This window comes from Indicator indicator, chromosome 1 (genome assembly GCF_027791375.1).
Source record: "Indicator indicator isolate 239-I01 chromosome 1, UM_Iind_1.1, whole genome shotgun sequence".
In the NCBI taxonomy this organism is placed as follows: Eukaryota; Metazoa; Chordata; class Aves; order Piciformes; family Indicatoridae; genus Indicator; species Indicator indicator.
This window is the reverse complement of record NC_072010.1, coordinates 28941712-29002484: the sequence shown is the minus strand read 5'-3', so window position 1 is coordinate 29002484 and position 60773 is coordinate 28941712. Positions and strand designations below refer to the sequence as shown.

At 43.6% G+C, this 60773-nt stretch overlaps 2 protein-coding genes across 3 annotated transcripts; one reads left to right on the top strand and one right to left on the bottom strand.

Annotated features, from left to right (window-relative positions):
* The first annotated feature begins 19267 nt into the window (after positions 1 to 19267).
* Positions 19268 to 39673, top strand: THSD1 (thrombospondin type 1 domain containing 1). 2 transcript variants are annotated; one of them, XM_054388262.1, is made up of 4 exons: positions 19268 to 19325; positions 24670 to 25635; positions 34297 to 34455; positions 38286 to 39673. In XM_054388262.1, the coding sequence occupies exons 1-4, from the start codon at positions 19268 to 19270 to the stop codon at positions 39653 to 39655; spliced, it is 2553 nt and encodes an 850-aa protein (XP_054244237.1). In that variant the 3' UTR covers positions 39656 to 39673. The 2 variants fall into 2 exon arrangements, with proteins under 2 accessions (XP_054244237.1, XP_054244246.1); XM_054388271.1 differs by lacking the exon at positions 34297 to 34455.
* A 5683-nt stretch (positions 39674 to 45356) lies between these two features.
* On the bottom strand, positions 45357 to 53177 carry LOC128969511 (fibrinogen-like protein 1). The gene is made up of 7 exons (XM_054384384.1): positions 53106 to 53177; positions 51593 to 51803; positions 49938 to 50097; positions 48364 to 48461; positions 48180 to 48268; positions 46600 to 46790; positions 45357 to 45583 (listed from the first exon to the last, which is right to left on the bottom strand). Exons 1-7 carry the CDS (start codon positions 53175 to 53177, stop codon positions 45394 to 45396), a joined length of 1011 nt encoding a protein of 336 aa, XP_054240359.1. The 3' UTR covers positions 45357 to 45393.
* Positions 53178 to 60773: the final 7596 nt, after the last annotated feature.

Sequence of the window (60773 nt, the reverse complement as noted above, 5' to 3'; positions counted from 1 at the left end):
AATGAAGAGATCCCCACAGCAAAGATGCTTTTGGTTTGTAGGATGCTTATTTAGATCCAGCAAATTGTGACCTCTTACGCTTGTCACAAGCAAACTCTGATGCAGTGCTTTCTTTAACGCAGCTTTCTGGTTTTATGAAGGTGCTAAAACTAATGTATTTGACACAGCTGAAGGAACTGGTTCCATACTATTCTTACTGTGTTGATCATCTAGTATCATCTCTTCAGGAGTTTTATGACTTGCTGCTTCACTTCATGCTCCCCACAACCCACAGAAGAGATCTAAATGAAGTGCACAAAGCATCATCCATCTAAAGAGGGACTGAAAAGTGAGAAATCAGAATAAAAAAATCTGTTCTGTGTCAACTGTTTCTTTTGCCTGGTACCCAAACCTGTCAAGGAAGATCAGTGGTTTATGGTCTGAACCTCTGCCCACAAGGGGGCATGTCTTCAGCAGGAAGAACAAAACCAGAAAGGAAATGCCTAGTGTAAACTCCTGGCCTCCACTGCTCCAACCCTGAGCATTTCATTATCTTAATTAAGCAATAACAATACAGCCTGTTTAGAATTATGGTCCCTTCTTGTGCTTTTCTTTCCCAAGAGATTTTTTGTTTTGTTTTTTTTTTCCTATAGGGAAGAAATCTATAGGGTAAATGGTATAGCTGGTTTAGAATTTAAACATACAAATGAGAAAATGACTACTAGAAAATAATAAAAATTAAAATATTTTCCTAAATTGACTGTTCTGTCAGGTTTTTTTCCTTCCAAAATGTTTTGGGGAGCTTTGACATCTTTACACATCAAAATCTTGTGGTTCTGTGAGGCAAGCTTTTAAAGCACATCATATTTTTGCTGTGTTATTTTGTACCTAAAACAGTGCAAGATACTTTTTATTTAAAATCGAAAGTCAGTATTACATGTAATTAAAATGCCCTGGTTCTGTTGCAGAATGACCTATCCCAGCTAGAACCACAAAACTACAGGTGTTTACGCAAGCACCAGTTTCATGAGGGAACCAGTCTGGGTCTGAGCCAAGGATACATCCTGTGCTAGCATGGGAGAGGTGTTTGACACATTCAGATATGTTTTCCCAACTGAAAGACAACAGAAATCATATATCTGCTACCACACTGACCTGCTGGGCTAACAAATGGAGTGTCATATTTACAGGTACATGGTACCATGGATGGATGGAACACAATCCTAAGCTGTTCTTGCTCAGTCCTGTTTCCATTCTTGTTGAGAGTATTGAAGTGGGATTATAGGAGAGATGCAAATACAGGAGCTGCCATTCTCACAGATCATTCTAATTTAATAGAGAAGGTACCTACATGCACCTTTTGTGTTTTGATTATTGCTAGAATATTTGTATCATGATACGTGAACATAATCTTACTTTGCCAGGGCTGTCCAATTATACAGTCCTTTGAACAGAGGTTTGTAACATCTCCTCAAAAAGTGCTTTTTTTTAAATGGAGCAGCCTTAAATGGTAGTTATGTTTTTAGTTTTGAACAGACCTTTTTATATCTCTGACAGGAAAAGAATGCTGCTTAGGAATCTACATCTCTTCCATTTCTCCTCTGCCTTTGTTTTCTGGACAATTATATTCAGCCTATGGAAACATGGCTGTAAACTGAACCATGTTTCTGAACTGCAAACATTTTTTGGGTATGTATGTATGTGTATTTGGAAGTCTTCAGAAGTCATACTCAGTTCTTCTAACAGGACTTCTACAATTTGTCCAAAGGGCCTTACTGTGCTTCGTGTAAAATTAGTGGAAGTATAGTCAGTGAATTCATGAGGGCAGTAGCGGGAGATGGTGAGAGCCTGTTGCCACCAGTAGAAGTAACTGCATCCTCACGCCTAGGAGATTCTCATTTGCAAGTGGACAGTTCTTTCAAAATACCCGCTGGAAAGGCTGAATCTTTTGTGGCTTTGATGTGAAATCATTGCTTTCCTTGGGAGGAACCCCCTCTCCAGTGTTTGGGGTTTTTTTCTGAGCTAGGTTCACAAATCTGATGATTACATTGCTTCTCCTGTTCTACCAGTTCCCATTTCATCCTATTCCTGAGTGCTTCAGGCATTCGTGTGAAATACAGGACAGCCTAGTTCCAGATCATCTTCAGCTGGGAAGACTTCAGCCATCACTTTGTTCTTTCCCAAGAATAAGCTGCAAGTACATACTAAGAGGATATTCTGAGCATGTCTGTTGGTGACATTTGTCTTTATTTAAAGAAATACTTATAATACTTTTTGGTGCAGAGGCCCCACTGCCATACCTCCCAGGGAGTTGTCCTGGCCAGCAGGTTTGAGAGTAATTTTTCTTTGTGGTGCAGAATTAAAGTATTCAAATGCTAAAAAAAAAAATCCACCAAAACACAGAAGGACTTTGTAAGGAAACCTCAGTTTCACACAACCCCATACTCTGCTAGTTAGCACATGTTTGTGAGAGGCAGACCTGAAAGAAACCACTCTGCTTCATATCCCTGCTCCAGACCAAAGACCAGATAGGATCTTTGGTCTCAGTCTCCAACTGGACTGTGAATACCATGACCTCAAATCTCCACTGATGAAAAAACGCATTAAAACCTTCTCTGCTATGGTCACAGCAGCAATGGGCAGCAAGTTCAAGGTAGAAAGGGCTGTACTGCTGAAGTAGTCCAACACTTTTGTAAATCTCTTCATGCTCTAGGCATGTAGAGATACGTAGATTTTTTGCATTTAGGATATGTAGATTTTTTGCGTTGTCTTGTTCAATTCTAGGTATTTTATATACTTGAGGGGTTTCACTTAGCATATGATGAATTCTCATCAAAATGATCTCAGGTAGTAAGTAAAGGAGGGAACTGATAGCAATCTAAATGCTGTTTCACTGTATGTTTGAAGTCAACAATCAAACAAATCGATGCTCCTGTGTCCCTTGCTTCACACATGCAGAACGCTCCTGGAAACCTGAAGACAGAACTTATTTTATTTTCACCAAAAAAATTGCAGGAGGATACATGCTGTGTGAAGTACTCTCTTTTTACAGAGACTGATAAAGGCAGTACGTTTGCACAGAGTAAACTTGTGTCTGTTGTTGGTATGCCATTTGTACTAGAGCTGTTTAATGCTTTTATTCATGTAGGTAAAATTCTCTTCTACTGTTGTCTAAATATAACAGTATTTGACATGGTGTGTGAGAAACGTCTGTTCTTTCAGCCCAACTCAGCAGCTGTGTGCAGTTTTGTGTGTGGCATAATTCCCCTGAGTTCCACTTCACATTGGATGGAGAATTCAGAGGTGTGTCCTTAAATTGCAAAGATATTCCAGTTTGATCCACCCATTAAATGAGAATAGCAAACCTCCCACTGATTTCAAACTCAACCTTTGTTATGATTATCAAACTTTGACTGGTTAACAGCTCTGAAAATGGGTGTATTGGGTATTGCTGAGCTCTGACAGCATGAAGAGCTTAAAAGGTATTCTGCAATAAGACCACAAAATGTTTTGGTCTCTTCAGTATAAATACTGAACTAGACACAATTGCTACAAAGGGACTATTTTTGATCTTTTCTGAATTCCTATTGTATTTTTCCAGTGTTTTGGGAAAGCCTGAGATAAGGATAATTTTTTTTCCACTGGGACTCTAATCTATTTATAGGTTGCAAGGCCAGGAGAGGCTATTATGACGATCTTGCTTGACCCCTCGGGTAACAGAAGCTGTAGGACTTCCCTCACTTAATTTATGTTTGAAGTAGAACTCTTCTTTTAGGGACAACAAGAGATTGCAACTTCTGGGAAATCCCACTGCAGCAGATTATTCCAATGACTGTTACTCAAGGTAAAAACACTTTCACTGTATGTAATCAGTTTGTTTAGCTTCGGCTTCTGGCCGCTGGACCTTATATTTAGTAAGTCCTTTACTAAGGATGAGGTCCCTTCATACCTGGTGTGTCCTGGGATGCAACTGGTTTTTAAATGGATAAATCATTCAGAGTCCTGCCCACCATGTTGTTCTATTTTCTGTGCTTCCCAAGGTCTTTCATAGTTACGTGATAACCACCTTAAATTGTGAATAGCAGCACTGGACCAACAAAGGCTATTGCAAAAGTACTAATTGCAGAGGTGAATTGTTTTCCAGATTTTTGTACTTCCAGACATCACATATAGACTGTGTGCCCACGCTATGAAGCATGTGCTTGAACCTACATCCATGCTCAGTTTACTCCCCATCCACATAGCTCAGATGCAAATGCAACTTAGATGCCAGACTTCTGCTGGACTCATTCCCATGGGTATCTTAAGAGGGAAAGTGAGGTTTGAGGGTGGTCTCCTGTAAAACTGCACTGCAGCCTGGTTCCTCAGTGGGTGTCCAAAGCCATTTTTTTCCTTAGCACAGCGTAAAAACTATGAGCCTGAACCACAGTGGGGTTACTAACTAACAGCACAGATGGAAGGGCTCAGAGCTTCATCTGACGGAGCCTGTCCTGCAGCTTCCCCAGCAGCTTAAGGATGCTTTTCTGCAGATTTGCTTCCTCAGGGGTTATCCTCCCTGCTGTAGTTCTGCGCTTATTTCTCAGAGTAACCAATGAATTTCACTTGATCGTCTCTTTATTTTGGTAAGATATCAATGGTGACTACTCTCTCCCCAGTTTTTCTGTAAGTTTTGCATTTCCTCATAGTAATTTGGCTGGTGTCATAGTTCCTGCACTTGGTCATAATAGCTTTAGGTGGAACAGTAGGAAAGACTTGTAAAAGTAAGATGACATCTTTCTCTGCTCAAAACATGTGGGTAGCAGCACCAACTAACTAATGTGACAGTGGGAGCTCAAGAATAGCTAACAACTCAGTATGATCTCCAGATCTCTGTAAAGTAATGAGTACCCAGGAGGGAGCTGCACATCCTGTAAAGCATGTCCCACAGTCTTTGTTCCTAGTTATGTAATTTTATGGGAGCTGCGTTAAAAACACGTATTGTTTGCTAAAGCCCAGCTTACTCAGAGATTGCTCAGTGGTCATGATCTGTCTTCAGGAATTAATGTTCTCTCGATTTGATTGTTATTTGAAAGCTTGAGCAGTGACAATGTACATTCTCTTTTAGGTTTCTCACAAGACTTTTAAAGCCTAAACCATGCTTACATCTTTAGGTAAATACATCCTGCATGAAAGATGACACATTAAAAAGCCACTATGAGACCACATTTTGAGTCAACATTTAATCCTTCTAATGCATGCTGTGCTAATTTTGCAGAAGTCTGCCTGGTGGAAATGTCAAGGGTTATCAAACCAAATGTTCTATGGAAATGTAAAGTACTATTATATTACATCACTGCTTTTACTAACCAAGCTTGAAACTTTATCTATAATACATTTTTCACCAGCCTTTGTCAAGTAGCATCCCTTTTTTTTACCAGCTTTTTCATCCCTGTGTCTGGAATCAGGGTAAGGCTGACTGGTCTCTTATCAGCTGGGGATGCTCTCACTTTACAAACCAACCAAGCAAGTAAATCCCCACACATGAGTATTCATTCTGAGACTCCATAGCATCTCCAGACTAACTGACTGGAAAAATAACACTATAACTTGCTAGATGCAAGTTTATCCAGAGCCAATGATTTTAAGTTGTTTAACTGGAGCTGCCCTTGTTTTGCATTCTCAGACTTGCATTAGAACAGGAAGTTTTTTTTGTTACCATCCCAGAATAGGGCTCCATCATCTGTTTTCCACCCCGAAACATAACAGAAATATTTATTGAACATCTGTGTTTCTTTTGCACTCAAATTGACAGGTCAGTTTTTTCACATACCAGTATGTCAGTAGAATAAGCACCATGCTTTTCTTTCAAATATATTTTAAAATTTAAAAAAACTTAAATCACTCAACATTGCTGGCTGCAAATCTCATCTTTGAAGTTCTTTACAAGTTTTGTGCTTCTGTTTTCTCCAATTCCTGACAATTTTACCTTTTCTCTACTTATTTTTATTAATTTAAATGCTTTCTATAGTTAAATTATTAGTATTCTTGCCAGTTCTCCAGTCAAGACTGTCATCTTTTCAGTGAGTGCAAGCTTTTTATTTCTTTTTTATGGCCTGAGAAATTTTCTTGAACAATGCAGAGGTATGATTTCCAAAAGGAACTGTTTCAGTTTCTCCTTGTTTCCAGCTTTCTGAAGTCTCCCCCTAAACCACCAAATATTTATATTACTGTTTTGGCCCTCACCTTGTTCATCCATAACAGATGACTAGCTTGTATCCCAGCCAGCATTACTCTGGGGGTTTCATAATTAATTCTACTTTCCCAGTGCAGATGAGGACAAACAGAGATTTCTCTTGCTTGCACGCTTCTCTTTCTGAGTCATTATGCTTGCATGCTTCTCTTTCTGCTCCCATTATGAAGCCTGAGGTAATTTTAATATCAGCAAGAGGAGACTTTTAGCATATTTTTCACAGATAGAAATCAACCATAATGCCACATCTCTTCTCCCTACGCAGAGCAAAGAGAATGGTATCCAGCCATTCTGCTTTCACACCTGGTGGTCTGCAGACAATATGTGCTACTACATAAACTTGGGTTTATGCCAACGGAAGAAAAAGACGTTTTCTTCCTAACCCAACTGTGCTGGCAGGGGGGAAGAAGGCACAAACCAACATACACCTTATGCCCACTGAAAACCACTGACACAGCCGCTCTGGTAGTGATGCACTTCATTAGAAATACTCCTAATTTGGTTTTGGTAAAATCAGGCATATCAGTTGCTTTCAGTTCATGGCTGGAGTCAACACAGCTGCTCTGGCCTGGCTAAAAGCAGGATGCAGCTTCCTGCAGTCCCTGACTCTGCCAGTCACTGCCCATGCAAGCATTTTCTGCACAGCTACCAACAGCCAGAAAATAGGTAACCCCATTTTGTGGCCCAGGATGCTTTTCCCTGCCTGACCTGTCAGGTCTGACTTTCATGTTCAGCCATGCAGGCCTCCTCAGCACAGCAGCAGCTAGCTGGGATCTGTGCTCAGGTGGAGTCCATCTGCACACTCCTTGCTCGTTTATTACACCAGTGCCTGGTGCTAGAGGCCAGCAATTAAAGGTCACTCTCTCTTTGTATCCTTGGCTGTCTATATTAATTTGTTCTCAACATTATGGTTTTGGGCTAAAGGAGTATTTGTCTGTTCCCTCCTTCTCCCATCCCTTCTGTTGTTAGCTTCTCGCTCTCCAGGGAGACCAACTCTAATGGCACAGAACCCAGCGTTTCATCCGTCGCTAGCCAGATGCCTCAGAGACCAGCTCTGCTGAAGTATTTTAATGAAAAATATGTTCCTGATGAAATTTGGATAGCACGTTAACAAAGACAGATCTTAGCCCTTACCATCACAGCAGGTGAGTTACGTGCTAACATAATCCAGTGTGCTTCAAAGGGTTTAATAATGTAGCCTGTGTGTTTATCCTGTGCTTATCCTCCTGTTATCCAGGGGCTTTACAATTTCTGTCATGTAATCATAGGAGAGACTTGTCGGTTTTTAAATCAGTATTTTTTTGTATTCTGTCCCCTTTTGGAAATGTTGACACAAAGGGTCAAAAGAAGGCACAGAACGGGGGTGCAGTGATTTGAGCTGCAGTCTTGATTTTGTTTCTGGCTTTACAATTTGAGCATAATGTCAGTGAATCAGTTTACTCTGGCAGAAAAATGAAGACAAAGCTTTTTTTTCATCAGGAGTGGGAAACAAATAACCCAAAGATCACTCATAAAATACTCCAAAGCCATTGGATCAAAGGCACTATAATACATGCAAAACACTGCCTTATGAGTAAAACATCTTGCCACATGTTCCAGACTCTTTCCTGCTGTGTGGATTTCTTTACTTTTTCCTCTGCACTTTGACAGAGGAATGACATGAAATTTTTAAGAAGTTTTGCTCACAGAGGTAAAAAACAAAAAAAAAGGCAAAACCATCACCAATATAAGATCTTTCAGATGTTAAATGTAGGCAGAAAGAGAGACTGGAGTTTGAATCCTGGGACTTCAGCAGACATTTTGGAGCGGGGAGAGCCATTCACTGCATGCTTGTTCTCTTCTGAACTTCCCCATCATCTGTAATCTCCTTACAGCATTATTTTCTTTATTACTACACATGACTTATTACCTGTTTCATTCAAACCAAATCCAGTACCACAGCGCATCCACTTGTGTCAGCTGGTACCTAATGTAATCAGTATGAAATGAGATCCTGGCACAACTGTGTACATTAGCCCCTTCACAGTGGCACTGCCTAGAGACAAATTCTTGCTGACAGATAATCTGCACACACCAGGACTAGGCACAGGAAGCTCCTCAGCATTTACAGAATGTTTTGGGTTGAAGGGGTTTTAAAGATCATCTAGTCCAACATCTCTGCCACAAGCAGGGATACCTTCCACTAGATCAGACTGCTCAAAGCCCTGTCCAACCTGATCTTGAACACTTCCAGTGATGAGGCATTCCTGGAATGGATGCAGCAGAGGTTGTTCTCTGGGCAACCTGTTCCAGAGTCTGACCATCCTCACTGCAAAAAAGTCTTCCTTGTGTCCAATCTAAACCTCCCCTCTTTCAGTTTAAGGCTGTTGCCCATTGTCCTATCCCTATAGGCCTTAGTAAAAAGTCCCTGCCAGTCTTTCCTATAAGCCATCAATATATATTAAAAGAAAGGGTTCAGTTACATTGCTGTGAGCCATGGAACAGTTGGTGTAGGCACATCTTCTATAGCAAAGAGTCTGATGGAGAAGTGGCCTTCACTTATCAAACTGGACACATGTATCCCTTCTCCTATGAAACATCAAATGTTGAACAAAATCTTAGAGACACTAAAAAGCTCAGTTAGGAAACACTGTGCACGCCTCTGTTAAAACAGAAGAATGTTATGAATTTGGACTGTTCAAGTTAAGATGTTTAAAAACAACATGGAAAATCTTTATGATACATGAATACTTCACTTTTTGCTGTCCATAATACAGTTCAAGATCCTCAGCAAGTGCCTTCCCAACTGTTTTTGACAGTACTCCAGGTGGCAGTGTGCCTGTGAAGTGTCTACCACTGCAGGCACCAGCTAGCACATGGAAAAGGGGTTAAGCACAGGTTGATCAGAGATGAGTGGCAATGGAAAGGCAGACGATGACAGGGGCGAAAGCAACCCTATCATCTGCTCCTGCTCAGCAATCAGAGGGTGCAGGGATACTCATGTTGCATAGAAGCTGTATTTCCTTGATCATACACATGACATAAATTAACTAGGAGCTGTTTTGTTTTTCATTTTGGACACCAAAAGTTTTGTCCAACCAAAAGTTGGATGCTACGATTACTTCCTCTTGGGCCTTTATAGGATCATAGAATTGTTAGAAAGGACCTCAAGGATCATCTAGTTCCAACCCACCTGCCATGAGCAGGGACACCTTACACTAGATCAGGTTGCTCAGAGCTACATCCAGTCTGGCCTTAAAAACCTCCAGGGATGGGGTTTCCACCACCTTCCTAGGCAACCTGTTCCAGTGTCTCACCACCCTTATGGTGAAAAACTTCTTCCTCGAGTCCAGTCTGAATCTACCCACTTCTACTTTTGTTCCATTCCCCCTAGTCCTATCATTACCTGACACCCTAAAAAGTCCCTCCCCAGCTGTCGTGTAGGCCCCCTTCAGATACAGGAAAGCCATAAGAAAGTGTCCTTGGAGCCTTCTGTTCTCCAGACGGAACAGCCCCAACTCTCTCAGTCTGTCCTCACAGGAGAGGTGCTCCAGCCCTCTGATCATCCTGGTGGCCCTTCTCTGGACATGTTCCAGCACCTCCAGATCCCTCTTGTAATAGGGGCTCCAGAACTGGATGCAGTACTCCAGGTGGGGACTCACCAGAGTGGAGTAGAGGGGGAGAATCACCTCCCTCAACCTGCTGCTATGCTTCTCTAGATGCAGCCCAGGATGTGATTTGCTTTCTGGGCTGCAAGTGCACACTGCTGGCTCATGTTGAGCTTTTCATCCACCAGCACCCCCAAGTCCTTTTCTTCAGGGCTGCTTTCTAGCCAGTCACTGTCCAGCCTATATCAGGGCTTGGGATTGCCCTGACCCAGAGGCAGGACCTTGCATTTGGTCTTGCTGAACCTCATGAGGTTGGCTTGGGCCCACGTCTCCAGTCTGTCCAGGTCCCTCTGGATGCCATCCCTTCCCTCCAGCGTGTCTGCTGCACCACACAGCTTGGTGTCATCAGCAAACTTGCTGAGGGTGCACTCAATGCCACTGTCCATGTTGCAAGGAAAGATGTTGAACAAGACTGGTCCCAGGACTGATCCCTGAGGGACTCCTCTTGTCACTGGCCTCCACTTATGTCATGCTCACACTTATTGTAGATGAAGTAGGAAAACATGGGAAGACATGTTACACATCACACCAGCTGATTTAAATGCCCCTTGAAATGCTTTTGCAGCCTTGTGGGCATGCAGGTATCCACCAGTAGGTATTTAAATCTCAGACTCCATGACAGGGAAGTAAATTTAACCACACTTTTAGAGAAACAGATGAGTCTGTTGCATAAGAACAGATGGAAAGTTTTTTTAAAAGAAGATTGTCTCCGGGAAGATAGCTGTATCCTGTCACAACAGTCCTGGAGTATCACACATAAACACTGGTACAACAAATACCTGTGCATACATGACCTTTGCCTGCAAGTGGGCATGGTAAGGAGCTGGAGCTGCTCTTTGCCATTGGGGATATTGTTGGCTCATCTTTGCTACAAGTTGTCTCTGAAAAATGACCTCACATCTGCCCACTTCTCTCTTCACATGACAGCTACCAACATCAACACCTGGCTCCAGCATAGGCATGGACCAATACTTTTACCAACACCCAGTAGGAGAAGGATGATTTTGTGGTGAGAACTCCACACTGACCATAAAGGAAAGAAGCTTTCCAAGAGTAGCAAGAGGTAGAGCCAGCCATGCATCTGTGGTGAAACTGGAGCTTGGGGAGCTACAGACCCGAAGGCCTGACCTGCCTTCTGAGTGTCGCTTCGACCCACACCGAGGCTTGCCAGCTTCATCACGACCGAAGGGAAGTTCCATGACCAGTCACCCCGGGGCAACACAAACCGCACCGCACCGTGAAGAGAACTGTTGGAAGACGGGGTATGGCAGAGCCCTCACCAGGACTGTCCCCTGGTCCAGTGTGGCAAAAGATCTCGGCGCGCCCCTCCCTCGACGGACAGCGGCATCCCAGTACTTGCAGAGGTCCCCCTCCCATAGGGGCCGCCACACCCCGGTGGCGGGCGGGAGGGCGTGTGCGGGCGGCACTGCTCCGGCGGGGCAGGGCAGGGCCGGGCCGGGCCGGGCCGGGCCGGGCAGCGCCTCGCCGCGCCTCGCCGCCAGGGGCGCGGGCTCCCCTCGCACGGCGCCCGCCGCCGCCCCGCGCCCCGCTGACAGCCGCCCTGACAGCCGCGTCGCCATTTAACCCTCCCCCCGCCGCCGGCCCGCCTGGGCGCTGCCTCCGCTGCCGGAGGTGAGTGAGCGCTCGCTCGCCCGCCCGCTGCCGAAGGGGGAAGGATCACGCTTCAGCCCCATCCCTACGTTCCTGTCCCGCCGGCGTTTCCTCCACGGAAAGGATCACGCTTCAGCCCCGTCTCTGCGTCCCTGTCCCGCTGGCGGCGCCGGCCGCTCTGCTCGCGCAGAGCTGCGGGGAGCGGCGTAGAGGTGAGCGCCGGGGAGGAGGAGGGGAAACCGTAGTCCCCTTGTCCCGCGGCCCGGCCGCAGCTTCCCCAGGCGGCCGGGCGGGCGCGGAGGCCGGGCGATCCTGGGTGTCGCTGAGGCGACGTCCGCGGGACGCAGACAGGTTACCCAGCCGCCGCGGTTGCCTTGCCGCGGGCGACGATAGGCTCGAGCCATGGGGGAGCCCCGGTCTGCGAGCGGGCGGAGTGGTGTCCAGCGGCACGGAGCGCAGTCGGCACGGACTGGAGGGAGCCCATAGGTCTCTTACGAGGGGTGCTGATAGGACCGTGCAGTGTCTGCCGTTGCGTTTGGTGCGTGAGATTTTAAAACATAACGCGTGTGACTTTAGGTTTTGGATTTCCCCTGTGATCATGCCTCCCCTTGAGGCAGGGACCGTCCCGCCTGGGAGCCCTGGTGGTGTAGCACTGCCGAAGTGCAGGTAGCACCGACACTGGAAAGTAACCGTTATGGTTTTGTCACTCCGACGTTATGATAGGTAGGATTAATTTTAGTTCTTTTCGGTATGTTTACTGTTTTTTACTTTCTAGCAGTCGCTGTATGAGGTGGAACCGTGTGGTTATATGACAAAATCTGCGTAAAGCACAGGAGACAGCTTCCCGATTCTCATTTTAATACTGATACTTCATGGTATTTCAGACCTGCTTGCCAAACGTATTTCTGATTATTTCAGCTGTGCAAAATATATTATGTGTTCTCCGTACTACGATCTTTAAGATAAACTCCACTAAAAGGAGTATTCCAGAAAGAGTGAACAATATATATATACATATATATATATTTTAAATCTAGAGGGGAAATGAAAGACTGAATGACTGCATTCCATCCCTTATGCCATAAGAAATGATCTAATGTAGTTCATTCTTTACATTCATTATTTATTATTGCTTGGACACCTTCCCAAATCTCCTTATGCTTAATAAAGTTATTTTCACTGTACATTTTCCAAAGTAAATCACATCCATATAGTCAATCTGCTGTAGCCCTTAGATTTTGAAGTATGGCTATTCCTGGCTAGCTAACTCTTGAATTGCTCAGTTAATATCAAAAGGAGTTGAGAAATTGCAGGATTTTGTGAGATCAGACCCCAAATGTTGATGAAAATAGGCTTTACCAGCTAATTATTGCGCTTTTTTTTCTTGCACACAGAATCTGGTGCTGTTGATTTCAGCCTGGTAAATTTAGATGCATAATTTTAATAAAGCCATTATCTGATAACAATGTAAAATTGTCTGATGTGTAAATAAGAATGAAAGATGCCTTTGAGGATGTCAGCTCTAGCCCCCTGCTGTGGCAGACATCACACATACACTTTCTTGCTAAACTCTGTATTGTCCAAAAACTGGCATATTTCTGCCCCTGACCACTCTGACTGGTCAGCAGTGATTAGATTTTGATAAAATGTGATGCACACCTGAGGTGCTCCTCCTTTAATGTTGAAGCAGGGAGGATTATGTGGGAAGTTCTGAAATTCCCAGCAGGTGGTAACACTTCAATGGCTGCCTAATCCCACTGCAATAAGCAAATGCTGGTTGAAAATAATTAATCTCTTTTCTGCCATCCAGATAAAATATCTGTATATTTGTGGAAATGTTGCAGATAAACATTTCCTTTTGCTGTTTGTGCTGTTTGGTATCCCCCCAGTGAAATGTAGGGAGGATTTAGGGGCTTTCAAGCTTTTTCTATCCCTAGCCTCTTTTACTGTTAACCAGAATTGTGCAAATTTCAGGTTGCAAATATGACTCAAGAATGTGTATTAATGGACAGCTATTAAGGAAATTATTTTTCATCTGGGTTTCCCCCCCCCCCCCCCTTCATATTCTGACAACATTTTTCTCACTGTAAATTCCAATAAATACTGTTACTTTTCTGACCGTCACTCCAGACCCTCCTTGGTTCATCAGGATGGCTGGGGTAGGTGCAGCTGCTCGGAGCACTGCTGGGGAGGAGGGAGGCAGGCTGGCTCTGAGAGGATCAGTCCTCAACCCGACCCCTTCCACTTGATCTTTCCCTTGGCTCTTTTCCTGCTTTGTTGTCATTTGTGCTTTGAGTTGTGGGGTGGTCCTGGGCCATGGCTGGGTCCATCTTCACCTGGAGATGCCAGGGCCTGTAAGACAAGGAGGGTGCAGGGCTGGGTTTGGAAGAGATAAGAGTGAGGACAAGCTTCTTCCCAATTCCTGAAGGAGGGTGGATCAAGGGCAGGAGAGGGCTTAGCTCTTTCAGGGGATTTGCAAGGAGGAGGAGGACTGGGGGTACCTGGATGAAGTGGGATCCATCAGTGGCACTCTCCTTTGCATGAATGAGGTTCCAGAGCATAGAGGTTTTGAATGTAGTGAGTTTGTGTTCTCATTAAACTCAGTGCTTGGTCATGGAGCAGCTGATTAATTCCTGATGGCCCTTTCTTAACTGCAGGGCTCATTTGCTTCTCATCTCCTTTATGAAAAGGGAGTAGCTGCTGAATGCTATGTTGCATATGATGAAGCTAGTAACTGTTTAGCTGTGCTAAATCATCAGGTGACAGAATTTAGACAGAAGAGGTAGCCCGTTTGTAAAATGTCATGTCTGCTCTGTGACCATGGATACTGCTGCAAAAAGCCATAAATCCGTTTGGCTTGTGCAAGGTCTCTTATTTTGGATTTGGTGGGGATTTTTTTGTTTGTTTGTTTATAAAACCAAAACGATCACAAAATACTTTGATTTTAGTGTTGTTGAGAAATAGGGACATTATTTGAGTAGATTAATGTACTTGACTCAAATAGTCAGTATGTATAACCTATTCTGTAACTTCTTTATTTGGGAAAAAAAATTGTGCGTGAAGTTGTACATTTTGTGTTTAGTTCTTACACGTTTCCTGACCCTGTGGTGCCTCTAAGTTTGTGCTGGATTTAATCTTGTAATACCCATACCAGATAGTGAGGTGCCCTTTCTAGTAGAGAGCCATGACTTGGGAAAAATAGGTGATGTGACCAAGATCGCATAGGAAATATGCTGCAGAGCAGGAACTTGAAGTTTTCCTGTCATTTGCATGACACACAAGCCCCTTGGTCTTCATTTCCAAGGCACTTTATGGTTTACCCCCTTCTCATCTGTCATTTCCAATTCCCTTTGGAGAGGAGGTCTTCCACTTCCAGTCAGCCCATTACACCGTCTCTTGGAAGAAGAAAGCATCTTTTTATGTTGCTGTGCTTCTGCCGTGTCTCACACAATAGAGCCTTAGTCTGTGCTTGTCCATGACAGCAATAAATTTAAAAACCCAATTATTCAAAGTCTCATAACCTTCTCTGTTCAGTCATTTTTCATCTCATTAAGCTAATGAACTTGAGGTAGATCTGAACAGAGTAGAAACCATTTAAGATGTACCGTCTGCCTTGAAAATAATTTTTTTTTTGTGAGTACAAAGAGCAGAAAAATAGAGTAAAAGGCAGGAGGCAAGAATGTGGAGAAGACCTAAAAATAATAAATCTTGGAAGAAGTTGGCTTGCAGAAGACTGAGAAGAGAAGTCTGAACCAAGCTTAGAGGTCAGCATAAGGCTTGTCCAAAACTGAGATGAGGAGTAAGGAGGGAAAAGTGGAGGATGGGAGAGGAAGAATCCTGTGAGGAAAGAGAGGAGATGAAGAGCGGCAATACTACACCATCAATTCTAGCATTTAAAGCTGCTATTCGAACTGAGCCAGCAAAGGTGCAAAAACTCAGGGGGTCTTCATGGAGGCACTTTGATCAGAACTTTTTTCAAAGGTAGGGTTGTGTTGTAGCTGGTAGCCTGAAGTAGCTGTGTGTGAGGTGGGAGGGCTCCCACCACGGTGAAGTAGCCCCAGGCTAGGCTTCCAGAGGTACCTGATGTCACTAATTGAAAGTTAGTCTTGGTACCATTTCAAATACTCCAGTTATAGCCTGGGTGTTGCCTTCACTGCATGCTGGAGTCCTTTCCTAAGGAAGCCAAGATAACACAGAGGGAAGGAGACTTTGGTCTGACGAATGGTCAGTGTTACCGAAACACCCAAGGGCCCTGGCACTGGGCTCTGCGAGCAGGCTTGGTTAGAAAGAATCTTTGTCCTAAAAAGTCTGTGCTATAAATACAGAGCAGGAGAGAAAGACTGGGAAAGAGAGGAGCAGATTAATGCTGCAGTTTGCTGGCACTGTATGCTTGGCAATGGCAGGAATGGGAACGTAAGTCAGGTCTCCTGTGCCTCCCGCTGACTCCTTGATTCATGATCCACACTGCCTTTCCCTCAGTAGGGCTGATGTGCAAATTCAGATGCAAGGCAACTGTCTGGAGAGTCCTCTCCTGCACAGGCTTTTTTTCTTTCTTCCCAAGGATTTATTTTCACTTCCATAGCTTTGTTTTCTCTGCAGTGTGTTGTTCATTAGACTGAGATTAGGATTATTTGAATGTCACCTGTCAGTGTGTGACTCTCTGAAAAAAGTGTTTGTAAAAGCTATTTCAAAAATACACAGCCAGGAAATCTAGGAGTAGAGAAGACTCGTTAAATCATTGAGCACAATCATAGTTGTGGCCCAGAAAGCCTTTTTAAAACCCTTTATTTCAGAGGCATTCATAGGAACACTGTGTGACTTCTGTTTCTCTTGAGCAGTTAACACTAGAGGCCATCTATTGCAATCACTTGTTTTTTAAATGAAGCCTGCTTTTTCTTCCTTGGACCACCTTGATTCTTTGCTTTTATTAATGATCAGTAATGACACACAGGAGAGGAATGATGTCCCTGATGCGATGCTGCGCCTGCTGCCAGTAGTGGGGGGCAGTTACAGAGCAGCTGCCGTGGGAGGCAGGCTGGCTCTCCACTGCCCTTTCCTAGCAGCCCGCCCCTGTCTTCAGGCATGAGGTTTGTCTTCCTGTAATTTACAGTGTATCAAGTGAAATTGTGGGTGGTGGTGATATCGCTGTCCCTATCTAATTTTTTCTGGATCCTTGTCAAGTTCAGGGCCGGATGATGATTATTCCCTTCAGACATGTACAGCTATTATTGTAATGGGCTTTTAGTGAGCAAAGACGTGCTGTTAGTCTTTTCTTAGAAATTATTCTCTCGAGCCACTTGGCACAGAGAACAGTTTAAAAAGCTTTCAAAAAACCTGTCTCGTGTCTCTTAATTCAACGAGTCTAGCAATCTGATTGTTGAAATATCTCATTTGTGATTACTAAAGCCATACCTGATCTTTGCCAGACTTGGTTCCTATATTTTGCCTTTATGCTCTGCAATTTTGTTCACTCCTAACTTCTGCCTCCTCCAGTGCCAGTGTTCTCTCATAAAATTAGGATTTTTGCATGCTTGTGTGATGGTGAGCACAGTGAGACTGACTTGCTGGCACTCCTGTGCAATACAAAAGAGCAATTCTTATATTTTGAAAATGGTTCCTTTGAGCTCTTTAAGCTAGAACTTCTCTTTTTAGATTCTTCCCTACTTCTGTTCCTGAAGAAAACTGTTGATTTTGCTGCAATCATTGTGCTTCCAACCTGTTTTATGTGATTGTTACAAAACTCATGAAGATTAGTTTAAAGCATGTGGACATAAAATTGGGAAATTTGCCAAAAGAAACTCTTGGATTTTGTTAGAATCATAGAATTGTTAGGGTTGGAAGCGACCTCAAGGATCATCTAGTTCCAACCCTCCTGCCATGGGCAGGGACACCTCACACTAGATCAGGTTGCTCAGAGCTACATCCAGTCTGGCCTTAAAAACCTCCAGGGATGGGGTTTTCACCACCTTCCTGGGCAACCTGTTCCAGTCAGTGTCTCACCACCCTCATGGTGAAAAACTTCTTCCTTGAGTCCAATCTGAATCTACCCATTTCTGTTTTTTTTCCCATTCCCCCTAGACGTATCATTACCTGACACCCTACAAAGTCCCTCCCCAGCTTTCTTGTAGGCCCCCTTCAGATACTGGAAGGCCACAAGAAGGTCTCCTTGGAGCCTTCTCTTCTCCAGACAGAACAGCCCCAACTCTCTCAGTCTGTCCTCATAGGAGAGGTGCTCCAGCCCTCTGATCATCCTGGTGGCCCTTCTCTGGACATGTTCCAGCATGTCCAGATCCTTCCTGTAATAGGGGCTGTAGAATTGGATGCAGTACTCCAGGTGGGGACTCACCAGAGTGGAGTAGAGGGGGAGAATCACCTCCCTCAACCTGCTGCTATGCTTCTCTAGATGCAGCCCAGGATGTGATTTGCTTTCTGGGCTGCAAGTGCACACTGCTGGCTCATGTTGAGCTTTTCATCCACCAGCACCCCCAAGTCCTTTTCTTCAGGACTGCATTCCAGCCAGTCTCTGCCCAGCCTATATCGGTGCTTGGGATGGTTACTCTTTGGGTGCGGCCATCAAGCCAGTTCTTTATCCACTGAATGATCCATCCATCAAATCCAGATTTTACCAGCTTGGAGACCAGGATGTCATGCGGGACAGTGATATCTTTACCAAGGTTACAGAGAAGGTAAACTTCAAAAAGTATGGAGGAAAAAGTGAAAGTTGGTAATTTCTCCATGTGATCAGTCCGAATGACATAAAAGGCATTTATAGATCTTTTATAAATTTAGTAGGATACCTTAATTTAGTACTAGACCTGAATAACAGTTTGAGGACCAAAATGGTAGTTCTCTGCTGAGTCTCTTTCATGCTTGAAAGCAATTGACAGAAAGTGATAATAATTGTGTTATCACTGGAACAGGTTGCCTAGGGAGGTCGTGGATGTCCTGTCCCTGGAGGTATTCATAGCAACCTGCTCTAGTGGAAGGTGTCCCTGCCACTGCCAGGGGGGTTGAAACTAGATGATCTTTAATGTCCCTTCCAGCCCAAAGCATCCTATGAATCTATGAATTGTGTAACAGCAATAACTCTCTAATATTGGTATGTGCTGAGGTCAGTTACATTTTGCACAAAATACTTGTTATTTCATAGTATCACAGAGGCTGCAAGGGACCTCAAGAGGTCATCGGGTTCAACCTGCCTGCCAGAGCAGGATCACTTAGGGTAGTCAGCACAGGAATGCATCCAGGTGGGTTTTGAAAGTCTCCAGAAAAGGAGACTCCACAACCCCCCTGGGCAGCCTGTTCCAGTGCTCTGTCACTCTCACTGTAAAGAAGTTTCTCCTCATGTTGAGGTGAAATCTTCTATGTTCAAGTCTGAACCTGTTGTTCCTTGTCTTATTACTGTGAACCACCACTATCATAAGTCTTGATCTTAATAGGAGACATGCAGAACAGCAGTTACTTCAGTGCAAAGGTAAATTGTTGTGATGTGTCTTTGTTGTTCTGGCTCAGCAGCTGACATTTCAGGAAAGAAATTTTATTGTACGGTGCATTGTAGTTGTGATTATTCAGATCTATTGATACAGTATTAGTAGTTGTTAAGTAAATCAGAGAAGTGTTGACTAATAGTGTTTTGTTGTTGTTTTTTTTCCCTTATGTATGGGATTTTATGTATTTTATGAAGTGAAGGCAACAGAGCTCTCATTTTTTAATTTTCAGGTGTTCTTGGAAAAAAGTGCCTGCGCTTTGGAGCTGAATAAGGACATGAGGAGTAAAAGGACCTGGGATCTCACTGGTCAGAATGAAACAGATGTTGAAAGATTTTTCAAATCTGTTCTTAGTAGTGCTCTGTGACTATGGTGAGTATTAGAGCTCTCAAGGGAAAACTGTCAGAGGTGTATTCACAAGGTGATTTTGCATGGTGCTGTTTCCAGGTGATCTGTTGAAATCAGGTGCCACAGAAGCTGCCACTGATAGAATCAGAGTATAGTCTGGATCTTACACAATATTTAGGTGAAAAATGCAGCTTGCACAAGCTGGCCTTTTAGATCAGAGTAGCAGAAGCCTTTTCTGCTGTTATTTTATTCAGAGAAATAAATAAGTGAGCAGATTTCCATGGGCATCATCGGGGAACTGACTGTGTTAGAAGCAGTAACTAGAACTCTGCTCTCATGTAAGACTCCTTTCATAACATTTAATGAACATCACGGAAGATAGACCTAGTTTAGCTGTTCGTACCAGGATGGGTGGAACTGTGCCACACAACTACCTGCTTCTCTCCATTAACTACAAAAGGAACCTATGATGGTTGGCTGAGATGCAAGCATCTATAGTACAGGTAAACTCCTATTGAGTGAGCCTCCATCTGATGGACTTAGATGAGATGAGAGCAGTAGTGTTCTTTCCTCTGACCATGTAGGAAGCCAAAGGATGGCATTCATATTAATTCAATTTTAGTCATGTAAATTAGGCATCTAGTCAGAGGCAATCAGTCTTGTTTGAGTAGTCCACACATAAATCACCACAAACTGAAAGCATCTCCAACCCATCTGCAACCTGAGATATGTGGAATGAAAAAGCACCTCATTCTCATCATCAGCTGCCAAGGAGGGAGGTTAGACAGCTCAAATTCAGGTTAGACAACTGTAAGATGTCTGCAAGCTGAGAGGCATCCTATGCATTGTGTCTTACCTTCTCTAAGAATGTAGTAAGTAGGAAGTAGATTTGCAAAGGGAATTAATTTCTTACTGCACTGTGAATTTGACATTTTGAAAATGGGACTCTTAATTCCTAAATAATACATACATTTTTGAAAATTACACTCCTAAGTTAAAAGCAGGCATTGTTCTGACAGCTGCAGTACTTTGTCAAACGATGCTAAAGGATTAAGCCATGCACTGCTGAAATCTCTGTACCATGACAAAAAATGGAAAAAGGATTGTATAGTCCCTGCTTATGTAATGAGCTGTGGTAGCAGGTCATTCACACATCAAACGGCTGAAGATGTCTCACAAAGGAGAGAAATAGACCAAAAATGTATGGCATTTACTGTCCTTTATGAGTGAAAAAAATCTGATCATAGGTAATGATTGAATAATAAATATGCTCACCTACTTGTGCCTCTGTGCTTGCTCCCTCTCTGCTCTAGAACAAGGGATCACTGGAAGGTGTAAACAATGTAGAATTTCCATCTTTTAGATGAACCTGATTCCAGTAGAAGTGGAGACACTTGTCTGTGGCTTTTAGTAGCGTTTTTTCTTTTAATAAGACAAAGTTAACTACCCAAGTTAGGACCACTCCATTGAGTGCAGAATGTAATGAAGGTAAGTATTAAATTCACTTACCCCAAGAAGTGAGGTGAGTGATTGCAGTATCCACTGGTTCTTGGTGTGCCAGTCCTTTAGACATTCATAACTAGTTGGCTCAGAGGTAAAAGCTATTATTCCTGAACTTTATAGAGGATTGCACAGTAAGTAATTACAAGGTGCAGTTGAAGAGCTAAAACTCTGCTGCAAACTTCAGGTGCATCATCTTTTGCCTTATTTCCAGTTAAAGGGTAGTCCATAATTCCAAAAATGTTTTCCAAACAGTTCTGCATGTACCTATCTTTGCGTACCACAGGTGCACATAGTTTTTAGATAACTGTTTCACTCATGCACTTCTCTGTTTGTGACTATTTTTTTTTAAATGATTCGGTATGCTCTGGAAAATTGCTGTAATGCTTAAAAAAGCCCTAACATATAACAAAACAATATTTTAATTTCTTATCAGTTTTTATAATGTGCTTGTTCTTAGCTCTGTGCTACTGGTGGCTGACAACCCAACAGCAAAACCTAAAGTGGCTTAAACACCATTAAAAATAAATAAATACCAGAATAGCACCCACAAATAATTCTTCTCACTCTTCAGTGAAAACAAGAGTTTTCCTTTTGATCTTTCTAAGAATGAGTTCTTGCAAAGACTCCTCTGGCAGATTGTTGGCGCCACAGCCAGACTCCATTCAGTGGGAGACTATTGTGATAACAACCAAAAATATACAAATGCACTGCAAACTGCCCCTGACTGGCTGTCCAAACAAGTGGGACCAAGTTTCACCATGTGACACAGTCATGCATGCACAGTAGACTGGAGGACAGCTGAAGAAACTTGTGGTGGAAACTGGCTACTTCTAACTGGTGCCTTTTTTGAGTGTTGAAAAAACTGCTGAGTTGCTGGTACATGGGTGCAAAGTTCTTATGTTATTAACCAAAGATAGGGGAAAGGATGCTGTGAACTAGGGTGTACCAGCCACAGCTGTGTAAAGCTGTAACAGCATCCTTCAGTAATGCTCGCTTTCCTCACTTCCCAAGTGATCTGGTGTTGATGGGAGCTACATAGAACTCCTTTGGCCTCTGTCCAGTCCTCCCACATACATCCATAGTGGTGTTGCTTCTTCTCATCTGAGCCATTCCAAATAAAAATCAGTGCACGAGAGTCAAGGCAGTCATAAAAGAGAGCAAGGGCAGCAGAGCAGTAGGTGCAAGCGTCAGTGCCTTTCATTAATGAAACTTTAATATTTTTGCTGTAAGTTTAAAGCTTGAAGTTGAAATTTTTCCTGCTGGATTTTTGCCATGGTCTGGTTTCTTTCTCCCCTACAGTGTTTCAGCTAAGTTGAAGCTAGTCAGTTCCTTTGTAGAGAAATGCATAATTTTGTCCATGTTCAAAGAAACAAAACCTCAGCAACTTGCAACCATTTCACTGAGAAACTCTTAACACTCCTGTGGGAACTTCATGGTTTTTAAGTGCTCATGGTGGCCTGAGACATGCTTTCTGCTGTCCTTATGAAAATTTTCTGAGACTTGGTCCAGGTTCAGACGAGGTAGTAATGCAGCTCTGAAGGGTCAAGCATGCCCCAGCTCCTGCTGGCTCTTTTTGCCAGCTCTGCACAATAGTGTATGTGCTCCAGCCCAGGGCAGCAGAGTTCCCCCACATTTGTGATACTGGGCTGTACAGTTGCTTGTTCTGTGCTCTCTGCTGCCATGCTAGCAGTGAGAAAGGTGAGAACTTGCTGGAGTTGCAGGCCTAAGGAACAGGAGAAGGTAGAAGACCCATAAGACACAGACAGAGTGGGAGTTTGGAGAACTGTGGTGGTGATAATGGAGTTAGAATAGTACCCAAGAGATATTCACAGTAGGTGACAGTAGGAACAGGACTGGAAAATAAGGGCAGGCACAGATGACAGAACCAAAACATGAAGTGCAAGGAGAATGTATTGTTGGGCAATTCATGGAGGGGCATTTTTCACAGGCATTCAGGATCTGTTTTGTGTTCTCTGAGTGTCCAAGTTAAGATGAAGTTTGTGGGGATGTCATGTCCTCACCACAGCTTGGATCAATGGGATCCTTCTTTGGATCAGTGGGATCCTGCTTTGGATGTCTGAAGGACCATTGTATTTAAAATCAGGTCCTGGGTTTCTTAGGACACCTGCAATCAGTTGATACTTGACAGTTTTCACCTTCATGCCTGTGCCTTGGTTCCTAACACATGGAACAAGAATAGTGACATCCTCTCATCTTTCAGGGATATTGGAGGGATAAACTCTAATTTCTAATGCACTAATGAACTGTAAGAGCACAAAAGAAGAGTCCATGGGGGAAATGAATAATTCTGTGTTATCAGGATGGATTTTGGATAGTGTGCAGTCAATAATGCATGGGACCACCCATGGAAGAATGAGAACAAAAGAGCTCTCTGATAAGGAGCACCATGCATCTGCCAAAGGAAGCAGCGTCTTGTGGAAATGCAAATGAGAAGCTCAATTATAGTACACATATGTAAGAGTGTATGTGGGATTTACACCTGTAAGGCTCTGCATGCCACCTTCATTCTGACTTTATGGATACTGTTGGAGGTGGTTATTTTAAAGGCAGTTTTAGACTATTCTAGTGAACACTGTACCACACTTCGATATCTATAGCTGGTCAGATGAATTTCTTACTGAAAAATTTCTCTGCTGACAAGAAAGTGAATCCAAGGTGACTAACTCAATTTGAAGCTTATGGTGTAGGAGTCTAATATTAATGTGAAATGAGTCCTGCTACTCCTGACTGCTGAGTGCTTGCCTTGGCAGTTGCAGTGTTTTTCCAGCAAAGCTGTCTTTGAGGTAATCTTAAGACATGTGTAACAGATTTAACAAGTCAAAGTATTGTTAGCTGATACTGCTTATGAAAGGATTGCTTTAACTGGAGTTTTAAACTTCTGTAGCACCTGCCATCCAAGGCTTGGAAGCCCCTTCCCAGACAATTAATTAAATAAAGATGTCTCACAGCACATTCTGTATCTAGAATAGGTGGAGGCAGTTCTCATTTTTCAGATAACCTTTCTATGTCTGAAATCCTTATGTTTTAAGCAACACAGAAAGGCTAGCTGAGCTGAGAACAGAAATGTGATCTTCCCAATTCATTGCTTTAGATATCATCTATTCCCACTAGTTACAGCGTGTCTCAGTATAGTTTGGCAACATGCACAAACATGGTCGTGCAAGAAGTGCGTTTAAAAAGACTGTGCCGTTTGTAATGATGTCATTTAGACATGTTGCACCACATCTGAGACAATAAAAGTGCTGCAGTCACCATCACTGTTATTTTCAGCTCTTTCACTCAAGTGTCTCTGCGATGCAAATGAGCAAAATGAAAGATTCATAAGACAGAGCAAGAGAAGAGGCTTCAAAAAGCATCATGCAGAACTTCCTATTTTGTTCAATATGGGGGTCGTTTTTACATACTTCTGTATTAAGAAACTACTGTCCTTTTTTATTTTGTTTTGTTGGGGTTTTTTCGTTGTTAATTTATAGCTGAAGTAAGTGGACTTTAAGAATCTGCAAATGAAAGAAGTTGCGAAGTTTGAGAATCTGTCTTGTTTTCTTGTGAATGTTTTGGGTTGTTCTGGGGTTTTCTAAAGCCTTGTTTTTAACCTTCCTGAACATGTTACTGCAGCGGACTTTGAACTGCTCCCAAACCACATCTCTGCACAAAGGAGAAGTTGATGAGATTTAATTGCTACAACTAAAGTTGTTTTGGTTTTTTTGTGAACTGGTACACTTCAAAAGTTTGAGACCTGCTTTTAAAATATCTTCTTCATAAATCTTTGTGTTCTTCTATAAGGTAGATAAACAATCAGTTGTCTGTGGTTCTTAATACTGATGTGATGCTGCTTTCCTTTCAGTTCTTGGTGAGGTGGAGTATCTCCTGTTGAAGCACCCAGGTCATGTAGCCTTCAGCAATGACGTGGTAACTGTGGAATATCAGTACTATAGTGGTGGTAATGTGACAGCAGAACATCTGTCCATGCTGTTGCTGGATGCCAGCACCAACAAGATAATTGCAAGAAAACAGCTTCCAGCAAATCAGTCCCGCGGGAGAGTAGAGTTTGAGTGTTTCCATTTCAAGAGTGCTGGGGACTTCTTGTTCAAAATGGTGTCTCCCAGCGATAACAGCAGTGCTGCCCAGTGGAGCAGAAGAAGCATATCCAGCCTTCATGTGGAATGGCCTGTATTTCATATTGATTTGAACAAGAGTTCAGAGGTTCTTGGAAGCTCCCTTCACGTTGGACTTTTTACAAATGAGCAGCTGTGTGCCATGAATGAGACAGTGGTTTCACTGGATGTGATATTCACGAGCACCCTTTACGAATTTGGAAGAGTAAGCTCTGATGAGACTCTGGGCGTTAGAACTAGAAGAGGAATCCTGCTCTCTAGGTCCCAGTGGGTAGAATTTGATTGCCCACCTGTTGGTCAAGAAACTTACATCACGGTGTTACTGAAGTCATTAGAGACACACTCCATCATTGCATCCATAGGACCCATAGATCTCCTCCACAAATTTGGATATAGACTAGTTGTGGTACCAGAAGCTACATGCAAAACATTGGTTCAGGTCTTCGTAGTTTTTCCACCATGCACTTCTATCAGTGGAAAAATTGTTGTCTATAAAGAGGCTCTCAAGCATTCTAGTCAAAGAACAACTTGGCTGTATGAAAACACTCTTCACCCAGGAGACAACAGGACAGAATTTAACTGCACTTTGTTTGATGTGGGGAAGAACAAATACTGCTTTGACCTCTTTAATTTCTCAAACCGAAGCTATTTCCCAACAAGAGTTAAGGAGTGTGTGATGATCCAAAGGAATATAGGTTTGTAATGATGCTGTCCTCTTTTAACCATAATCAGCACTCTTTCCAGCCAATGTGGGTAATGAATAAATAGGTTGAAGTGTAGTGACCCCTACTGAATAGCATCTCTTTAGTTCTCTTACATCAGACAAAATAGTTGTATTTTCATATGCAGATGGGTACAAGCTGCTGTAGACTGTTAATGTAGAGGCATACACAGACATTTGTTAACAAATGCCACCATGGTAGCTTAAAACTGCACTAAGTTAACACTAAGGGCCAAGCAAAACCATTTAGGGCATTCTGAATAATGTATCTGTATAGTTGGGTAAAGATGAAACTTAGCCTTCTCAATGAGGTAGAAAGCTACTGCAGTAGATCTGGCCCATTGGAGGCGCTTAAAGGTGGGATTGGTCTTACCTGCACATAAGTATCTAAAAGCCAAGCCATTGTGTAGCGTTTTGCTCAAGAGACACAGGTATCTCACAAAGGTGATTCATGGGTATAGAAGATACATGGGCTGAATGTTTGCCTGAGTGTCTTTTTCTTTACCCCATTTTCCATAGCATTCAGAGTCCTACCTGTTACATACACAAGCTTTGCTGAGACGTGTCAGGATTTGGCTACAGCAACAGACAACTATTATGTCACTCGGACATCTTGTGTTTTTTTCAAGCAGCCTTTCATGAGTTATCTCTGCTGCTTAAAACAGACCGTTTTCTGACTCGTGAGACCGTGGTCTCACGACACCTGTCAGACCATGGGTCACATTCATATAGCTAAATGTTTCCCCCCAGGAAAGATTAGAATCATACAAACTGCCAGCTGGGGACAGTCAATTGTCCATATATTCCTTTGGGCCACAACTGGACATGGCCTGGGAGAGTGCTGGAAGGAAGAAGCAAAAACCAGATCCAGAAGTGTGAATGATTATGGTTAAGAAGCAATCACAGTGAAATACAATCACAAGACAGAGTTTGGGCCCATTCCTCAACTCTGTTTAAGAAATATCTATACATTCTGTTAGCATCTATACATTCTGTTAGCATCTATACATCTTACACAGCTGTAGCTTCAGAGGTGGCAGTCCGTAATTTGGCAGAGTCCACAAATCACAGTAGCATGTCAGAGGAAGCAGATGAGCCGAATGACCTTCTTCTTCTTTATATGTGGAAGGCAATCACAGTGAAGGATGGACTGTACGTGCACAAGGGGATTGGGGTTGTGTTGTGTTGCCTACACCCTGGAATGGAAAAGTAAATGTTTTCATTTGGAGCAGGTTTGTGTCCATAGGTAATTAATTAGTCTTTCCCATCCGCACGCTTCAAAGAGTTTGGGTTGAAAGGTTTGAGATGTACAGTATTTTCTATACCTCCTCACCCTGGTATCCCTGAAAACAAAGTGCAGGAACTCAAGCCAAAAGCAAGATCATTGTGCTTCATGGGCAGGTATCTGAATGGGATAGTCAGGAGACCAAGAGTGCAGGACATACTCCACAGCACGCAGCCCAGACACAACCTAGTCTAATTAGGTTCCTAATATTGTGTGGTCTTACTTTGTACTATTTCAGAAATTCTGAAAGTCTGAGCTGTTTAATTAACACTCTGTACTGAAAATGACCTCTGTTTTCACCACATACCAAACTCAGTATCTGTTTCTTCTCTTCATCTTACCTTCCCATCTGCATTCTCTGTTGGCACTCTCTCTCTTCCTTTGGCATAAGAAAGTCTACCTGAAAATGAAAGGATATTATTTTCTTAATCAAGATAATTCTCAAGGAAAAAGGAAGAGAGAATTCTAACTCTTTCAGTGTGCTTGTGTGGTGTGTTACACTGATATGATCTAGATAATTACCCCAACAGATGAATACCTAGGATATGACATAGATATGTTTCTTTGCTCACTATTTGATTGTTTTAATTGAGAAGAACCACCTTAAGCAATAACTCCCTGCAATCTGCTTTATTTCCTTGAGTTTCCTGATAGCACCATCCTTACAACAGCGGTCAAAAGAATCAGGTTATGCCTGTGAAAAATGGAGCTGAGTCAATAGCTGCCAAGATAGAAGTGTCAGATCTACAAACCTGATGAAAGCAGAACCAAACTGTGTAGCCATAAATAAAATGTCAGCCTGAAATTAATTAGACTGCAGCACATCTGACTTTGTGCCTGTATCTGTGAGACTTCAAAGCCTGCAGGCAGCATTTGAAAAGAGCAGGGCGTGCTGGGACGGGCACATCAGCCTGAAGCCATGACAGGTAGAGCAAACCTGCGCTGCCTGCGATGGTCATCCACCCTCCGGCTGTTTCAGAAAGCCCTCTCCTTGAGCCCACTCACCCTGCTGCAGGGCACTGTGAGATGGCCTGAGCCCTGATGGCTATTTGTGTAAAACATGGGGCTGCTGCACAGCAGGTACCTCTCCTCAAGTCACTCTGCTGTGGACTTGCTGAACTCAGTTTAAGGCACAGAGAAGGTGATAAATTCTCTAGTGTGGACTCTTGTGCAGCATGGGCTGTCATTTTTCATCCAATTACCAATTTTAAGCCCCACAGCTAGTCTTCATTCAACTGCCACTTATCCTCCAGAAAGTTATCCCATCTGTTGTTGAAGGCACCACAAAACAGAGACCTTTTGGGGTAATTTCTCTCAATACTGTGCTCTGATTTTTTTTTTTAAGGGAAACTCTGTGTGTTGCATAGCTGAGTCTCATCTAGCTTCATCCTGTAGTGACTGACTCTTACTCCACTGCTCTCTGCTAGAGGAGACAGCATTCTCTTTGTCCCTACCACTGCTTTCATACCACTGGTTGTATTAATTATTTTTTCCATAACTTTCACCCTGTAAACATGGCTTGGGATATGACCTTTCAGTATGTAGCCTACCATTCTGCAGATACAACTTGTATTCCTTCTTCCTACATTTTGCGTTTTGCTGATTTTTAACCTACTTTGCCCAAGTTATCCTGACTAAGTACCGTACATTGCTCCATACAACTGCATGATCTCCTTGTCATCACAGGAGTGACATTTTCTCAGTAATGGTTTCCTATTTATCTTCATGTCAACTAGGCGAGCATTGTACAGCACTGAGCCTTACGCTAATCTCTCTGGAATCTCTCCAAATGCATTCCCACTCAGTGATGGTTTTGTGTTGACAATTACATATCAAATCTGTTGCTCAGCCAGTTCTTACTTCATTTAGCATATGCTCTATTATTATGAGGCAGAGATATTGTCATGTAAAAGTTCAGAGCTCCTAAATCATTAAAATTATCTTCATCCAAACCACAGAGAATGAAATAAAAGAAGATTATTTTGCCGTACCCATTTTCCAGAGATCAAGTGTCAGTTATATTCTTGACCCTTTTTCAGCCTTGCTCTTTACTTCTCATTCTGGACAGGTTTAGTACATCCTATGGAATAGGAATCTGGCTTGTGTCTGGAGAAGGTAGGAGAAGGCTCCTGGTGGCATTGAGCATGCCAGGGCAGCATCTCTTCCAGCCTGAGCCGTCAGCTTCAGAACAAGTGTTGCAAACAACCTTGTGCTGTCTAAGACTGAATATATCTATTAAAGGTAGGGAGTATGTTTCTGAAATGTGAGCCAGCACTTGTGCAGCCTTCTATAGATTCCAATTGGAGAACCTGTGAAAAATAACAGCAAGATATGAGTCACTTCATTCATCTCAGTGGGGTGTTAACTGTTTCACACAGGTGACTTTAGAGTCATGCAGCCAAATTTTTCCCTGTGTTTGACTGGCTTATTTGAATGTGTAAGGTAGGAAATTTCGTTAAATCATCTTACCCAGCAAAAAAAACATGTTGCAGGCTCATCCTTTTCAATGCTTTATCCTGTACTTTGCTTATCTGGTTATTAAATGTCTCCAACAGCAAGACTTTTGCTCTTCTTAGAAGGATGTTCTGTGTCCTAGCCCGAATCCCACTTGAAACGTTCAGGATGAGACTAATAAAATTAATAAGTAATGCTACAGCATAGAAATGGGCATATTTTCTCTGTATTTCCAGTGTTAATTAACTTTCCTTTGCAGTTCTTGGTTGCACTCTGGAGACCAGTTTCAGCTTCAGTGTGACTCCCAGTAAAGTCTCTTGCTGACAGCAGAGATAAATTTTGTTCATCTGACTTTTGCTAACATCAAAAAAGCTGTAGGGAGGTCAGCAGGGCATAAGAAGTGCAGCTTTTGTCAGCAAAAGGAAAGGGGAAGGTAGAGGAAGACCTTCTGAAGGAAAAAATGGTCAGTAAAGGAAGAGAGGAGTAAATGGAGTAGCTAGGGGTCAGGCAGAGATAGAGAACTTCCATCAGGTTCTTGCTTCCTGAATACGACTGTGTGAATCAGACCTGCCTGTTATCTGTAGGAAAATCTGGGAACCAGTTACGTGAATCTGTACCTGGCTTCTTTGCATTTGTTTAGAGACAGGCAGATGCAGAGGATCCAGGTATGCCAGGCCTGGTTTGTCCCCCCTCTGCTTCTCCTTCCAGAATTAAATTGGGTATTTCAAACTCACTAGGATATCTCTTAGCTTCTGAAAAAAAAATGTAGGTTGTGCTTTTGCAGTTCTTAGAGATACCTTTTTGTGGGGAAAACACTGTAATTTGCTTAGGTAAAGTCTGAGTTTTCTTCCTTTAAAGGGATCCTTGTCCTTTTGTTGTCCAAATTAGTAACCTGTTGGAGCATGCCACCATTTCAGTGCACCCAGACTTCATTTCCATGGAAGCAGAGAAATGTGGAACAGCTGAGAAGGGTGTTTTCCCAGGTCTTACCCAAACATCACTACAATGTGTGTACACTCAGTCTCAGGACCTTGAAGCTGATCTCAGCTTCCACAAATCCCCTGCAATCCCCAATGCATTTACACAGTGATGTTAACCCATATCACTGGTCTTGTTGAAAGGCTTAGGACTATCATGTATGTCAGGCTGGAAGGACAATGTGGAACATCCCTTGTGGAGTGTGCTGTTGGGTAGCACTGCATGCTCAGAGTCTTACAAAGGCAGAAATTTGAGGGGAGATATTTATGCAGAGCAACAGTTAACACAGTTAATTGAATTTATCTTTCATGTTGGCAGATCTGCCAACTGTCAGCTATTTCAAACAACTCATCAGTTAGATGTCTTCACGTTGATAATTGATTCCTCAATTGCATGTGAAAAACTTCACACTTATTAGAGCTAGTTTGCAGTGCATACCTTCTGGTTTTTCCCCTGGCACTTTGGATGTGTTCGTCTTAAATGGAGGTTAATCATTTAGTTTCCTTGGGGGAGAATAAAATATGCTTCGTTTTCTTTAACATTCTGGTAATTGCAGGAGGTTGCAGAACAAGTTGCAGGAGTTTAAATCTCATGTCTTCATGGGAGTTGGAGCATTTCCTGCTCTCCTGCTGCATAAGGCACATATGTCTAGCCCCAAAGCTATGGATGCCAAGTGTTTTTGCTAAGGAACTCTGTGCCCTCAACTGAAGCCGGTGAGAAGTGCCCTGAAGCGATGGACATATCATAGGTTTGACGTCAAAGTTAGAAAATTACTCATCCTAAGCGTTCTTGTACGTTGAAGCCTGCAGGCATCAATGTTGAAGCTGCCAAGTACCCTTCACTGTCACCAATGTTAGCACTGGAGACAACCAGAGCCTTTCTGGGTCTGGCTCTGTAGCTGACTGTAATTAACAGAAATTCCAACAAACAGGGAATTTGGAGAGAGGGGAAATGAGCTAGCTCACGTACTGGAAATTATAGAAAGTGCTCACATAAAGTAGCTTACAAGGAGGTAGGTACTTCTCCAACTAATCCACCTACCTCTGCCAGTGGTGAGTGACACTGCTGGAGTCTTTCATGATACTGATACGAAGAAAAGTGTCATGAGATCCCCAGATACAGTGATACTACATAGGCTTTTGGGAGGAGGGATCAGTGAGCCCTTGAAGCCCTTGACTGACTATTGATTTAGGTCACTTTTTCTTGCTGCCCTTAGTAAAAGGTCTGCTCACTAGCTGATGTAACTTTGCAGCTGTTCAGGGTCTGTACCTTTGAGGGACTCCTACCCCAACAAACTGCCTCAGTTCACCTCCTCCTTGGCATCTTCTGACTCTCTTTCCTCCTGACACTGTGCGCCATCCAGTCTTGTTGGCTGCAACACTTGAGCATGGCTGCAAACTGAAGGGATGCAAAAGCTCAAGCCTCTCTCTGGACTCCTCATCTCTGTTGTAGTAGACCTCCAGCTCCAGAAACAGAAGGGTGAAAGCATAGAGGTGCACAAAGAACATAAAGTGAAAGACAGCCTGGGATCCGAAAGGACATTGTAGAGAGGCTGGTGCTGGTCTCTTCTCACAGGTAATCAGTGATAGAACAAGAGGGAATGGCCTCAAGGTATGACTGCATAGGTTTAGAGTGGACATTAGGAAAAAAAATTTCACAGAAAGAGTGGTCAGACATTGGAATGTGCTGCCCAGGGAGGTGGTTGAGTCACCAACCCTGGATGTGTTTAAAGGTCGTTTGGATGTGGTGCTTCGGGATATGGTTTAGGGGTGAACTTTGTAGTGTGGGGTTATGGGTTGGACTTGGTGATCCTGAGGGTGTTTTCCAACCTGGATGTTTCTGTGATTTTGAGATCTCAGATACCACAGTATTGTGGTAGAGTCAGTGGAAAATAGGCAGGGAGGTCACTCGGTGTTGTTTGGACTTACAGCTATAGCATCGAGGTGTCACACCATGCCCATCTCTGCTGTGGATTAGGCAAGACAGATGCACTCAGACATGCAAGCACACGTGTGTATGTGCCCACACACGCTTTACAGGCTTGGCTGACAGCACAAGCATAAGCTCAAAGCCCCAGGGCCCCATCCTGCAATGCAGCCGCCTACCTGCCTGCAGGAGAGCTGCTCTGCTGGTTCTGTTACGCTGCTCACATTCATCTCATTCATACTGGCGTGCTCACAAGAAAATCCTAGGACAGAATCCAAAGCACTTTAAAATTTCACATGTATTAAAACACAGCTATATTTATTTTTGCTAGAGGTTTTAAAAAATAATAACACACTGTGAACCAACATAACACAAAATCATAAAGCCATTTCCATTCATAGAATGGAAGCACAGAATCATTGTTTGGAAAAGACCTCTAAGATCAACAAGTCTAGTAGTCAACCCAACACCACCATGCTCACTTAAATGCCACGTCTACACGTTTTTTGAACATCTCCACGGATAGTGACTACACCACTTCCCCTAGGCAGCCCGTTCTAATGCTTGACTGTTCTGTCAGTAAAGAAATTTTTTCTGATAGTCAATCTAAACCTCCCCTGACACAACTTGAAGCCATTTCATTTCATGCTATCACTAGTTACTTGGCAGAAGAGACCAAACCCCACTTCACTACAACCTCCTTTCAGGTAGTTGTAGAGAGCAATGAGGTCTCCCCTCAGCCTCTTCTCCTCCAGACTAAACAGTCCCAGTTCCTTCAGCTGATCCTTGTAAGTCTTGTTCTCCAGGCCCTTCACCAACTTTGTTGTCCTTCTCTGGACATGCTCCAGCAACTCAGTGTCATTCTTGTACTGAGGGAACACAGTCATGCAGCTCTGTCTAGTCCTTTGACATCACAGCTTGGTCAGGAGCTCAGGGGCATGCTAGCAGCAAAGCAACCGTGTAACCCAGTTAAAGATAATGACCTATGTTGGCAGCAGCAATACTATAAATTATTTAAAAGAGCAGATTTAACCAACCTGATCTTTTTTTTTCTACCCTGATTTTCCTCTTTATCTGCAAGTGCTGCGATGGAGTTGTTTTTCTTCCTGCGAGATTTCAAAACCAGGCCACCAAGTCAACTGACCTATAGGGCTTTTCTCCTTCCAGATTGCACCTGGACTTGTGCTTTAGTTACAAATTTAAAGTTGTGTTCCTGCTTCAGTGTCACAGCTGTCCAATATGGGCAGGAATGGTCTTTCTCTCTCTGAGTTCTCACTGCTGTAAAGTTTGAGTGTTGAACACTGGATGAGGATGTTGTCTGAACAAAAGAGGGATTTCATTACACAATAAAAAATTATAGGGTTTGAGGTAGCATTAGAAACTGATTCTGCCTCCACTTAAAATAAATATATGAACTCAGAAAATTTTATCTTGAGTTAATTGCCTAACCATAAGCAATAAAACAAGAGGGACCTGTAAGCTATCAAATGAATGAGTCAATAACATGTTTGTGTGCTGAGAAGATAATGAAGAGAAAAAACAATATTGCTGTTTCATTAGGCCTTCTAGGCTTAGCTTCCTTTCAGAGTCATATAAATCAGGAGTAACTACACTTAAGTCAATAAAGTTACCCTGCTATAAAACCACGATTTGTCAGGCAGGAATTGGATTAATATATGAATTATGTACCCATTCCAAAGATTTGTGGATTAATTTCCATTCCAGATCCTGTCAGCCTTAGTTAACCAACCTCTCTGTTGCTGGCTGGCACTGGAGTGAAAGAGGGGGGAAAAAAAAAAGTGGGAATGTTGCCCCAGTTTCTGATGGGAACAAGAACAGGTCCCTGAGTGCTGCTTGCTCTTTCGGTGTTGCTGTTTGTGGTGTTTGGTTATTTATTGTTGGTTTTGTTAAATAAGAGAAGACAAACGAAGGTGTTTTAAAAGGTAAGAAGGCTGGCATGTTCCTCATTGCTGTGAGCTTGTGTGTTTGCAGAGACGTGGAGCCCATGGCAGCCCTGGAGCCCCTGCAGCGTCACCTGTGGGGACGGTGTCCGGGAGCGCTTCCGAGAGTGCCTCACCTCCTCACCGGCAAAACCAGGCTGTGCTGGATCGCCGAGGGAAACTTCCTTGTGCTCGCTGGAGGAGTGCTTCTGTATGTAGCCCTGCTGTCTTCTTCCCCGTGGTCATATGTCTGTCCTGTCAAAAGCAAAGGGCCTCTTATTAGAGGGGCTTTGAAAAATGGAAGCATCCAATCTCTCCTTCTGTCATATTGACTTGGGGGGGACGGAGAGAGGTGCGTGTCACATTCCTGTGGTGATGGAATTGCATGCAAGCCTATGTGTGTTTGTGAGACAGCTGGAGATAGGGCTGCAAGGCTTGGGAAGATTTCTGTAGTGTCATGGAAAGGATCTAAAATCCCCAGCATGGCCAGGGAGTGGAGAAGGGCTGAAAGAGATTTTGTGGCTGGCAGGACATGTTCCCTGCCAAAGACACCAGACAGTGACAACCTATTAAAAATTGAAATTTTATTAAAATGGATTGGTTACAGCTGGGATGACGTAGGGGTTCTCATTCTGCAAATTTTTTGAGGTGGCAGTGTCAGATGTCACCTTGCTCCAGCCTGCCACTGCTGTTGGCCAGTGACAGGGCAGACTGGCTGGTTCTGGAGTGTGGCAAGTAAGTGCAGATGTAGGAGACCTGAACCTCCTATAAAGCAGAAGGGAGTTAGAGCAGCCACATGGCCCCCTGTGAGGCTGGATGAGGCTGTACCAGCACCGTAATCAGGTGCTTGCAGCCAGTGGTGAGGGGCAGGAGAAGTGGTCCCTTTTAACAGGGTGATGGGTCTCAGTACATGCAAAACTTATGCTTTTTGCAAATTCCCTTCTGAAAAGGAGGATGCTGATGCCAAGGGGGTCTGGAAGTCCATCTGCTCAGAAACTGGCTGTTTACAATCTTCCAATGCCCGCCTGTCCCACATCTGCCACATAATGCGGGGATGGGGAAAGAAAGGTGCCCAGGGACTGTGCAGGCTGTAATTTAGCAGATAATTTAAGCTATTAAAAGGTGAGCAATGCCTTACCCTTTGATTTGGCTGGTTTCATGAACTTCCGTGTGCTGGCAAAAGTGGAGTGTGGAGAACTGAAATGGATGGTTTGGGGATATGAGGAAGTTGTTCACCACATGACCACTGCAATGCTTGTGCCACTGAAAAGGGAAGGGTAGCAGAGAAGGGAGGATGTGTAGCTGGAGCAGGAAGAGAGCAGTACTTCTTTTGTCCTGAAGATGCTGGCTTGAACTGGTTTCAAGGTGTTTGTTGAATGAATGCCTTGGAAGTATACAGGCAGGACTGAAATATATTGTAAGAAATGGGTTGATGTTGAATAAAAGGTTGGGTGAAGGGAAAATATTAAAAATTACATTCCATCAAGCCAGATGCTGCATTTTGTCACGTTCATGCAGCACTTGGGATGTTTTCACAGCTTGCTGTTAAGGTGTCTGATGTTTGGTGTCTGATGTTTTTAATGACTGGAAAGTGCTGGCCTTGTGGATTTGCTTATTTTGTAAAGCTGTGGCTGTAAGCAGAGAGGAACAAGTCAGATATTTAGGGGCCCAGCCTAAAGCTAATGATGTGCTCTATGTCAAACTCTGTCAGGCTGCTGTGGGCAATGATGCCACCAGCAGAATGCAGTGGGGTAGTTGGTGTTTTTTCTAAAGTTGATGTTCAGCTCTGCTGTTCCATGCCTCTTGTTAGCTGCTGGAGGGGTGTTTCCATAAGCACAGTGTTTGACCTGGCTCCTTAACGACGAGTTTCACCCCACTCCTCTGGAGCTCAGAGAGCAGACCCGATGCACAGAGCTCCCTGGAGTGGTGCATGTGCTGGACACATGATTTGCACCTTTCTTTACGTGCACAGGACCATCTGGTGCTTCTCAGGTACACAACTCTCTAAGGCTTATGATGATTTCTGGAGAGCTCAGCTGTCCTCTACATACACGATGCACATGCCCATGGCAGTCTGGTTGGAGTTACTGCCTGATGGCACTCAGCAGGTCTGGATAGTCCTCTAATTCCAGCAGGGTTTCTGGGTTATTAAAGAGGGTTTATAGATAGAAAACCTGGAAGCATGGGACACCTACATCTGTACCCGTTGCGGTGGGATCATCTGGAGAAACTACCTGGTTTCTGATCCTGCTCCGATGTCAGGCAGCTTCCTTTATAGACTCTCCTCCATGATGTAGGGTAAGGTTGGACTGGATGATCTTGGAGGTTTCTTCCAACCTGGTTGATTCTACGATTCTATGATATCATCTCTTTGAATCTTAGATTGCTTGAGAAGTGGCTTGGCACTGTGATCTTACTGTGTTCATCTGCTACCTGATCTCAGGCTGGGAGTGTTGTTCCTCTTCACCTCCCAGCTGTCCACACGCTTCCGAAGCAGGGAGGCTTTTTTCCAGCATAACTGCGTTTGCAGTCGTTAGTCCAGCAGATGGAGCAAATGGCTGAATAAATGAAACCAGCGTGCAGTGTAGTGGCAGAGGTAGATGAGGTGGAGAGAAGGAAACCTAATTGGCGGAGTCTTGTTTCAAGCCTCGCTGTTTGCTATCTGTTAGCTTTCTCTCCAAATGATGCGGTAGTAGTGTGCAATACAGGTAGGAAGTGGAGCCTTCAGACAATAACTGTGAGACTGAGAGAAAGATGAGCAATGAATGGATCACTCTGCTGTGGTGGTACTGAACAGGCAAATGCTGGTCCTGCCTTCTCCCCTAGGGTTAATGTGTTTGCTTCCCACTAAGACCTCCAGAATGGCAATGCTCTGTGTTCCAGGTGTGATGACATTTGGTGGAATGCAAGTTTTAGGGATCCTCCAAAAAAGATTCAGCAGGCAGTGGTCTTGTTCTTTATGCTGATGTCAACTGCCCATCACCTTGATGGAAGGTTCTGGGTTATAGATAAAACTAGAGACTCAGAGGGGTTGTTAACTGGTTCAGTTTTTGCTGACAGCTTTGTGGATGGCTCTTGTCAACCACAACGGAGCAGTGTTGTCCTCCAACACCATTTTCATGGCATTATGAAGTTGATAGTTAGTCAAAAGAAGTTGTAAAGTGAGTGCTATCTGAAACTAAAATTAGCTGCTGAACCAATCCATCCCTAAACCATGCTGTTTTCTGCTCAGACCTGCCACGGAAATGGTGAGAACCTTGTCCAAAAAAAAAGAATAATTATTAATCTCTTATTGCTTCAGCCATCTGTAGTGTAGTGCATTGTGCAGGTGAGAGTTTTAGGCAGGGCTGTGGAAAGCCCTTGAGATGTTCACATTATAGGTTTGCACAGTATTTTTTTCTCTTTGAATGCCCATCTCCTGACAATGATAGAAGAGTGTCAATACCAGAATGCCAATGGTACCACAGCACTGGCCTTCTTCTCAGTTAGGAGCCTGCTGTGGAGGGGAAGATCTTGTCCTCTGGGGCTGCAACACTGGGCAGTGATGGAAGAAGCACCCTCAGAGCACTAAGAAAAATTACATTGCCCCTGCTAGTGCTGCCTCTCAACTCTTCAAACCCACTGCAATTCTCACACCTGCTTAAGCTATCCTAAAAATAATTTGAAAATGATACCTGAAGTGGATTGGCTTATTTTTAACCCTTTTATGGCACTTTTCACCAAGGGATCTTAATGTACTTCATAAAGGAGGGCAAGTACTCTCATCTGGTTTTCCATGTATTGGGGATTGCCTTATGGCAATGGCAGAACAGGCAAAAGAAATGATCACATTTAAAAGGTCTGTGAGAGCCTTGGTTTAAAATAAGTAGATATGCTCCTGCTAGCTTGAAGTCATCAGTAGTAAGTCTTCAAGACTGATCAGATTTTAACTTCCTGTACTGTATTAATTGGTCATTTTAAATTTGTAGTAAAGTATCCATCCTAACATACCAAAATGCTGATGATGCTGCACCTCTGACAAACGTATGCTCTTTGTTACAGCTATCAAGCCTCCCACCCCACCTTCTGTCCAGCCAGGAGAGGACCAGAAAGCAAATAACATAGTCACGGTCACAGGTATCTCCCTATGCTTGTTCATCATCTTTGCCACTGTTCTCATCACCCTTTGGAGGAAGCTCTGCAGAGCTCAGAAGTGCAGCACTGCCGTCCGCCGAAACTCCGTCCATTCCCCTGGCTTCCGCAAAAACTCCGACGAAGAGAACATTTGCCAAGGCAGCAAGCAGCGGGACAGCTTCGCCGAGGGAGGGGAGGCCCCGGTTAACATTCCTCTCACCTACAGGCGAAGCCTCCAGTTTGCCCAGGAAGATGATGCCTCTGGAAGTGAGAACTTTCAGACGAATGCCCAGAAAATAATCCCTCCGATTTTCAGCTACCGTCTGGCACAGCAGCAGCTGAAAGAGATGAAGAAGAAAGGCCTGACTGAGACCACCAAGGTGTACCATGTCTCCCAGAATCCCCTCACGGACACAGTTGTGGGTGCCACCACAATGCTTCCTCTGAGTGGGGAAAACCAGGACGAGGCAGTGGCAAACAAATTTAGGATCAAATCTCCATTTTTGGACCAGCCAGCCAATCAGCCCAAAGTCCTGGGGGAAGGCTCTCATCCTAGGCTGGATTTTCCGTTCTCACAGGCCAATCCAGCAATGAGCCCTACCCAAACCTTGGTAAGAAGAGCTCATTTCAAGCACCAAGATAACAGAGGGGACTTGCCTGAGAGGGGCTGTCACAGAAACTCACAGTTTAGAAGAACAGCCAGTTTCCATGAAGCCAAAAAGGCCAGGCCTTTCAGAGAGAGAAGCATGTCCACCCTCACCCCTCGACAGACTCCTCTCTACAATTCCAGGACCAGAACATGGGACCAGGAGGACAGGATGCGGCCAAAATCAAGAAATACCAATCCAACTTGTGAAAAGATGGATCAGCCTCACAGCACTGTGCTGGGGTGTGAGCCACAGGGCTATGGCTCAAAATGTCACCAGAGGGCAGGTCCCTCAGTGAAGAAGCTGGACCTGATCACTGACCGCCAGCCTGCTTGTCAGGAGAAGGCAGCTGGTAGGTCTGAGCCCAGCAGAAGTAAGAGGGGCCCTTCACCTAACCCCCGAGGCACATGGAGGAAGGAAGTGGGCTCAGCTGACAAAGATAATGCCCAGAGAGGTCTAAGTGTAAGCCCTGCCCAGTACCGAAAGGACAAGTGCCAGAGCTTCCCCTTGGACCCTGAGTTTGCCTTTTATGATAATACTACTTTTGGTTTAACTGAGGCAGAGCAGCAGATGATTGACCTCCCTGGATATTTTGGCTCAAATGAAGAGGATGAAACCAGTACCTTGAGCATTGAGAAGCTGGTGATTTGAGCCACTCATCCCAGCCCTGCAGGAGGGCCATGCACAGGAGAGGATCTGCAGGGTCTGTTCGCTTCTGCTGGAAGGAGCAGCAAGAATTGCATTACCCCCACAGGGAGCAGAAGGGATTGATGCCCCAAGTCTGGCTTGTGGGAACACATTTCTTTCTAATTACTGGAAAGTGCTTCCTTATAATTACTTTTTGTATGTCTGTGTGTAAATAAACACAAAACATCCTGGGAAAGCACGTGTTCATGAAGGCATGATGCAGGAACAGCCAAGAGATTTTCTCTCACAAAGCAGTGACATTTCATGCAGCATACATCATGAATGTCACTGATCTTTCTCACCTTGTGGACCATGTATTAGTAGATTATGATGTCCTAAAGCATCTGTTGACCAGTATCCTCAACCATCCATCCTAATTAGTGAATCATTTCTCATTTAGAAAACACAACCCCCTCAAGTTGTGATTCCTTTCTTTGGGAATCATTAATTGAACTGTGTCGATTTGTTGTAGTTTCTCAGAGAAGTCATATGGTGGTGTTTCTTCTACCTGGTTCCACGGAAGTGCAGACAATTGATGCTAAACACTTGGAGTGAATTTAAAATTGGGAGGGCATTTTTCACCATTCCAGACTTCGACATTTTCTTTCTGCCAATATTTATATTAAAAAAACAGTTGCAGGAAATGAGTAGAAAAGGGCATGCTACTGGAAGGGCAATGGAAATGGATGATTGAATCTTAGTCCTTATAGAAATGTTACTGCAGTGTTTAAGCACCTTTAAAAGGTAGTGAGAGAACTGTTGAATCACCAAACCTTTCCATTGCCATATTTGCCTCTATTAAACTTTTTCTAAATGTAAATAAATTGACACTAGTACTACCACAGCAAGCTCAAAATAAGTTATGAACAAAACCAGTGAATGACAAGTTTGTTTGATGAATTCTTGTTTTGTGAACAAAAAAAAAAAATAAAATGGCTTGACAACATCTGGTGATTCTTGGAGAATCCTGTGGTGAAGTACAAAAGTTACACTGGGTTTTCTCTTGTGCTTTAAAGCCAGAGATCACAAACTGGCGATTACAACCTGCTGCAAGTATTCAGATCTGAGTTGAAGCCCCAGTTAACAACAGAGGCAGAGCTTGGGTCAGTGAGAGAGTTGGAGACTTTGCTTGGCATTTCTTAGAATAGCATCTCTTCAGGGAGTTTGCAAAGACCAGGGGAGTGCAGCAACAAGAAAAGAAAATTTTGCCCATGGAGTGGAGTGTGAAAAGGTAGGTTCAGGCAGATGAGTGTCAGTCTTGAAACATCTCTCCCATAAGGAGTCCAACCCTGGCATGCCCTTTAACCTGCCTTGTGGGTTTGAAGGAAAAATAGCACATGCTCTGTTCCCTGGCAGTAGGCTGCTATCTGTCTTGAAACTGGCCTCCTGAGTGGAAAGATAGATCTCCCAATCCCACACCTTTTTGTTTTTTATTTCTCCAAATCAATGACAGTTTTAAAGGGAGAGCAACATTGTTGTGCATTAGGCAGCTCCTGGTGGCACCCCACTGAAGTGTCCAAAGCGTGCACAGGTGATTTGACAGGCACACAAGAGGCTTTGCTGTGACCGCTTACAAGGAGCCAGATGCTCTGTGTTTGACCACCAGAGTCAAACCCTGCTGTTTGAACAGCATTTTTGATGGGTAACATTTTGCAGCTGCTGCCAGAGGGCTGGGTCTGACTTGCAGGGTGATGTGAGCTCCCTCTTTCCCAGGAGCTGTCCCAGCTTGCTTCTGTGTCAACGCTCAGCCCTGTAGCCCTGTGCAGCTTTCAAACTAGCTACATGTTCCCATAAACTGTCGGCTTGAAAGCTTTTGAGAACATGTCCACACTTGAGGACCTATCCAAGGCTAATCAAATGTAATGAGCCTTTAAATTGACTGAAATGAGCTGGAAATCAGACATCTGAAGCAATTGGTGCTCAGGTTACTTACTGTTGCAGTGTGGTAGGTTGGAATCCCCCTCCCACAACTGACAATGACCAGGCTAACTCAGTCCAGAAGCGAATGAAGCTGTATTTACAAGCAAAACTACAATCTATGATGAAATGCAAAGAATATGTACAAATATACACTATTCACAACATTTACAAATATGTACAATTAACAGAAAAACACAACTAAGCCCTCTGGCCCCCCAAAAGGGAGGGGCAGTGCTTCTTCCCCCTGCTTCTTTTTTTTTTCTCCCCCCCACTTCCCAGAGCTGGCATGCAAAGGGAAAGAAAAGCCAAGAAGCTGAGAGGTTCATTAGACTTAGCTTGTCAAGGTCAGTATGCGGGTGTGTGTTATCTTCAGCCAGGAGAGAGAAGAAGCAGGCAGACAAACTGAGAGTGAGCGTGAAACTGTACTTTGTTATGAGTACTGACTCTCAAACATTTCTATCTCTCCACTGGAAGTGTTTAGAATAATCGTTATTTGCTTTCTTACACCCAATAGTGATTTATTTACATTCTTTCACTTTCTGCTTGAACTTTGTGAGAAAAAGACATAGTCTTAAAACTATCACACTTACCACCCCTGTGCTAGGGTAAACTCCCATGTGTGACCATGTTCGCCCCAAAGCAAAGATCTGCCAGCATTAAGCCTGTAGAGCTACAGTATCTGTTTACAGCTTTGGTGAGCCTCTCGGCATGGGACACCCAAGAGAAAAAGGAGATGAAAAGTACAGCACAGCGACATTCAGCAAGTGTGTACCAAACCATCTGTGAGAGTGATTTGAGCTTGGTGGTAGCCCTCAGGTCAGATAAGTACTCTGCTAGTGACATTTTACCCTGCTTGTTAAGATAAAAAGTGTTCTGAAATACTTCCTGGGGTTTGCTGTGGGAGTTGTGGGGTCCTGCACACACGCCTGTGACCCCTGCATCTCTGAGGGGTTGCCTGTGTCACAGGAGGTCAGAGAAGGGAGAGTCTCATTTTGAGCCAGATGCTGCTTCCTTCAACCTTGTCTCAGTGTTGGGCTGTGTTTGGAACAGCTACTGTGATGTGTTGGATGGACTTAAGTAAATCTAAGACAGCAAGGCAGACCCCTTCTCTCAAGCTTGGTCAAATCTTGGCCCCTTTTTGTTTTGTGAAAAAAAACTGCTGTTAACAGCCTGCTGGCTGCAGGCAGTCCAACTATAATGCTTTTTGCTCCAACACAGGCTCTGTACTCTGGACTTCATGTTGCTCAGCACTTACTCACTGGGGAAGTGGACTGGGTAGCAGTTGTCTGACTAAGCCCTGTTGACTTTATTTCCAGCTTGATACTCCATATTGCATGGGTTAAGGGCAGCTTAATGAACTGTCAAACTACTATTGCTATCCCTTTGGTGCTGTAGTTGATTTCCAGCATGCAGAACTGAGAAGCACTTGTCTGTAAACTTTACCCTGCTTCCCTAATCCTCTATGGAAGATTGAGCATCATCTGCCAGAAGGCATTAACTTGCTTCACTCATGTTTCTCTGTGTCTTCTGTGTGGGTGAAAATCGTTCTTACTGCCCTCAGCACTACATCAGTGGCCACACAGTTAGAATGTGCAAAGGGATTCTGTGTTTTGGGATCATGTTCCCAACATGCAGTTACAACCTTGCACTAAGATTTTACCAGAGTGGAATACAGAAGTAGTGATCTGAAATGAAATAGTAAGAGCTGGCTATTCACAGCCCCTTTTTTCACAAGGACAACCTCATTTTGGAGGTGTAGGTGCAAGTTCTGTTCTACATGGATATGTGTTAACACTTGGGAAGAGGGCAGCAGTGCGGTCTTAACAGGGCACAGGCTTGTTAAGGGACAGCTCATTGAACTCTGGTGTTCACGTTTGCTATCACTGGGTTGTCTATGAAGGAGTGAGAGCAAGGTTTACCTCTTGACAAATTACAGGAACCAAACCAAGTTTTACACTGAACCTTCACATGTCTGTGTATTGTCTTCAGGACAGCTTAGAATCATAGAATCATAGAATGGTCCAGGCCGGAAGGAACTTACAAAGGTCATTTAGTCTGACCTTCCCACAGTCAGTGGGGACATCCCTAACTAGACCAGGCTGCCCAGGGCTTCATCGAACCTACCTGGAATATCTTCACAGCTTGAGGCATGGAAATTAAATTTACCTTGCAGACCCTCCTAACTACCCAGGACAGCAGGTGCAAAGGCACCAGAGCCAACACCAAAAGTATGCATTTCACATATTAAGAGCTTTCTCAAGATTTTAATCCAAATTTCAAGTTCCTACTGTTGAACATCAGATACAAAGTGTTAAGTCCTACTCAGATGGTTTTATTTCATCCTTTGTGGATATATAATGCAAATTACATAATGTATGGATCTAAAAGCAAGTAAATGGAAAAGAACTACCAGTTAGGAAAAATATTGTGCTTCGCAGAAAAAGGCTCATTCTATTACAAGGTAGTTAAATGATTTGCATCAAGTTGGTAGTTACTGTTCATTTTAAACTGTTGTTATTAAGAACTTGTGGGAAATAAATTCTTAGTATTCCATTTCTCCCAGTCATTTGTGTTGCTCTTTCATTTCGCTCTGAGACAATGAGGGCAGTGTGTCTTTTGATTCAATCACTTTCCACTTTCTGATTCTCCTGCCATCTGGTTAATTACACAAGAACATACAAACGAATCATGATTGGATTTTATGCCTAAGAAGGTCTGTGCTCATCTTAAGCTTAGCAAAATCTGCCTAATTTTCATCCAGCTTCTAAGACTGGTCAGCAGCATTGTCTTTGTCTCTGTTAATGTGCTGTGTTACGTTTTTCTATTGAGGGGGATCTGTAGTGGGAAGCTGCTGGCAATGAAACCCAGTGTCTACACTATCCCTGTGTGAGAGTTTTCATAGAATCATAGAATGGTTTGGGTTGGAAGGGACCTTAAAAATCATTTAGTTCCAATCCCCCTGTCATGGGCAGAGACACCTTCCACTAGACCAGGTTGCTCAAGGCCCTATTCAGCTTGGCCTTGAACACCTCCGTGGAGGGGGCATCCACAGCCTCCCTGGGCAACCTGTTCCAGTGTTTCACCACCCTCACTGCAAAGAATTTCATTCTGATATCCTGTATAAATCTACCTTCTTCCAGTTTCAAGCCATTCCCTCTCATCCTATCACTCCAAACCCTTGTAAGAAGTCCCTTTCCAACTTTCTTGTAGGCCCCCTATGTTGGAGCATGTCTATCCACTGGTTTGGTTCCACACACACTCTAAGGGCATTCTGCAGCTAAGTGTGGCAATTTGGGACCATAGGAAGAGTTGCTTTAAAATACTCTACAAAGTATTTTAAAGGCACACCAGCAGGCTCTAACAAAGGCACGCCAGATGAATTCCAATTCCCCATCACCTCGTTGTTTCTATTCTTACATTCTTGTAACTGAAGCATTGACAGTTAAAATCAAGATGAAAAAGGTTTAGCCCTTGAAGAGTTCAGATAGCTAAAAGAACACACTCGATCATTGAAGATGCTGGGAGCTTTTCATAAACAATCATCAATGAAGTCCTGAAAACTGCCGAAAAAGAAAACTTATTCCACGACTGAGATCGGTATGTTTTCCATTAAATTGTTGGCTGGCTGTGCTCAAACAACTTGTGATGTTAGCTTCAGCTAGCAGAAGCAGGTGCAGGCCCAGTTATCACAGTCCAGGTCTGGTGACTGGCAACAGAGGAGGGCTGCCAATTAACACCATTTTTTGTAACCTGTACTTTTTTTCTTTCCAAAGCAGGAGGTTTCAGCTGACCTGACTGTTCTCACCATCTCCACTCTCGCTGTCAACAAAAAATGGAGCTCTGATTTTCATGGCCGAGTATTTTAGTGAGTACCACATCCCATGCCACGTAGACCAAACCAGACCATCGTCGTGGGACCCACTGTACTTCCCTGTTCTGTAGTATCGCCCATTGAGGTTTACAGCATGGCACCTTGTAACAATGTAGGAGAGGGAAAAAAAAGAGATGAGGTTTAGTGTGGGAAGACATTGCATCGTTACAGTGAAGAAGAATTTTCACACAATACCAGGGCAAGATGCACTGACAGATTTGGAGACCCAGTTATATCTGTCTGTACTGAACTGGTTATCTAAGTCCTACAATAGGCTGTGGAGATCTGGTTAATACAGTTAGTGGAACCTAGAGAAGTATGTGGGTCATCTTAAAGTAGACACCTGCACTGGTCAGGTAATTCAATGTGTTGACTCCTTCAGGTGTATTAATTAAGGACGTGATTCAATTGCTTGAACAGAGGTGTAGTGCCATTTGGTAGGCTCTAGCTCAAGTGTAGGCAGCTACATATTGATACCTAAAAATGCAGATGTCTTTTAATGGAGGTAAATCCCACTACTGATGTACATTTTTGTAGTTCCACTGATTTCAATTTGCATGTGATGAGAACCTGCTCAAAGAAAAGGCTCATCCTGCACTAAAGCAGTGAAAAACGGAGGGCAGTGTGTCCATGATGCAGCATCTGGTGGACCTGTGTTCCTGTCTGTTGATGTGTAGAGTATGCTCAAATGATATCATCAAGACTGCTAAGGGGCAGCTTACAATAGAAGAATGTTCTTTACGCATACTTCACCTTGCAGTGGCTACAATTGTTTTCTTTTCTGGGGCACAACCCAAAACACTTTAAGGAATTTTAATTGGGCTCTTTTTCTCACAGGTAATTTCCTTCCATGCATTATTCTGACCCATTTTCTTCAAATGAAAGGAATTTATCTGTGGCCAGTTCCCTAAAATAATGCAACTTACCTGCTTTGTGTTGTAATGAAAAAAGCAGATTGCTTTCCTTTGAGGATCAGTGATGTGAATATCTCAGATTTGGCTGTGTGAAATAACAAGTGCACACAGCAACCTCCAGCTGCTGTAAGGCAGGCAAGTCCTCTCCTCTGTACAGCCACCCACACTCTATGCACCAGAGAGGAATCAACTTCTCTCCATACCTGTTAAACCACCAACCACCCTTGTTCTCTGATGCACAGTTGCCTGCCAGGAACCGATCATGATCCTTGTCAGATGTGGTGAACTGCATCCCTCTGTGAGAGGCTGACCACTGATCTTCAAAACTGCTCCCACCAGACAGAGCGTCGCCAGCATTACCGGAATAGGTGCCAAACCATAACCTGTAATTGTCCTGTGAGAACACATGGATCATGTCTTCCATATCAGCTTTTTCTGCCCTTCCTCCCATTTTTGAGATCAGATTTGCTCTGACTATTGTATCCACTGTCAAAAGCATGATTGCTGAACTCAAGGGTGACTCGGACCCATGCTTTAATGATTCTAGTGTAGCTCAACAGGGATTTAAACTTGCAAGAAGCTACTGCTACAAAGGGTTTCAGGCTTTAATGCCTTTCAATAACAATTTGATACATTATACAACCAGCTGCAAGGCTGTTCCTTAGATTATCATGAACTTGGCAGAAAACTGTGCCAAGTAGTTGCCTTCATAAGCTGACCAGTTGTTCAGATAGAATAATTCCTTAGGAGTTTTGCTCCTCCAAGCACTAAAAGCCATCTGATTTCTAGATAAACGGTCCAGTCCTGATAGGAATACTTAGAACATTTCCATGCAAAGATGACAGATCTCAGAAACATTTGATATGAGATAGATGATTGCTTTTATGCTGTGGGTTTTCTTCTTTCATCATTTTGTTTCTGAAAATATAGGACTAAGGTATTAAAATGAAGTTGTTAATACTTTTAATTAAAAAACTCTAATTGCAAACCAAATCCAATGTGTACGTTTCTGGAGTGGGGAACTAAGACTGGTCCATGCAGTGGAATTCAAGTCCTTGGGTATTCAGACTACTTAATTGTGGTGTTCAGAAAGGTGAAAACGCAAAGAACAGGACACTGTCTAAAGCTAGAAATAAAACATGAAAATACAGGGATATGTCTGTCTTTGGGCTTTCCATGTCTGTCTTTGGCCTTTCTGTGTCTATATCACCAAGTGTAGTGCTACAGGTGCTTCAAGATAGGAACTTAAACATGCTCTTTCAAAGGTTTGATTAGAGTTCAAAGACAAAGTTTCAAAAACAGATTAGAGTTTCAAAAACAAAGAGGACTTGTCCTGTTGATCGGTGTTTACATGGCAGCCTGAAACACTTTTCCAGGAAGTAGAAGAACATGGTTCAGTTTCTTTGCAGAGGTGCAAACTATTATGTCTTCTTTCTCACAGCAGGCTCTTTTATCCATAAGGATGGAGGCAAATGCATGTGGGAATCCCTGTGCCCTGTGGCAGAGAGCTGCTCTCCATGCAGCAGCAGAGTTAACAAGAGGGCAGACGCATGACCACGCAGTGGCTTGGACACTCAGCAGTTGTAAGGAATAAGTCCCAGGCTTACATTCCTGCTCCCAAGGCTGTTTGTCATTCAGCCAAATCAGGAATCCCATGGAACCAGAGCAGGAAAGTTTTGCAGAGCTGTAATTACAACCCTGATACTGAAGTCTGATACTAAATAAGCCGATGCCCCACCCTCACAGACAAACCGGGCAAACCGCCACTCTCTCCATTTTTTACCTGCTCATTTGCAAGCTGGAAATGTTCATAGATGGCATAACGTCTTTCCCCATGCCAGTCCATCAGATCAATCCTTAATGAGGTCTCTCCTAAACATAAAGTGGTGTCCTGTTAGATGAATTGTCTCATGCAAACTGGAAAGAAATCTGTGGAGGGAAAATACGTGCAGGGAAAATACGTGCACCTCTAGCGAGCAGGTCATAGATGTGGTCATTGCCCAGCCAGTATTCATCATTCTTGCCCTGGAATTTCCCAAATCCCAGTTTGTAATCATCCCACTTCCTGCAGTGAGATACAAATATCCATTTCAGTGTGTAAGAGAATTAGACAGTTTGTGATACTTGGCTATGGTAACGAGTAAAATTTCATCTGTATCTCTAGACATTGTTTTCTAAATGTATCTGATTCATCCCAAGCTGAGCTGAGATTTGTCACTGTCTTAGAAGTAAATACAACTCACAGCTTACTCCTGCTAAATCTGTGCACATGTACATTGGGATCAAACCTTCAAACTGCCAGATGCAGGGCTCGCAGAATGAGGTTGTCAGTTAGATGGGAAAGGAAAGCAGCAGCTGTCGTATTGGTCTTCAGCAAAGCACCTGATACTGTTCTTCAGTAAGTCATAATTAAAATGCCCTCCTGACTGGAAATAAAAGTTGCAGTCTGAAATAGGCTGCAGTCTTGGATGTATGGTGGTATGGTGAAGAATCAAAAACTAAATAGAAGCTGCAAACAAAAGCTTGCAGATGAAGTTAAAAGGAAAACACCTGGTTTGCTTTGTGTTCTTCTTCCTTTTAAATCTGTTCTTGATTCATTGACCACTCTCACCTCTTGTTTTTTCTAGGATCACTTTGGATGTGGCAACTTGGCCATCAGAGATATAAACTTGCTTTTCATCAGTGTTCTCTGACTTAATCTTTCCAAGAGAAATCTCCCAGTGTTACTTTCTTCTCATCATTTCATTCTTTCAAAATCTTCTCTCTCATTTACATTTTACCTTTCATAGTATCATAGCTACCTGTGTATCATCATTTCCAGGTTTACCAGCCCTGTGTTTATTCCCTCTCTCATGCTGTTATTATGCTGCCTGGCCTACATCCTAGCCGATGCACTGTTTCAGAATATGTGTGCTGAGAGCTGACCTATCACAGCTACATAGCTACCACTGTGGGCAAGGCAGCTTAGAGCCAGCTAAGGTAGCTTTGCAATGGGCTGCACTGACTGTAAGAGACACTAGACATGCCATGACATTGTGTGTGCTGTGAGAGAGAGTTAATCTGCATGGTGACATTTCTTCTTTACTGTGATACCAGAGCATCTCTCCTCCTGGATATTTCCAGGTGAAAGTCAGCTCTCTGGGATTTTGCACAGAGGAAGGACAATCTTGGAGCAGTGGTTTGGCATCTTTTGAATGGTGCTGAATGTAATTCCTGATATGAGACCACATACTGTTCTCAACAGCCTGTGTTGAACAGCCGATACCTGCCAGTTTGGATCCTTTGACAGTCTCCAATAATGATAAAGCAAATATGCACACATATGCACATTACTCACATGCAGAGAAGCCATGGAAAAGATGTTATAGGTTCGTTTTGAAAATGGCCTCCTGTTACTAATATCGAATTCTCCTAAAGCAAAGAGTTGTCATCACTAATGTATGGTCTTGCACACCCTGCTTCTCAAGCATAGGCAGCAGAACAGGGGCGGGAGCTGGAGGCCTGATTGCAAGCCCTGATGATGCAACCACAATGCACCCACCTGTTGAAATTCTCCTTGCCATTACTCCGCCGCTGAATGATGGTCCAGCCCCCGCCATCAGACATGTCACAGTACACCAGGAAAGGCTCTCGGTCTGCCTGGGGCCTGATCCGGTAGTAACCGTTTTTTGTCTTCTTCCTATTGTACACTGCAGAGCAATCTAGGCAAAGTGTTACTGATTTGTTAAACAGGGCTGGGAGAAAGCAAAGGGATATGTGCAATCAAGAGAAGACATCACTGAGAGGTTGTATGGGACAGGGACTTTTGACCAGCCTGCACATAGCTCTGCAAGCCCTGCAAAGCCAAAGCAGATGGCAACCAGTGGCAGAACAAAAGGCTCAGGGGAGGCCTTATTGCTCTCTACAACTACCTGAAAGGAGGTTGTAGACAGGTGGGGGTTGGACTCTTCTCCCAGGCAACCAGCAACAGAACAAGAGGACACAGTCTCAAACTGCACCAGGGGATGTTTAGGCTGGAGGTGAGGAGAAAGTTCTTTACAGAAAGAGTAATTGGCCAGTGGAATAGGCTGCCCAGGGAGGTGGAAGAGTCCCTTGAGGTGTTCAAAAAAAGATTGGATGTGGCACTTGGAGCCATGGTTTTTTTGTCATGAGGTGTTAGGTATTCGTTTGGACTTGATGATCTCTGAGGTCTTTTCCAACCTGGCTGATTTGTGATTCTGTGATTCTGTGCGATTCAGTAAGGTAGTAGCACCATTGGTTTACAAACTGATGGGCCTGCCAAAGAGCAGCAAGGCTTGAGAACCTTTACAAGCATGCCCTCTGAGGGAGTCATTCTCAAGACTTTAGTGAGATAAAGGATGGCTGCACCTCGGGCTGGGGCTATAATACGGGAGTGATGCAGGACAGAGACTGGTTCTGTCAGCAAGATCATTTGCAGGGAAACTGTTTTCCATGTGGAAGGTAACCTCAGCTGTACTTCATATTGGATCAGGGCCCAAAATCTCTTTAAAAAAGAGGCTAAGATCCTGTGACCAGCTCTACAATGGCTGTATCAGAAGAGTGCCTTTCAGGACCTCAGTGTTTCACACTTTCAATCTAATGCCCATAAAGGATAAAATCTTGGCCACCACACACAATTCCATTTATGACCATTTTCTCAAAGTGACACCAAGGAGCAGAGGCTTGCTACTGTGCCACAGCCATGAGGGAGAACTGAGGAACAGGGAGGTTGGGTTAGGGTTAGGGTTAGGGTTAGGGTTTGGGTTCAGTGGACACAGCTGAGCCAGCACTCTGGGCTCCCCTAAGTAATTCAGGGCAAATAGGCTTTTCAAGAGCAAGACACCTCTCTTTCTAAAGCAGATGTTTAAAGCAGTTCTGATGGAAAACACTGAGAGGAGCCTTTTCCTCTCTGCACCAGAGTCCCAGGTGAGAAGCCCAGTTGCAGATGTTTGCAGTTTTACCTGGGCCATAGCTGCCTAAAGCTGGGTCAGCTGACCCTGGCCCCAGGGGATGTCTGCTGGTGCTAGGCTCATCATTTTGCCCTTCTCCTTCCCATGTATCTGACTGCATTTTGAAACATACCCACCTTAAAAATTCTAAACCTTTTAGCAGAAAGAAAATATTATGCATGGGACACTGCAGTGAGAAATGAACATTGTAGCAAGCTGAAATTCCATACACTGTGGCAAACTGTACCTTGGTCATAGACTATCAAATTTCCACTGGTTGTGGGTAAGAGTATTTCATGCTGCATGCTCCTGTTGCCTGAGAACAGCCCACTTTTTGTTCTATGGTAAGTGTTCTCCAGGATGTCCTTCAGTTGCAGTTCATATAAGTAAAGCAAGTCTTGAAGCTGTTTTAACCTTTGTCTTAATTTATTGTTGTCTAAGAGGCAGATATCTTTTTCCTATGGAGAGAAAAAAACACCAACAATCCACACTTCAATCAGTGCAAAGAACAGAGAGGTAGAGAGAGAGAAGAAGTAGCTATCTCCTCTTGACCCTGACATGTCACATTGTCTCTGTGGATCAACAAGACAATTCGATGGTGGTGTCTCCCCAAGATACATGAATCTTGCACAGAATAAGCTGTTGAACTGAATCCCACAGAAAAGGGTTCACATATGCATAAAATTTCTCTGGACAAAAAAATATTTGTCTTAACTCCCATTTAATGAACTCAAAGGGAGTGTTTGCAAACTGTGAAACTGCTCAGGGTAGTAAGAGGAGGGAAACTTGGCTCCTGCACTGAAGCCAGGCAAAACTAGAGAGGTTCCTGAAATGCCTTCTTGTAAAACTGGAAGATAGTTGGCACAAATCAGCTGAAAGTGCTTTAACTTCAGAGCTTCATTACCATAACAATCATTACTATAACAGAATCTGACCCACGCTGGCTGGGATAAATATTTTCGGCAACGATCTAGTCTTTGCTTGGTGTTACTCCATTAAAAACATAACAAAGCAGAGTGAAATCTTTTCTAAGACAACCAACTGAGGAAACCCATGCAATAAAACCCACACTGGTGATTTTTGCTGTGGACAAGCTGGCTTGAGTGATGCCAGGTCAGTACCAATTCTAGGCATAAGCAAAACAAGCAGTTGTCAATGATAGCAGACTTCCAAGCATGCGCAAATGTGGCTCAAACGTGGCCTCCCAGCTGCCTCTTCCTTCTCCTAAGCCTGTCAGTTCTCCTCCACAGATGAGGATTTCCAGGCCGGAGGCACACAGGGACCTGCTGCAGACAGCCCCAAGCTCACCAAACTCTCCTTGTCAAGCTCTGTACATTGTTGGGATAGTCCAGGAAATATCTGTTCATCAGAAGGCTACAGACTGCCTCAGACTATGTGTACCACTTCCCCCCATTTAAAAATCACAATAAATAAGCTAACAAAATTTTCCTTAAGGGGATAAAGTGGAATATTTCTTCACTTGACAAAAAATTGCTTTTTTTTTAAAAAAAAAAAGGTTCAGTTGTGGTTGTTTTAAGTTCTTGGTAATGTCAGTCCAGCCACCCTGAGAGCTGCACAGCCCCTAATGCCATGAAAGCCCTGTATTATCAGGACAAGAAGGGTGACCTTGCATTAGCTTCTGCCAGATGCCTTTTTGCTCTGCTTTTGAAAGTGTCTGTTCATCTTGTGGGGGAGCACCTATTGCTACGTGACTGGAAATCACTGGGAGGTTGTATAGACAATAGCTAGAAAATACACACCGAAAGCCTGGGTGCAGGTGAGCTGAAATTGACCACGAAAAGGAGCAGCAACAAGCAGGGCATCATCCTCATCCTCATTTCTTAGCACCTGAAAAGAAGCATAGACAGGCTGCACTGGAAAGTTCTTTAGTTCCTGTTGCAACTTAATCCCCACACCCTAATGTGTAATTCCCCAGAGGAAGCTGCAGGGTTTATTAAGGAGGCAGCTTGAAACTACAGGCAGAAGAAAATCAGGAAGAAAATGCATGTTAGATGAGAAGCTGAAGAACCAGTGCACTATGCTGACAGGGCATTGAGACATAGGTCCAAACCCCTACTTCCCTGGAAAAATAAAGACCCAGCATGACTCTCCAGCAGCCTCTGCCCCTTCTCCTGAGTGCCCACACAAACAGAAAGTTACTCAGCAATAACATCTCCTTGGAGCACTTGTTGCCAAACCAGTTGGCCAAAATCACAGCCCATATTCAGTTCAAATTCCCCCATGTTAAGAGGAATTTTGTCTCCTTGTTGAGTGAGTGCAGGACCTCCACAGTCCATGGAGGTCGAAGGCAGAGTGGGCATGGAATCGTTTTTGTGTGGATTTCAGTGGAAAAGATTTCTGCTGCTGACTTGCCCCAGAAGACAGATGAAGCTTCAGTCAGAGTCTCATCTAGGAAAAGCACTAACTGACCACCACTTGGAACATGCAGCTCAGCATGAGTGAACAGTACAGATTGTTTGCAGTGTGTTTGTGTGGTGCTTTGAAAAAAAAAAGTCAGAAAAAAATTTTTAAAATCTGAAAAATAGGCTAAAATCAACTCCCTTGCTTCACATCTGGAAGTGATGCGGAAACTTGGCTACCAGCTATGTGCTCAGAATGATAGACTTTGTTTCAGCTGCAGCTCTATTGGCATCCCCTCAGTGGCTGATGCCAGGGCTGCTTCCAGAGCCGGCAAAGCTGCTGCGACAGAGGAGCCATCTGCCAAGTTGGGCAGGCAGGGCCCAAAGCAAGCTGAGAGAAGCAGTGCCCCATGGAAGTCATCCATAAAAGATGTTGTGCAGGTGGGTGCCCCAGCACGTGGCATTTTTTTAGCTGATAGAGAGAAAGGTCCAGTGCGTCAGCGGGGGACCTCCCAGCCGATGACCATTGCTGCTGTCATGCACACCACCCCACAGCTGTGCCGGCGGCTGCAGTACCAGCGCTGAGGCCAGAATCCTGCCCCATGTGGTGCATGTGGTTGGAGGCAGAAAGATAACAGGAAGGATGGGTTTGAGCTCCTGAAAAACAAGACAGTGCAGACCAGAGGGAAAGAAAGCAATTTTGCTTACACTTTTATCAACACATACGAATTGCGCATACCTGTAACTCGCCTTTCCTTCAGACCTCCTTCTGATAAGATTCTTTCTCTTAAAAGTGAACTGTAAAAGAAAGTGATCATAAACCTGGCTGCATTTCCAGAGGTTGATGACATTTTCCTCTCCAGATGGCCCACATCAAAGGCACAGACAAACAACATTTCACAGCACTAGGCAGTTCCACAGAAAAGACACTTGCAATTCCTCATGTGAAAGAGTTACCCAAACCCCAGGTTACCTGTTGTTACCCAATACTCATCCTGCTGCTTCCCAGTGAGGAGAGATGACAGGCTTCTGTTGGTGCTGCTCTTTAACGGAGAGTGGCTCTGCTGGTTGTGCAGTTACCCACCTTATTTGACTGGGAAGCTCAACCGAGACTGAACTTCTTTAAGTGTTTATACGAATCACTCAGAGTAAAGTTCCCTGTGGGAGTTTTATCTCATGTTAAAACAGCCAGGCTCATTTCTGTAAGTCTTACAAGGTGGAAATGACACAGCTTTTCCCTTCAGCATTCCTTTAGTTGCTCTATCTGGTTTATAACTAAAAGCACAGCACAGCTGTAATGCCAAAGGAGCTGAAAATCTGAAGCAAGAAGCGAACACAGAGGTATGAAGCAAGATTTGCTATTCGACTGAAATCTCAGGAGGCTTGCAGTTGTGTAACTCTCCTCTGAGTGGGATGATTAGATTTGCTAGTAATGCAAACAAGGACATTTGCGGAAGAGAAACAAACAAAAAAAAGCAAACAGATGGGTGCCTCCTTTTGTGTTATGGCCAAGGAATTACAGATTATTTTAAAGAAAACAGGAGGGATGTTCCATTTTACAGAGCTGTGGTCAGAGGAGACACCATGGGGACAAAAGACAAGGCAGATAAGCCCATAGTAAACTTCTGCGTTACTCTCCAGGAAAGCAGGACTGTCCAGCCACCACCAAATACAGAGGTGCTGTTTATTTCTTAAAAACTGCATTCCCCGGCTCCCACAAGAACTGCTGACCCACTTCACTGCCAAAGGATTATGTAAACAGTGCTGTTCTTCTCACTTGTTCTCCCCCCCCCCCCCCCCCCCAAGTCTGAGGCTGGTTTTGGAAGCTGTAAAACTAAATGAGTGAAATGCCTCCTTAGTGGGTACTTGGCCTTTCTTCTGCCTCTTTGGTCAGCAGCTGGCAGTCAACAGCAGGGTGCTCAGGTCCTGCGCTCCCAGGGAGCTGCATGAAATCCCCTGAGGTTTACATCCTCAGCAGCATCTCTTTCTCAGCTGGAGCCAGCCAGCCAGCACTTGAGACATTGTGCACCAATTTAGGCTCTTGCCTAGATAGCCAGTGTCCTCCTTAGTCTGTAAGCACCTCCCAGTCCTGAGTGGGATGGACCATGGGCCCAGGTCTGCCCATAGCAGTGCTGATTCCTGCTGCATATGTCCAATGGCTGTCTGCAGGGCTATACGGCCACGGAGCACTGGGTTGCACATCTCTGCAGTCCTGGGGCTGAGGACTCTACTAGTGTTAGCCTCACCAATGTCTGCATGTGAAAAACCGAGACAGCTGTAATGTGTTTCTTGCGTATCTGCTTCACTGTGAACTTATTTTCCTGGGCTGGATGGAGCCTTAGGAATATCTGAGCCATAGAAGAGGAGTTGTCATGAGGTTAAGTTAATGTGAGGTGGGTCTAGCAGGAGGGTGTGCTCATGTACTGCTCCACTGGCCTGGAGCTAAAATAATCAAATCATTGTCAAGAACATGGACACTATGTGATCACTGACACTGTTTCCTCACACATGTTGAAGTCCCTAGGCAATGGGACTGTAAATGCTCTTCTGTTTTGCATTTGTTTGGTTTTGTGGGTTGATGCTTCTTGTATTTTTTTTTTTCCTGGAATACACATGCTTCAGACATTTTGCAGTGCAAATTCCTGTTTAGTTACTTGGAAGGAGATCAAATTCCCTCTTCTTAAGATACTCAGTGATCTTGTCAGCAAATAATAACAGTTTCATTAACTAAAACCCTCCCCACCCTGCTCTCCTTCTCTCTCCTTCCAGGAAAAGGTGCTGAATAACAGTCATAAAAAAACTATTATTCACACAGAGAAATGATGCAAACCAGTAGATAAATGTGAATGAAGAGAGTGGCTCTGTGCATTAACGGGATGCTGGGCTCTCCTAGAAAGAATGGCTTCAGATGAAGACATGAAGATGACATCCAACGGACATTCATGCCCCCAGAGCCCAGTCCACACCCCACCATGCCCAAGACTGTGGTGGCATCTCAAAACTCGCCCAAGTTCCTCATTATCTGTTTGTTCTTAAAGGGGAAAGGGAATAAATGAGGTGGACTGCTTCAGACTCCAAAGGAAGTACAGAGATCCCATTTTTTTCACAGCAAGAGCCTGACTGCCTTCCCTAAAAAAAAAATCAGAGTAGTCTAGAGCCAGCTCCAAGCAAAACAGCTCATTTGCACTGAATCCAGCTGCTTTATGCATTTGCTATTATTTTTGTGGGTTTTATCTTCTCTATCACATCCCACCTTCCATGAATGTCCTGCTCACTGGGAGAGATCACAGACCAGGTGCCTTTACAGGCACTGCAAGTGTGGGGGTACCCAGGCTTTTGATGTGTGAGTTGCTATACATCTTCAGTAGGAATCTGGGCTGCCAGGCCTTTTAAAGCAAAGTTAATTCATTCAATCTGTAACAAACATTTATTTCTTTTTAAAAATCTGACATAAAAGGTTTCATCAAAAGTAAGATAAATTTAGAAGATCAGGATGACATCAGCCACTGTAGTTTCAATCTACGAAACAACCGAAACCAACACATGTGCATTGAAAGTCTGTGGTTTGTTAGCAAGGAGTAACCACAGGAATCTGTGCACAAAGTAGTGGTGACAGACCATGAAACATGCTAGATCTGCATGTTTTGATAACGTTCAAAGAGCAAAGACATAATTCAGTCTAGCTAATGAGTCTGCATGCAGTCTCTGAGTATCTAATGGGTTGACACAACAAATGTAATTAGTTTATAAGTTCCTGAGGGCAAGCACAGGTCCAAGCAATCTCACTTACATCAGGAATAGCTGTACCAAAGAGAATTAGTCATGAAGCCAGAGGCAGTATGTGGATTATCTGCAAGATTTTCTACCTACCTTAGGTCAGAGAATTCCCCTGACCTAATTCACTCCCATTTGAACTAGAGCACTGTTTTGAGAAAAAGAAATTTTGGTGTAAAATACTCAGTGATGAAGAACCAGCCTCAGAACCTAGGATGCTCTTCCAGTGCTTATTTACTCACTTTGTTAATTATTATCGTTATTCACCCTGAGTCTGAATCTGCCAAGTCCCGTTCCGCAGCCTTTTAATCATGTGCCTTACTCCAAGAAGAAGACCCTATCTGCTGCCAGATGTCTTTTTCTCTGCTTGAGGCTAGCTCCAAGTACACAAAAGCTGTGTGCCTGCCCCTGGCCAGGAAACCAAACCCCAGGTCTTCTTTGGCTGTAGGCATATGTGCTGGGAGAAAGCCAGCAGGGTCATGGAGTGAGGGGTTGTATGGAGCTTGCACTGGGCAAGACTGGACACCATGGCACAAGCATTTCCCAAGGGAAGAGCACTAGGGTAGAACACCTGGCTGGCATAGGAAGGGAGGAAGGGCAAGAACAAGTTCCGCTCCTGAGGTGATTTCATTCAGCGTTGTTAAATGCAGAACATGCACATAGACCTCTATGGCATTCATAGGAGAAGAACTGCAGGCTCTGGAGGGATCTCTGCAGCCCAACAGAGAAGTGCCCAAATCAATTTAATTGCTATTAGAGTTGGGCAGTTGCTGAAATACCTTTCTAGACCTGAATGTTGAAGCTTTAAAACTGCTTACACCCCTTTTGGGGCACCTAGACCTTTTTCCAGACCAAGCCTTGTCCGAATATGATTAAGTCACTCTTTTCTTATCAGAACATAGCTCTGAGCTCCTTGATCCAGATGGGACAAGGTGCACATCACAGCTCTTCACTCTTTCTTCTGGAGTTGTGGTTACCAGGACTGGAGAGCTGAGAGCACATAAGAGCCAAGTAAAGAGCTCAAACAGTACTTCCAACACAGATTTTTTTTTCATTTTTGTGTATCCAAGGATCTTCTAAATCCTTTTGCCACAGAGCTACATTCCGCAATCACCTGTGGTTGGCTACTCCCTGTCGCTGCCTCAGGACTTCTCAGAATTACCTGCTTTCATAATACAGTCACTGATGCTCCAAGTCTGACCTGCCATGGCGTTACTCACTGGTTTGCAACATAGGAGAACTTAGTTAAGAAATGCCTGCCAGCTTTATGAAAATGTACACACATACCTCATGCAGGTGGCAAGTGCCTCTCAGTGACAGTCTGCAGGACTGTAAATTAGATCAAGGATTTATTTTAAAGATCTTGCATGGTCCTTCAGGTATCAAGGGCTAAAAAGCACTATCCTGAGGTCCTTTGTTCTAAGACTGACAGTATGTATACGGAAATGCACATTGCTTGCTCATCTGCACTTACCACATCTTATACTTTACTCAGTGCTAGGCAGCCGTTCTTCTTCTATCTGGGATTTTATCTGGGGCATGGTTTAAAGCAAAACAACACAGCACTGAACTGTGTAAGTTAACACCCAGTCCCTGCAGAACCTCCCTGGAAAGGAACTGCTGAAGGATGGTTCTTCCTTTAGTTATTTTAGGACTAGTGTGCTGAGCATTCACCAGTGTGAACCAAGTTGAGTTTATATTCTTCTACCTTTCAAATCAAATGTGATTTTCTAGCCAGAGAGTTGCTTACAAAAGAAACATAAAACTTTTTATTAGTAACACCTGTAATCTTGTTTTAGAAATGTAAATTAGTATTATAGAAATTATTTTCCCTAAATCCCACATTGATTTGCATTAGTAATAACAATTATTTATTATTACTGAATTTCTTTAATATTGTTTTAGTCAAAGCCTCTATCTACTGTGCTCTCGTTTTGCCTGGGACCAAAGCCAAGCTGACAGATCTATGATCACCAGGTCATATGATCTACCTGCTTTGAATATGGGCAGAGAATTTCTTTTTTCCCCACTTATCTCCATATTTCTGCTATCCCAAGACTTAAATAAAGTAACTTTTTCTTGACTGTGTCTCTTAAGAGTATCACATATAAACGAACCATACCTACCAACTTTTGAATCTGTCAAATTAAAGAGACTCTGTTTACCATCCTCTATTATTTTTGGAATGTAAAGTATGTCATCACTCCTCTGAGATACACATACTTCATCCTGCTCTCTACCTAGTATGTAACTGGATTATTTAGTGAACATTCCAATCTCTTCTGCATTTTGTTGACAATTCTGGCATTTTCCTGTTGAATAATTGTCAAGGGATCAGAATTGGATTCTGAGAGGTTTTTAAATGTCAGTATCATACGTTAACATCAAAATACAATAAAAATTATTTACAAGTCTTGAATTTAGAAACCAGAACATTGTCAATGCTTCCTTTTTATTTATAGCTTAATGAACCTTGAATCTTCTTCCTAAGTTTTTCTCCACTACCTGAAAGCTAAAAATTCGATTTCATTAATTTTAAAAGTTTGGTGGGTTTTTTTCTTTTTAGTCATCTGACTCCACAATTGGGTTTTAAATGAAAACAGATCAACCACCAGGAAGCTCATGGTGACACATCAGAGCTAGCAAATCTTCTACGTCACCAATGCTGTAAGATTGGCAACATTGAAAGGAACAGTTGCAGTGTTATCATTGACAATGTGGAGTCTAACTGTTTGGTGAAAAATTGATTGGTGTATTTATTTTTGTTTTAAAATGCATCTGCAATCTCTAGCAAGCTAGTTCATTTACAGCCCTGGCATTCAGTCTGAGTGCCAAACTGGAAGCCTCCTACCTCTAGCCTGTCCTTTGGTTGTTACAGGTTGTTCAGTGTTCTGTTGCTTAAATAACCAAACCGCCTTCATGCCTTGATGCTTTCAGAGCCCAGGACAGAGGAATCCAGATTTCTGTATTTCACACTCTTCTCCAACATGGACCTTCTCATGAAGGTAGCCCAGAGGGATAAGCTCCTGCTGAGAGTCTTTGAGTAACTTGCAGGAAATTCACAAGGTCCAGAGGATGAAGCCTGTAGTAAATAACCTGCACGTGCAAACTTTTTTTCCACAGCTAAGAGTAAATTAATCAAACTGTTCTTCTCATCTGCCTGTTTAGTTTTCATCCATGTTTAGCTCCTTCTTGAATCCATAATTCTCTGTCTGTACCAGCTACTTACCAATATATAGATATGATAGACTTGAAAAGGAAACTTCTTACTGAGTCTGCTGTCCCAAAATGCGC

Excerpts from the sequence above, each read along its gene's own strand:
- THSD1 (XM_054388262.1), top strand. The coding sequence starts at position 19,268 with ATGAAACAGATGTTGAAAGATTTTTCAAATCTGTTCTTAGTAGTGCTC. Across the intron at positions 25,636-34,296 it reads GATGATCCAAAGGAATATAG|AGACGTGGAGCCCATGGCAG; the intron begins GTTTGTAATGAT and ends GTGTGTTTGCAG. Across the intron at positions 34,456-38,285 it reads CTCGCTGGAGGAGTGCTTCT|CTATCAAGCCTCCCACCCCA; the intron begins GTATGTAGCCCT and ends TCTTTGTTACAG.
- LOC128969511 (XM_054384384.1), bottom strand. The coding sequence starts at position 53,177 with ATGAGGATGATGCCCTGCTTGTTGCTGCTCCTTTTCGTGGTCAATTTC. Across the intron at positions 51,804-53,105 it reads CACCTGCACCCAGGCTTTCG|GAAAAAGATATCTGCCTCTT; the intron begins GTGTGTATTTTC and ends TTCTCTCCATAG. Across the intron at positions 50,098-51,592 it reads TTTGATAGTCTATGACCAAG|ATTGCTCTGCAGTGTACAAT; the intron begins GTACAGTTTGCC and ends CACTTTGCCTAG.